This window comes from Chroicocephalus ridibundus, chromosome 2, assembly GCF_963924245.1.
Source record: "Chroicocephalus ridibundus chromosome 2, bChrRid1.1, whole genome shotgun sequence".
NCBI lineage: Eukaryota > Metazoa > Chordata > Aves > Charadriiformes > Laridae > Chroicocephalus > Chroicocephalus ridibundus.
In genome coordinates, this window is record NC_086285.1 from 138,254,286 (window position 1) to 138,326,374 (window position 72,089).

A 72,089-nucleotide genomic window follows, 5' to 3' on the forward strand; every position below is an offset into this window, starting at 1 on the left:
CGGAAGAAAAAAGGTGCTTTGTATGTGACATAGGGGTTACACTTAGACACATCTTGTGACAGCGTTCTCCTGACTCTGGAACAACCATCAGAATGGTCCTGAATTCATCAGCCCAAGGAGAAATTGAGAGAGAAACGTTTCCTATTCCAGTGTAACGCTCAAGCTATCCAACTGGAGAATAATCTATAAAGCAACGGCAGGACAGATACGGCCAACAGTCGCTGTCACTCGTAAGTGGGGATGACAGAAGTTGTAATTTATTACAAGAATAATTTAATCTTTTATTGTTTAGAATAAAGGACTGCGTTATCCCATCTCTCCACTCTCCCAAATCTGTACGGTTGCATCAGGTAACAAAAGATAGGTGAAACTTTGGAGGAAGACTGAAAACATTTAACAAAAGCCCAGGCTCAGTTTGTTTTCCCTGCAATGCGCAACCTGGGAAGGACCAAACACAAAAGACTGCCCTTCGAAACCAGACTAGGATAAAGCAAGGGATCGCTAAGAAACACCAGTGCTATGGAAGAAGCCCTAGAAAGAGGTTCCTGAATGGGTTACGAGAACACAGAACCTAAACCACTCACAGCACAGAAACTAACATTTAATGGAGAAGTGATTCCGGTTCGCAAATGATTGAACAAATTTTCAAAGGGGAAAAATCCTCAAGTGTAAACTATGGACAAGGCAATCCCCTCTTTCTCCTCTGCCTTTCCCACTCCTCATTTTTTCCTTCAGCGAGGAGGTTAAGATACATTAAAAATGTGATGACGATAATAAATAAAAATGTAGGATGAAAAACTCCACTGGTCAGTCCATTGACTGCTCCCCCGGAACACAAACTGTTCAAAAGAGACATCTCCTTTGGAGACAGCTGCATTATCAGCTCTCCGAGTTCAAACAGAGAGACATGGATGCGAGGAGATAGCTCGGTTACCCCAGCATCCCTGAGACCAAGCCCAGTATTTTATAGCAAAAGGACACACCTAGTTCTGAATGTTGGATCTGTCTAGAAATCTGGATGTACTGATCTCCGGGACGAAGACTTAATTGAAATATAGACATGAACGATAGGAAGAAAGACCACCAGACCTGGTATTCCATGAAGGGAGTGTTTCCCACGGGACTCTTCCCTTCCTTGCTGATTCATGACCTCAGACTATTTGATGGTGTTATTCGACATTTCTTAAAAAAATTGATTGCAGCAGCAGCAACTTTAGAGCATGATTTCAGAATTCCTCCCCCAGCGTGTGTTAGAGCCTGCTGTAGCACAGGGGAAAAAAAACCCACAAAACTTGCTAGAGTAAGTTGCATTTGTTATCAGTTCTACTAGAAATGCAAATTTCTGGCAGGAGAATTGCTACTGCTTCATAGCTACATTTCAACAAAGGAACAGAAACCCCAGAGAGACAAATCAAGGTACTTAGAGGTCTATTGAGATGTACAGAGAAAAACCAATTTGGGGCAGACACAGCACCTAGAACAGGAGCCCCTGAAGGGGGCCTACGGGAAAGCTGGGGAGGGGCTGTTGGCAAGGGCATGTAGCCATAGGATGAGGGGCAATGGTTTTAAACTAGAACAGGGCAGGTTTAGATTAGACATTAGGAAGAAGTTCTTTACAATGAGGGTGGTGAGACAGTGGAACAGGTTGCCCAGAGAGGTGGTGGAGGCCCCATCCCTGGAGACATCCAAGGCCAGGCTTGATGAGGCTCTGAGCAACCTGATCTAGTTGAAGATGTCCCTGCTTGCTGCAGGGGGCTTGGACTAGATGACCTTTAAAAGTCCCTGCCAACCCACCACATTCTATGATTCTTTCCATGTCCCTTTTCTGCCCAACTACGACCCCCCCCGGAGGAACAGAGATGCTTGACCCAAAGCAGCGAGGACAGCAGCCCACGGGAAAGCGCACGGTGTAGGAGACTCCTACAACCATCAGGTGCAGTTTCCTGAATTACCGCATTTGTTGCCTTCCTGGAGCTGGTTCAATGGCACTCTTGTACTCACAGTAACTAACGGGTGTCACAGTGGGAAAGGGATGAAGTGGGAGTTTTACAGGGACTCATTCTTGATTCCGTACTAGTCAGCATTTTAACTGATTTAGGAGTATACAAATCAAAAGCACAGAAGTGGCAGGGGCAGACTGCAAGTGCTTTGGAAGATAAAAAATCCTGCAGGATTATTGAATTTATAGTATTAAAAAAAAAACCAAACAAAACCCCAGTAAAAATAAGCTGGGTACAATGTATTTAAATCTAAAATTAAAGGGGAAAAGACTGTAAATCAGTGACTGAACTATTAAAACAACTACCTTTGCAATGATTAAGTGCAACAGAAAAGAACAAAGCCTTACTGGCTGCGATTCTTGTCATTAGTTCACTCCGCTACAATTCCAGTTTCAATATTCTGCACGTTGTGAAGAGCACAGAATTCCACTGTGAAATCCTCATGAATGAAATAATTGAAAGTTGGCTGCTTCTGGACTAAAATTGCAGCAGTGAGTGAAATGACAAGGATAGGGGTAGAGAATAGTGCCAGAACGGAAGCAAGCGCACCAGAAAAAAAAACAAAAAAAAAATCAATACGGGACAAATTTGGAAACCGCCTCCAGCAGGATGCTCAAGGCCACCGTGGGCTGCCCACCTTGAATTTCATGTCCCTTGGGAGGGTAACCATTCATTAACCAGTAACATAGGCCAAGTCATACCACATGGCTGCTGAACAAAGTCACAGTTTTCAGCTCAGTTTAATTCAAAAAAAATAAAAATCAAGATCCACCTAAACAAAAACGTCTATTCATGCAATACCAAGTCTTTTGTGTCAGCAAAATATCATATAAATCTTAAAGACAGAGCACAAAATTTCCCTTCCTTTGCCTGCTCATGACTAAACTGTAAGTTACACTAATGCTTTCTTTAGTGACTAGATTTGCAGATTTACCTGAAGCAGTCCTAGGATGTATGACCCAAGCACCTTGTCAAGATTTAAAAAACATTTATAGTTGTAAAGCTAAGGCTATTTTAACATACAATGTTCAACCTTCTTTCCAAATATTAAGTGACATCTGACAGAAGATTACATGAATTTTCAGTAAGGTGTCAAAACTTTATTGAGTTCACTCAACATCTATGAGGATTCATGTGGAATATAAAAAAAAAAAAAATCAGTTTCTTTTTTTATTTTCGTCTTCAACAGAAGTACAGTAAGTTTTCTGGTATCTTGTTACAGCATTCTCATTCATTTTCATGCAGACAATTTTTGGTACAAATGAAACTCAGACCAAAAGCTGAGTAACTGTAGGAAATCACTGAGGTAAGAAATGTCTCTTTCCAATAGTATTTTTGTCCTTCTACTACATAAGGAATTGAGCTTTTTTGTTTTTCCTAACGGAGAAGAGAAGACAGGTGTTTTGTCCATAGTTTTATTTCACCAGGAAGGTTTATACAGTTCTGCATAAAGGTCATTGTATGCACAGCCTGAAGTACAAAGCTCCCTTTGAAAACTCCAGCACAAAGACACTGCATATTGACAACATTAAACAACGATGTGGGTGGTATAGGGCGAAAAAAAAGAAAAAAAGATTAAAACAAAACAGCATTCTTCCTATTGGAAAAGCGGAATAAAACAAGGCACTTTCAGTAAATAAGTGAAGAACAGAAACAAGCTGTATCAAAGATTCCACAGAGCTGACCCAGAGCACTGTAACACAATCCTGCAGTAATGAACAAGTAAAATACAAAAAGGCACTACATAATCCTCTCCCTGCAACTCCCCTTTCTCAACGAATTAGCCAACTGAACTTGGCACAGTGGAGTCTTAATTATAAAGTGCATCTCCTGTCTTAATACATTTTGAAAAATAGGCTATCGAACATATGGAGCAACATCCCCATGTGCACAATATATTGAAACAAAAATACATTGCAACTAGATTCAATCTAGTTATGAACCGTGCAGGAAAAAATATGGCTTCTTTACAAGTCTTTCCATCATCTCCATATAATCTGGAATATTTTTAAACAAACATGAATGCGTTAGCAAGATGGTAAGAGGTAGTGTTCCAAGTAAAAGGCAAACTCACGGATTTTATTGTTACATGGGTATGTAGCAAAGGTATCCCAGATTTTAAAAGCAGCATTACCGAACAAAAAGTATTACAGCATGCTAACTTGGGATGAAAATACACAGTGTTTTGGGGGTCTCACTAGTTCCTTCAGCAAAAATGACCATTTTTTTTTTTTCTTTAAAATGTCCAACTATAATCCCATTTCGTAAGTACTTTTCTCTTGGTACTGGAAGTTTTCCTATTGCATTGCATTAAAATTGCCAGAGAAATAGTCTTCAACTTTACAGCTTAAAAACAACACATTCTACACTCTTATTAAACATAAGATGAGCCCGTTTTTACTTCAACAAGCATTAATTTATGGCTATAAGAATACGAAAACACAAATACCAAACAGATGAACGCATCAAATGTGTCACATCAGTGGCAACATATGACATGCTAGTTAGGAGTGTTTGGTGATTTAATGTGAAGTTTTCACCACTCTGCTAGGAAAAAGTCAGCCAAATTGTGTATGTATGTATCTAAACTTTAGCTGATTTTAGCCCTTATTAGACTGTAATATATTAAATATATAAAGGCTAGATAAAAATTGAAATCAAAGCAGCACTGGGTATATTTCTTACGTTAATAATTTGTAAGGATTTATGTAAACATTCAGTGTGTGCATTCTTGCTCTTTGCTGTAAGTTCTCTGCAGCTGCTATGTGCCCCTACCCACAGGGTATGTCCCAAACATGAACCTTTCCCAGGTAACAGCAGCTGCTAGTGATCTATTCTTCTTCATCAGCGGTGTATGCTACTTCAGCGACTTCAATTTCTGGCACAGAATTTTCAGCCAAAGAGCCACTCCAGCAAGCCTCATGGTTCTCTTTATCTGAGCTGCAATAACAGATCAATGAACTTTGTCAAACGGAAACTAGTATGATTCTCCATAGTCATTTTATGCCTGCAATCTACAAAACATTTACAAAGTTGTTCAATTTAGCACTTATTCCAGATCCAAAATCATCTATCCTGAAGGCCTCTGTGAAACATGGGATAGCTACAGAGAGGTGCAATAAAATGCTGAATTCCTCAGCTGTTCAGAATTTATGTAAGACCAAACATTTAAAGACATACTTTAAGAAAAAAAACTAAAATATAAGTAAAATAGTAGTATTTACCAGCTGTCCTCACCCAGGGTACCCTGGTCTGCTTCTACTGCAGAAGACTCCACCTCACCACTGCACTCACTCTCTTCTCCTGACATTTGACGAGTCATTTTTCCTGAAGATATGTCCCTACAACAAATAAGAACAGGGTACCACCAATCCATACAGCAAACATTCATTGCTGAAGAGCTGTTTGTTTCATTTTAAATTTTACAGTTTCTGGGAACCCATCAATCTCACTCCTACATGCCCCATTTCTTTTATTACTACAAAGATGCAGGGTTTGCACTAGATAGCTATTTAAACAGTTTATTTGCTCCAGCTGCTTCTTCCTAAACTAAATTCAATCCTCTGGTTGTCTTACAGTTTAGTAGCTTTACAAAATTCAAGTCCCAGAGGAGCGATTATGACCTCAGGTAAGAAATTACAAGCAGATGATCTAAGCCACACACATCTTGTCTAAATGGCAGAAGGATTATAACCAAAACATAGTTATAAGGAAGACAGCCAGGATAATAAAAAGAGCTCTGCAACAGTTTCCCAAATTTCTCATTGTAACTTTAGAGTCACACATTAAGTTTCAGAACAATACATTTTCCCATTAACAATAAAGAGACAGGTAATAATTTTTTCTTAACAGCAACATGAGTTAGCAGTCCGACTAGCCTGGCTACAAATGGGAATATGGTCATGTAAAACTATTACCAAAACTTATTTCCAAAGTATTGCTCTGTGGGGAAAATGTATATCAATTTAGTGTTGAAAGCTGCCACCTGAATTGGAAAGAAAAGCTTGTGAACAATTTTACGTTGAAAGTGATACTACTATATTTCACCCTCTTAATTACCATTGTTTCTATAGTGCTATTTTACCACATGCATTAAGTAGCACCTCAGCAGTATTCTCTAACATGATTATTGACCTACGTCTGGGGCAAATCCAGCATGATATGTAAAGGCCTACCAGTCTGATACCTTGTCCAACTGTCCCCTCCTACCTCACACACATTTCAGGTACCTGGCCTTTAGAGCATAAAGGCAGAAGATGCTTAATTCTTGTTGGGCCATCAGATCAAAATTCCACTTCGACAAAACAGAGCCGTTTCTTTTGGGTTCGATTCCCATCAGATAGGCTGAATTTCTTACACGAGGTCATGGGTTTACTTGGTAACTTTTACAACTGAAAATCACAGGAGCTATTTTCCATTAAGACTTCAGATACTACTTGGCTGGCTTTCAATAATTTCAAACGTCTGGGAAACTGGCAGTGTGTTAAAAAAAAAAAATCTCTCTTCAGGGAAAGCAGTAAAACATAAAATCCCTTTTTGCCACTCATGCTTTCTTATTTTAGTCACACAGACTGTGTATCATAATGTTTTAGTCAAATGTGAGTTATTTAATTTTTGTTGGCTATTCCACTGTTTAAGCCAGCAGTAAGTCATAACTTTCTCCTCAAACAGGGAAAGCATCTTTCAAGTGTAATTACTTGCCTTCAGGAGTAAGTGACAATATGAATATGGCATTCCGATCAGAATTTTCAGTGAGCCACAACAATTCCATTTAAATCCTTTTCCAAATGTAGTTCACTTAAACCGTATATCCAAATACGTGATTTGTTAGTCAACCTGGGTATGCTAGACTCAACAAGCCAAGCAGTACTAAAATATCTTCTAAAAAGACCATGGGAACTTACTCCTTTTCTAAGGAAGTCCCACAATAACTGACTCATCAGATCTGTCGGGACACTGAATAGCCCAACAACTGCCCTGGGCCTGCTACAAAATTTAGCAGACAGGCACCATGAAGTTTTATAATAAAAACTCTACCATTTTTCCCCCTTAGATTTAAATGGATGATCTGCAACATCATTCCAGGCAATTCAGAAGTTGCCATGTTGCCAACTGACTAATGTCAGTTGAAGACATTAATACAGACATATAATTGCGTGATCACTACGCTCTGTCAAAGCTTTGACTACAGGTGGAATCTTGTAACTCAAAGCAATTTTTTCCACTGCTCTCATCTCTAGCAGGGCATTTCACTTATCCAACATTTCAAAAGCAGAAGAGAATCTTTGCCTTATCTTTACAGGAATTATAGGATTAAGAAACATAATCCCCGTTACTTTAGAGGGAAAAAGATGGGACAACACTTTCTCAGTATTAAACAGCAGCTTTTTGGCCAGCATATGAGAAAGAGCCTACTGAAAATATTGCTTTGTGTGTGGTTACGTGGAGAAAATTGTTTCCAAGAATACATTTAAAGCTGGATCTTGTCACTATATAGAGAAAATGTCTTCATGGAAAGAAACTCCTAAACCCCATAAAATTTCTACGTACCTAATTCTTCTTTCAATGGCATCTATATGAAGTTGCTTTTCACTTAACAATTTCTTCAGCGATTCAACCTCCCTTTGTTTCTCGAGCAATTCCTTTTGTAGGCGGTAATTTGTTTCCTCCAGAGTTTCACAGAAAGCCTAAAAAGACAAATTTAAGAACATATTCTATTTAACTTCAGTGAACTGCCTTTATTGATTTTTCTTTTAGAAATATTAACCTGTAACAGAATTGTAGCTGCTTTGCTTTGTATTGATTATCATAAAGAACTACATAAGCTTAAAAAAAAGTCCTGTCTGTAATAGAACAATGCCGCTTTGCTTTGAACACTGAATTATTATCCTAAACTGCAATGCAAATACTTTATTGCATTGTTTGTTTGTCTCACAAGAGACTTCAGAAAAAGGTTTCTCTCCTTTGATGCACAGTCCCTAATTTTGTACCTTTTTCCCCTATATGGAACATCAGCTGAACTCCTTACTCCTCTTTCCCCTCATATAAGCTTTGCTTTCACAGGACTTGGAAGGCAATTTCAAAGTATCTAATTGTTCCCACAATGGTAGGAATATCTGCATAAACTGTATGTTCTTCCCCTACCCAGGATAAAGATGAAGTTGTACAGTTCCGTACCAAATATGACAATCACGAGAGTCAGAAGACCAATACAAAAACATTTCGAGAAGGTTTAGTAAAATGCTAAGAACACTAACTACTCAACCATGATAAGTATGTCGTGTTACTCTGCTGAGCATGACGTGTATATATAGCACATCCTGACGAACCTGACAGTGAGCAATCTCAAAGTTTAATGTGAAGAGCCAACGTGTAACGCAACATCCACAGAATGCAGGAAGTGACAGAAACGTTGGCACAGAGCCTGCTGCTCTATTACTGGAAAGAGCAAGTCTACCAACAGTAACGTGCGATTCTGATTTAATAATTTACATGCTCGTGCTAAATAAGAAACCCTTTCTTGGCTTAACACCACACGTAACTAACCACTAATTCACGGAATCCATTGAATATAAACAGTTTATGTGAGTTCAGTTAAGAACAATGCTCTTAAGACACCTTTTTTCCTCAAGTTTTAAAATGGGCTATGAAGATCAAGAAGATACTATTCTTGGGTTTAATTGAAGCAGACTTACAACTTCTTTAAAATGTTAAGTTTTCCTGTAATTCTACAATTCAAACAAATGCAGTGTTTTTCAATCCAATAACCATTTTGATTTATTTTTTTTGCACGGAGTTTTAGTTTATTTTATTGACTCAGATAGCAAATTTATCTTGGTTAACAGGCATTGAAGACAAATAATCAGTTAAGCCACAGCTTTATTGAACATCTACTAGAGCCGAGAACACGTGGCATGCAATTCACACAGCATTTTTCGTGATCGCTGTAGTAATCATTGCAGTTAAGCAGTCATCCTGTTTCATCCAAGCCAATTAAGTGAATTCTAGTGTGTTTTGTAGAACTGTTCAGGGTTGCTAGTGTCCTGACTGGAAATTGGCCATTATGTCCTTAAGAATATAATTAAGTTATATTATTTCTACCTTTAGATTTATACACTTGCAAATTTCCCGATTCACAGAATAACTAAAAGTATTCCACAGGTGGTGTGTACTGTTCCATTGTTCTATATGAGAACTGGAAAAAGCCTGTTGGAAAAACTCCTCTCTAGCTACAATCTGTGTATCAGCTGCCCAAGGAAAGGAAGTCACGTAGAAATCAAGAAAGGTGAACCAAAGCTGAGCAAGACCTATCGGGGAATTGTGTGTAATGATATATCTTCCTCCTTGAAGTGCTGGACACCTAGAGTCTGGTACAGTTCCAGTACTCTGGTGGGACCAATTTTCCCTATAAGTTTTTAAAGGGCAACAGAACTAGACCAGATGAAAGAGAGCTTTGCTTCCTTCTTCACTGGATCATGAAACACTAATGGCTGGGAAAGGACCTGTGGAAACAATTACCAATGATATGACAAAAAGGATTGCTTTAAGAAATATTTTGCCTATGGTTCTGTGATAAAATTTCTCTAAGGCCTAATCAATTTCTAGTGGGGGAGATACCTATACTTCTCCCACAAAAGATAAGTATGTTTTGGCAAGTCCTTCTTGAACTGGAATAATAGAATAGACATAAAACAAATAGAAGATATCCATATTTTTCATTATCAGGAAAACATAGAAGATTTTTTTTGCAATGCTTTGTATGACAACAGTAAGGCAGAACTGCAGTGACTTTTGAGGTACCTTTAAAAATAAACTCCAGGAATAAGTATGTGAACAACAGCGCTTGTCCTGTAGTTGGGCATTGTTTGCAAAATAAAAGCGAGGGATGGATATAGATGCTCTCTGATATGTAGGAGTTCAGGATCCTAACAGGCAGGAACAGGGCAAAAAGCAGGACCACAACCATGGATTTCAGGTGAGCAGACTTCAATCTCTTCAGAAATCTGCTTGGAAGATTCTTCCAAGATCTGCTTGGAAAATCCATGGGAAACCACCCTGGAGAGAACAGCAGCCCAGGAGAGCTAGCCGATATTCAAGGAGCACCACCTTCAAGCTCAATAAAGGTCCAGCTCAACAAACAGAAGTCAAGCAAAGGTCCATATGGATGAGCAAGGAGCTTGTAACTGAACTCAGATACAAAAAGCAAGCGTACTAGCAGTGGAAGCATAGAGAGAGGTGACCCAGGAGTATAGGGCTGCTGTCTGATCTTACAGGCACAGGGTTAAGAAAGTGAAGGCTAACCTGGAGTTGAATCCGGCAAGGCATGTGAAAGAAAACAAGACAGGATTCTACAAGTACATAATCAACAAAAGAAAGACTAGGGAAACCATGGAGCTGCTGCCGAATGGAGTGGGGGAGCTTGTGACAAATCACACTGAAAAGGTTAAGGTACTCAACACCATGTTTGCCTGTCTTCACTGGCAATACCAGCCTTCACGAATCCCAGACCTCTGCAACCAGAGACAAACACAGGGAACAGCGAGACAAACTTACCCTCAGTGGAGGAGGACCAGGTCAGGGAGCACTTAAAAAATTGGACATAGATAAACCCGTGGGGCCTGACAGGCTGCACCCATGAGTGCTGATAGAGCTGGCTGACCTCCAGCTTGTTGTCCACCAGGATCCCAGGTCTCATGACTCAAATACTATAATAAGAGATAATTGAGGGACTGAAGCATCTCTTATGTGACAAGAGGATGAGAGAGCTGGGACTCTTCAGTCTGGAAAAGAGAAAGCTCGGGGTGATCCTATCAATGGGTACAAATGCCTGATGGGAGGGAATGAAGAAGAGGGAGCCAGACTCTTGTCAGAAGTGGCCGCTGACAGGACAAGAGACAATGGGCACAAACTAAAAACCAGGAAATTCAATCTGAACACATGAAAAAACACCATTTTACTGTGATGGTGATCAAACACTGTAGCAGGCTGCACAGAGAAGCTGTGAAGTCCCCTCTGTACAACATTCAAAACCTGACTGGACATTGTCCTGGGCAACCTGCAGTAGCTAACCTTGCTTGAGCAACTGATCTCAAGGGGTCCCTTGCAACTTCAACCACTCTGCAATAAGGTGGGGTATCCCCTGGAGACCAGAATTTTATGTCAGATGTCTCTAACAACTTTACAGAAATGGCTAATAGCCAAAACTACAACAGCACAGCTATTTTAATAGTTTTACCAAATTCCTGTGGTGGCAGAATAACCCTGAGACTTCACCACAATACACACAATCAAAATGTCTATGAAGACGGCACTTAAATATTTTAATTATCTGAATAATTCCTGTAATTTTTATTACTTTTCATCAACTTAAATAGCTACCATGAAAAGTGATTGTACAGAAATCAAGCACGAGCTCGTAACACAAAAAACACACCAAATCCTTCAGTTGTACACAGTAATGTAATAAGAGCCAAGGCACTCCCACTTACATGCAAAGCAAGCTGGTAAATATAAGTTTAGTTGAAGGATTATCACTTAACATTCATAATTTCTACGGTATTGACAGTGTATGTGGAATTCTAAAATATACTGTTATTCTATAAAGCAAGAAAACTAAGACCACCTGTTCTAGACAGACTTGATACAGCTCTGCATGCCAGTGAAATACTTCTAATTAAACAGGCCACAGCATACAGTATTATTTGTTCAATGTGCTCATATGCATGTTGAAAAGCTGCTGTTTTACAACACTACTTGACACTACTTAGTTATCTGCAAGAACACTATTTTTGGTGGTCAGAATTAATCCTTTCATTACATTTCACAGCAGGAACATTCTACTGCAAGACCTTAAGTCTAAGGTGTACACATTGTGAGAACGTGTTGAATGTAAACTACAAAAACTCTCCTTATATTCAGTAGTTGCTTTATATAAGTAGTTGCCTAAAAACAAATTTCATCCACTGCTCACACAGGAAAAAAGGAAGAGATTGTATCTTGGGACAGGGATAAAGTACAGCAGTCAAACATTATCAGTGTGCACCAATAATCAGACTGTCAGTTTCAGAAACACATCCATTGGCAAACTTTTTTGAAAGAACAGAAATAAAAGTGTTTCATTCCATACCATTCAGCACATTTTACAATATTCTAACAACAACTACTGCCTTTTGCATTCTGCTTTTATCATATTAAATAGCACTTACCCTGCTCTCTTCTAGACTGTCAAAAGGACCTGGAGGATCATCCAGACAAAGGAATTCTCTCACTGCAAGACTTTACCAAATAAAAGAGAGTGAATTACTTGAAGTACAAAAAAGCAATAACACTTAAATATGATCATACAAGGGCAATATTTCTTTAAGGGACACAAACATCTATCCTCAAATTTACTCCCAAAATGTTAACAAACTATTAAGTCTCAGTTGTATGTGTTAACCAGGGACAGTATTTAAAATATGACTTAAGAAATTGCACAAGTACACTTAAGAGCTTTCAAACAGACAGTACAACATGATTTAGAACATGACTTTTCAAATTGTCATGGTATTTGTTGATACATGACAAGTGACAAGCAAGTTTATCACTTTGGTATTGAAGAGGTTTGAAAAATTCTCCTGGTGAAAAACACATATTAAAAGATGGATGAAAGAGGATGCTGCTGAAATCCATACGCAGATTCAGGAAGTATCAGTGGAACCAAGCATGGGTATTGAAACATGCTTACGCGTCCCCATTTCGCTAAAATCATAATCCATAGACATATACACAATATGTAATTTTTATAGCTACAATATATGTTTATATATAGATAAAAAAGAATAATAGGTTATAAAATAATAAGAAGTGACAAGATTAACATGCCACACATATACTAAGCATCTCTAAGCATACATTTCAAACTAATGCGTTCAACTTAAAATTGTGTAACAGTTGTCATCCCTCTCTGCATTGTTTTGCAAAGGCCAGAGGAGGGAAGTGTGTGTGGTTTACTACAGGTTATTTTGAGCATCTTGCTCATTCCACCTTCCAAGTTTAGATCACTTTTCATAGAACTCTTCAACATCTCCAAACATGTTCCTCTGCCCACCTTTCTAAGACTTGCCTCCTCTTGTTGTATTCATTCTTCTATAAATAACCTCCAATCAGACTACTGTATTCACAATTAATTAGCAAGTAGTAACTTATTAGCAATTCTGTGCATGCGCTTTCTACTATAAATCTCTAAATCATCTCCTACTGCAACGAATGCAAAAAAAAAAAAAAAAAAGGGAAGACGTGAACCCAAACTAATTCCCTGTCTCTTCCTCCCAATTAAGTCCTGTGTCAAGGTGAGGGCAAAAGAAACTAATTTTCAGCCTTCCACTCATTCTCTGCATTTGAGGCAAACACAAAGTACAAACACAAGAAAGGAAACTTTTACCCAGCTACCAGTCTAATCAAACAGCTTCAGGTTTGGCAAGCAAAACAAGGAGAGAAATTTCTTCAGCAAACACTAATCATTGATCATACCATCATTTTAGTTCTAGAAAGGCTCTGAAGAATATTAATCTAAAGTACATTGAACCTTTATTTTGTTGTTGGATTTTTGTAAGCCTGCATTCCAGTCCTTATTGCGCATGTGAAGATACAGGTGGGGTTGTGGGGTTTTTTGGCCAGTGGTTGGTCAGAATTTTTGCCTTTGTATCCACTTTCACCTCATCAGCCTTTACACTAACCTGAAAAAAATTTTCTACAATCACGATTGTTTCTTTTCCCACTTAATCTATGTACAAATGCGATAAAACCTTCCCTTTTCAAGCCCTCTCCACTGTTTTACATTAATCAAGCCATAGCCTAAACTTGCACTATTAAAACAGCTTCTCCCATATACTCAAATAAATAATAATAAAAAAGTCTGCTATTTAAACCAAGATTATCACTCCAATTAGCACAAAAAATGATAGACTGTAACAAGTCATTAGTTAAATTATCAGAAAACATAACCTCAAACCAAATGAAAAGTTATTCAGGCATATAAAGTACATTTTCAAGGAGAAGAGCAGGGTTGTTTTTTTCCCTCCAAATAGTTTAATCTGCTTGAAGTGACCCTTTTCCAACATGATGCTCAAGTCCATTTTTTAATGGTTGAATCGTTCTTTTCATAAAGATTCTGAATGAGCTCACATATGCCTAATGCAGAAGAATTCATTATGCGGAAACACTTCTGCTCACCATTTTTCTTCAGCATCTTCATCCTTATTCACACAGCTCAGTTCAAACATATTTTAAAAGTGCTTAAATTTCTACATTTTGCTAGTAATTTTATTGTGTTATTAAAGGGTAACTTTACAATGGCATAACACGCAGTAATGCTTGTGAGTGAAAAAGCAAGTGTCCAGAAAAATAAATGTGCAAAACTATCCAATCTACATATATAATCTACTTAGATCTGGTGAAACCCTTTTTTTTTTTTTTTACCTACAGCTGGTGGCAGAAAACTGTGTCTTTTTCTATAGTTTTCAAAACTTCTTGAAAGCTGTAGATTTCATTATTTTACATGAGGAAGTCAAGAAAATTAAAGGTCACTGAAAACATTGTTTCTTTATCCAAAATACACACCTGATTACGCATAAACATTCATTTGCAGCCTAGGTTTACTCTGAGGGTCTGCTTTGCCTCTGCTCTCCCCTCCACGTGTTAGACTTCTTCCTTTTGTTTAACAAACAGGATAAAATTCTGCCTTACAAGTATCATAGAAATCTTCTAGATCAATTAAGAAGAGCTGCAAGGGGCATCACCCCACAGGGGGATCCCTGACAAGACTCAACATCCGAGTTTCTCCCTTTCAAGCTGCTTCTTCAACAGGGCGGAGGCAGAGGAGAGCTGCGTCATCTATATACACACACTTCTGTTCAGCAGGTTAAACTTCTTTCTCCCACTTCGTGGGCTGCACAAAACTTTCTTGAACACATCAAACTCTGTGGGTGGATTTCTATTTGATCTTTCACTGAATCTTCAGCACAAGGCAAAAATATGAGAAGAAAGCCATAAAAGGCAGACTCTAAGTTTAGTCACCTGCACACCATCCTACATTTTATCTTTAAACTGCTTTGTGAATCTAGTCTAATTAAAAAGTAGGTATACCAGATGAGGTCTCCTGTCCCCGATGGGCAAATTTCCCACTGTCAGTATGCCTCAGTGATAATACAGTGCATAAAGAGAAATGAAACAAAAAGAAAAGGCTCATTTGGTTTTGGTGCAACCCAAGCCGTTTGACTTATTTGCAAAACTGTAGAAGTAAATGGTGAACTTTTAAAGAGGATGCAGGGTCAGATGCTCACCACTGCTCATGTAAGGTGCAAATATTAACTTCCATTAATAGTAACTTTAATTCTTTAATTCTCTGAGGAGTGGGTAAAAAAAAAAAAAAAATCGGACAGATGAAATCTCCCTAGTTTTAGTCACTTCCTAAGAAATCCAGGCCTTCCATAAATACAAAAATTAGAACATCATCTGTACCAATAGATTATAACGTTTTTAATAAACTTAATCTTCATGCAGAACCTTACACAGCCAAGATCAGAGTTTTCCTCAAAAACACATTTCAGTTAACTATCTATTCATTAACCAAAATACAAATTGATTCCACAAACATTTAAATACCCTTTTGCATCTGATGAGCGATGCAGTCTGAAAGTTAGGTCTTGTTTTGTGTTTTTTTCTGAAATTATGACAAACACCATTTTTTCCAATATGGACCATCATCAGGATACAAACAAGCTAGCTGAAATACCAAACTAGCTGCAACAACATGAAGCATGAAGCCTTCAGATCTATTCAAGCAGGCTAAAAGTCCATCCAGCTCACTATTCTGTCTCCAGCAGCATAATGCAAGTGACATCTAGAGCATAATTCTTTTTTTTTTTTTTTTGGCACACCTATTATTGTGTAATTTAATAAGCAGGAAGTTCTTAAACTTCTCAGCCACATATTTCATCCACATAATCGTGTTTAATAGCCACTGACAGGGAAACTCACAGGTTGATCCCAATTCCTTTTTGAAACCATTTAAGCTTTTTGTCTGGTGACATCTCACAACAAAGCCTCACAACGCAGTGTGACATACTGAGAGATGACTATGAATCATCCAAAATATTAGCATTCTTTACTCACCTTCCCTATCCCCTGGGATGACTTCATATGCCCTGTTTAGCCAGCCCTTTCCCAAGATGACAGACTAAAGAAAACACATCTCTTCTTGCAGGGGAGTTTGTCTGTAGCTTCATCTGTTCTTCCTCACCTTCTCTGTACTTCTGGCAGACCCTCTTTTGACATGGAATGCTGTGTTTTAGCACCAGACCATGTGGAAGTGCAATTCAGATTCCCACAGCAATAATTTTTTTTTTCTTTTCAAGTTCCTCTTCAACAGTTTTTATGCAACTTTTTCACTATTGCTGAATACTGAACTGACTGAGAACACTGTATCAATACCAATAGTTATTTTCCAGGTTGCAAAAAAGAACAGAGTTTATGGTTCTATATGTACTTTTATGTAATTTTGCACTTCATGCCATGAAATTTAATGTTACTCATTCAGTGCCTTGGGATCCTTCTACAATACTTCGTGACCTCATTGTTCATTCCCTTTCACAGATATTCTTAACATCAGTTTCCGAAACTGTTGTCCAGCATTCCATATGTAATACACCTAAATTTCCATCAATCGTTTTCCCCTTGCCTTTCAACCATTTTATATGAGCTCCTTCATAAACTAGTTGTCAGATAGATTTCCCTCTGCAAAAGACATTATTGCTTTTCCAAGTATTATTTTTATTTACCTACTTACCACTTTGGGTTTTTCATTACAAGCAGTACCAAAAGTCAGATTTACTTACTAATCTCCAGCTCCCAGACTCAACAGTCAAATGCCTTATAAAAACGTGCCAAATGTAATACCTATTTTACTTTTCAGTGTAATGGCTATGAGCATTATATGGTCTCACACCACAGCTCAGCAATTTTACATTTTAGTTCCTTTAAAATTCTTGAGGAAATGCTGTTTGCTCTATAGAATTTTTTTACTCTGTTTTTAATGAAGTTTCAAATGAATACAGCTCCTCAGACTCATTCCTCACAGAGTCTTTGGTACCGCAATCTCACAACTTTTTTTATTTCTGGTGTTGGGAAATGTTTTTAGAATTAACTGCTCTGCCTCCAGCAACTTGCTTGCCTATATTAAAATGATTTTACGTTTCATTTGCCAGAATTATGTTCTGCTCATCTTCCAGCTTTGGAAGAATCTTCCACTTTGTATGAAAAAAAGATACTGTTCAAAGAGACTTCTGCACTTTGTTAATTAAGCATATTATGTTTTTTAGACTCTTAAACCTTTTTTTTTTTTATTTGTGGTTTACATTTACTCATGTAAAGCAATCTATAAAGGTACTTTATTACTATCATGTAATGTAAATTAAAAACCTTTAGTTTAATAGACATTTTAAGAACTAATCACATAATAGAGTAGGTACTTTCCATTATGACAGCCTAACAATCTCAATATAAATTAACAATATATCAGTTCTGCATTCAGCATACAGAACTAATGTTTTAGCAGTAAACATGTGATTCATCTAACATTTTAAATATTACAGATTTTAGTTAGTGGTTAGCCATGTACAATTCAAAATACTCAAAATACTGCAATTCCCCATTTTTGCTTAGGCTAAAATGGGATTAATTTAATAGGACACCAAATAATTCACATAATGACCAAATGCACAACATGAACATTAATGAAATTCCTTACTATGTTGCTGAAAGATAAACTGCTAGAGTCTAGAAGCCTATATGAGGAGTCTGAACACCAAAAAAATCCCAATCCACAAGCAAAGGTTAATCACATACCAGTTAGCAATATCTTTGTGAGCCACTAGGTTCTGGAGAAATGCTTGTAGTCCCAACTGCCGATCTTCCAAGAAGTCAGGATTATAATTATCCTTGAACCAGCGCTTTGGTGGAAGAGCCAACCGAAAGCCCGGAAACATATCCTTCAGCTGAAACAGAAATCAAAGCCAAATGAAGAAAACAAGTCTTGATGAAATACCAGATTTGACAGAGGCATTGACTTTACTCAGAATTACAGGATCTTTCTGTCTTCTGTTAAGTTCCAGCACAAGGTCAGTCTCAACCATAAGTACAATCCAAATTAGAGTGTAAATTGTGAACACAGTTCTATCACTTGCTGTGTTGCCTCATGCAATCAAATGATCTCTCAAAATTTACCATACAAAAATAGGAATAAAACCCTTTGCTTTATTATTTAATGTCTCTGAGCCTGCTATTTAATGCCTTTGAGTCAGTAAATTGTACGTAAGTAAAAAGTATCAGATGAGTAAGCATTTCAGTGGTGTTTCTCTTAAAGTACTCAGGGATAAGAAGTACTATATAAATAAAATATATAAAAGCCCATTACAGACCTACAGCTCTGCAACTTGTCTTTTTGGGGGGACTGGCAGAATGAATTACAGCACAGGCCTGAAAATTCTAATAAAGAGTAGCTCCTTGTACACCCAGAATATTAAAATTTCAATACACATGGATACAGCTCAAACCCTAGTACTAACATGCAAAACTGTATTTTTGAGTTACTTAAACAGTAATGGGGTTTACTCAATGACAGAAATCCCTGGAATTTTTCTTTGAATTCAGAAATGGAACAGGCAAATGAATGGAAGCATAAAAATATATAACAACAGACCTGTCCAACGATGCCAATTAATTATTTTTCTAATATGCATGAAGATAAAAACCACTTCCATAAAAAACAATTTTTAGATGCCTTTTCTTAGAAGGGATGCTTGACATAAAAGTCTCAAAGAGGATTTACAACGAACGGGAAAAAGCAAACAGGTTTTAGAAAATCTAATGTTCCTCCAACTGCCACAAGAATTGTTTAATTTTTTTCTGAAGACAGGATCAAGCCAAATTCTGTCAGGGATGTGCTGCATGCACTTAAGATATTCATATGAATGTTCCAGTGACAGAGATTCCAGAATCTGCCTTGAAAACAGTTTAGCACTCGACGTTTACATAGCTGCAAGATAATTCTACAGTGAGTGTCTTGATCCTTGCACAGCAAAATTTAAGCCATCTGACAATAAGCTTTATTTAACTGCTCTTTACAGACTCTTGGAAAAAGCTAATGGATAGCTCCTTCAGCAGATTCAGTTTTTAAAAAGTTTAAACAGACACCGTATTTCAGCTAGAATCTTCTACACAATTCAAAGGAAGAACCACGTTAGCGGATTACCCTTGCTCATCATCCAAGTACCATTTCACAGCACAAGAAGGGTGCTTTAACACCACAAGCACTGTATATTCAAATAGCCCATGATTAACTACCGGTTTCTTATTTATAAAATGGTTTACTGTCAAAGTCTTGCTCTTTATTTCTGTATTTAAGCGTATGTTCTCCTCTTACTGATTTTCACCTTGATATTAGCTCCTTCTTGATATTTTTAGTTTATCTTTGGTCATACAAAGTTCCTTCATCTCTTACCAAGTTATCATTAATACCATGTATGTAAGTATCCTCTGTGTTCCATAACCCCTCTTCCGCTAATAAAATACTGAATAGAACTGAACCCAGAAAAGGTAAGAAAATGAGTTCCTGTGTTAGCTGGAGAGAGGACCATAGATAATCATTGCCGGGAAAGCTTTTCAACCACACAGATTTCTGCTTAATGGTAATTTCACTTGTCTGGGTATGCAGATCATGTAATTTATATCTAAGGAAAGAGTACGCCTACCCACAGATTACTCCTTTTGTGGATGAAGAGAGTATAAGAAAGCTAGCTGCTGTCAGCAGACTAATTTTCAACAGCACAGTCCCGGGGCATGCTTTCTTGAACATTGCTCAAACACAGCAGGAAAAACTGTGGGTCAGACAAGTTATGCTGGTTGTGATCACCTTCTTGGATCCAGCATGTTTTCTAGATGTCTCTCCCCTACATCATCACCTGGCAGATGATGCAAGTCACATGAGGCACAGTCTCAGAGAGAAATGGTTAACTTCTTGATTCTTAAGACTGGCCATTTTATTATTTGTTCAACATCTCTACCAGCATAGTAATAAACTTCACAAAGTTATTTTCCCATCATTTTTTGGGACAGAAGAGTATTCTTCACATACTTCTCCAATGCACTAGTTGTTCTTCAACAAAAACTACGCATCTAGCCAAGTGTCTGTATTTTAGCCTTTGCTCCTAACCCCTCAAATTCTGTCATGTTCCAACATCCACTAAGTTTTTTCTTAACATTACAGTAAAAAGACAGTATTTCAGCCTTTGCTGTATCATTTGCTTTTGCTTCCCATAGTTTGCTCTCTAGTAACGGATCTGTTATTTTACTGCCTCCTTCCCTTATTTCTGTCTCTAGTGATTTATAGAGCTTTACCTATTGCTCTTAGCATCCTGTGAAAGTCCATCTTGTATCTCAGCACTTCTGCTTTAGTCTTTAGAAGTCTGTACTACTCTCCTTAGCCTGATTTTTTTTTTTTCAATTACTTTTGACTTTGAGATCACTGCGTGGCTTCTTGTGTGCTCAATACTGGCAATACCTCATCTTTCCTTTACATTGGATTACTTGTCATCATCTTCCATTTGTTTTCTTTCAGTGGGTATGGAGTTTTCAGAACCTTTTCCTTGCCTGGAAAGTAGAGCTTTGACACGCAGAGAACTTGTTGCTCACACTTGAAAATTGTTCAAGTCTTAACCTGCAGCTGCACTTACTCATTTCATTCATAAAAGCAGAGTTCATGGTTTTGAGCTTTTTTTACTCCCATTCATTTCTGTTTTATTAGCTGTTCCTTACTACAAATATTTCAGAAACTAGTGGAAGTACAAAACACTTTCTAGGATTCTACTGCTATCTATTTTGCCGTATTTATTTTATTTGTGAGTTCATGGCAAATAAAGAATGCTCTTACTAAGTTCACTAGCTGCTTCTATTAGTTAGCTGAGCTGCATTCATTCACCTAGTCCTGATTTTATTGGCTCAGGTCCCCATTGTGACATTGTCCGTATTCTCATATGTTTTCCATTTTTAGCCACTGCCAAAGTCCAACTCTCAGTTCAGTTTGGACTTGCGAATAAGTATATGCCTGATACATACAAAACATATTGCTCTTTTGTCTTTACCTGGTCTTCCTGAAAAGCCATTCTTCCCCCTCTATTAATACTTCAAACTGATTCACATAGTGGTTATTTAATTCAATTGGCATTTAATGCCAAGTTTCTAATACCATTTCAGAGAATTAACAATTTGCCACCAACCTCAACAAGGACGGTGAGGAAAAGGACTTACAAGACATACATTACATATTTCTCTTGTTTATATTGTATTTCTAGGAGATAGGGTACAGAAAATCCTGAAAGTATACATGCATGCAACTTCATGTCTGTATTTGTCACTAGAAAACAAGGCATTGCAAGTGTTGCACCATGTCTTTTGAATCACTGATGCATGCATATAACCATTTACTCTTCAGTTCATAGGAGATCATGCTTTTCATAATACAGAAATGCCAGCTCCAGGAACTGAAACGTACCATAATTCTAAAGCTTCCAGAGAATTACAGAATAGTAACAAGATAAAAGTTTAGATGTACACTGAAAGATGAAAAAGGTTCAGTAAGTGACACAAGGAAAAAATAAAGTTCCTCCTTTTAAACAGAAATCCTAATACCCATAAATTGTGTTAAAAATCAAACACTTCTGTCAAAGATTTGACTGCAAACATTAAGGACTTCACTCATAAAAATCTAAATATCAATTCTAAAACGAATACCTGTGGCATTTTAGTATTTGAAACTACTGATAACCACACTAAAGGTCAATGCATGTAAGCCAGTTCTTGGCTTGTCTCTGACATAGCTGACCAAAACACAAACTGTTGTATGACTTGACTTCTGAAATTTGAGTTGAAATCCCCAGAACTTCATCATCTCAAAAAAAGTCAGGCTTTTGCCAATACCAAGGCATTCCTTAATTCAGGATACATTGAAAACACAGGAATTTCTTCAGAAAGGGATCTCTAAACTAATTCACATTCAACAATTTGTGGTAGTTTTAGACTGCACTGGTGTTTTAAAGCTATCCTAACAGACATCTAAATAGGTCAAACCAAGAACCCAGAGAAATGTATGTTCAAGTCCAAATTAAACATGTCAGCAGAATTAAGTTCTTTAAGTTCAATTAGTTGATTAGGCACATTGATCCAAGGAGAAGAAAAGCTATACCAAAAATCCCTTACTATGGGTAAAAAAAAGTGAGCCTTAAAAAGTTACAAGTTTGAACACTGAAGGAACATTATAGAAGAAAATAGCGTGTCCAGAGAAGGGCTACAAAGCTGGTGAGGGGCCTGGAGGACAAACCTTATGAGGAACGACTGAGGGAGCTGGGGTTGTTTAGCCTGGAGAAGAGGAGGCTGAGGGGAGACCCTGTCACCCTCTACAACTACCCGAAAGGAGGTTGCAGAGAGATGGGGGCTGACCTCTTCTCCCTGGTGACAAGTGATAGGACGAGAGGAAACGGGTTCAAGTTACGTCAGGGGAGGTTTAGATTAGATATTAGGAGACATTTTTTCACTGAAAGGGTTATTAAACATTGGAATAGGCTGCCCCAGGGAGGTGGTGGATTCACCATCCCTGGAGGTGTTTAAAAAAAGGGTAGATGGGGCACTGAGGGACATGGTTTAGAAATGGCTCTTGTCAGGGTAGGCTAAAGGTTGGACTCGATGATCTTAAAGGTCCCTTCCAACCTCAACAATTCTATGATTCTATGATTCTAAAATGTGTTAAACATGCAATGAAAGATTATTCTTAGGAGTGGAGAGTAGGGCAAAGAAAAGGGTAATTCTCTTTTTTCACTTTTATGCTTCTGAAGAAATAACGGTAAATGCGAAAGCCAAACGCTATTTACCAATTCAAAACCCTTGTGTTTTTTAGAGAAACATTATTTGTTTTCAAGTGTTCTAAAAATATGAAGTTGCTGAACCAGAACTCCTATTTACCTGGCATCTCTGTCTTCAGCTTTAAAGATCTAATATTTCACAATTAACTTCAAAGACACTGAAAACAACTGAAGACTGACCAACATACAAAGAACTTATGTTCATGAAACTTCAGTTTTATCATGAAAAAAAAAGTTTGTTGTACTGAAAAACTACTGGATCATTCCTGCAAAAGAACACAGGCCCCTAGTTCTACTTCCATGCAGGGGATACAATCATTAAAGAGTTAATTTCCTTTATCACACAGATTAGGAATAAATATAAAGTAAGAAGCACACTAACAATTTCACATGAAGAAATACCTTCTTCACACTAGCTGTAGTTATTTCATGTCTCTCTGAAAACATAAGGAATCATATGTTTTCCATTCATTAATATAGTATGTGTTTTAAGTGCAGTAAAAAAGGCAAGAAAAGAAAAAAGCGTCAGAAATGTTGAGACACAAAGAAAATGAAACATGAAAGAAGAGGGAGGCAAGTTAGTTGAGAAGTTTACCAGCGTATAATTCTCACCTTGTCATTAAGCCTGGAGAAGTCAGTGTACCGTCTGAAAACCACCCAACTTTCCTCTGGACTTCTTTTTACCAGTATTTTGTATACCTGTGTGGAAAAACAGGAATATCAGAAAAAACGCACAGAACTTTAGGCTGCATTGGCTGGAAGACCGATATTATCCTTTATTTCTTAATGAAACAGGACTCGTGGATAAAAAAAAAAAATCCTTAATTGGAGGGGGTTCTAAGCTTAATTATCAGTATAAATGAATATGAGTTTAAGGAAGGAGTTTCTATAATTCCTAAATGCATTTAACTATTCTCTGTCTGTAAGAAAAGGTTTGTGAAACTGCATCCAGATTTCTTCCCCAGCAAAAACCGAGTCTCATTTATCAAAGAGTTAAATAAAGTCTGTTTTAGCGATCTACTTTAACCTTTGCCGAATTATGGTTTTACTTATCAATCCTTGAGGCCAATCTGTTTTAAAGATGACTGTAATACTCAGTAACTGATTATTGCACTTGTTTTAAAATGTCTCATCTGACTTGGTTCACAAGGAAAAGTAATGCAGGATAAAAATAACATCCTGCTTTGGTTTCAGTTGTCTTGAACATTAGGTTTTGTCTTTCGAGGCGTAATATGACCACTTCCTTAGATAACCGCATCAGAACAATTATACTAGCACTGTAGAACTGAGGTAATGGATTCTTTGAATCACGATTTAGCAAGAGAACAGGACAGTGGTACTGCTGTGCTATTTAAAAGCAAATGGATAAGAAAATAAAACAATAACAACAGTAATAATTAAAGAATAAATCAATTACCTTTTTTTTAGGAGGACTGATGCTCTAATGCCTGAACACACAATTTCAACTAGAAAATATTAAGCAGTGGCTAGGAAACAAGGATTCTTATGCCACAACCTTACTTTTTCCAATATAAGGAAGAAAAGGCTCTGCAATTCTACAGGGTTAGCTTTCCCAACCTAAGAGTTTTCTAGTTAAAAAAAAAAAATAGAAGGAAGAAAAGATATTTTTGGACTCATAGTGATAAACAATCCCTTATAGGCATTTAACCAAATTCTATTTAAAACATTTCCTAATCTGTTACATAGTAAAATCTTTCCCAGTATTTCACAGCAGGTTGTTTCAGCTGATAAATCTATTTTTCTTGTTGCAGTCCCAGCATGTGATAACCGCAGCAGTAGCCAACTTCTATACACGTGTGAGACTGTTTTTAGCAATTCTGTATTCTATAGTGTATTAAGTTGCAGACAATTACACAAACTACAGTGCAAATTAAGTGCAATTTTTCAGCAAGTATTTCTTTTTTCTACTTTTTAAACACATAATTCCACTTTCAAGAAGCATCATCTGTGGAAGTCATGTACTGTAACAGAGGCAATATTTCAGTCATTACAAAAAGCTATTAACTTTTAGAATTCATGCTGCAAGACATGCCTGTGAAGCCAGCATTAAAAAGTAATTCTTCTGTCTTACATTTTCTGTATAAATGATCTCCAATTGTTTTAGCTTTCCTGTCATACCGAAAGTATAAACAGAGTTTTATTTTACAAAAATTTCATAAAGCAATACTGTTATATAAAATTGTGAAGACTCTTTGCTAGTATACAGTAAAACACAGAACAAGAAGCTTTGGAATATGCTTGCTGATTTACTTGCTGATCAGTATTCTATTCTTTTATTCTACTAAAAGTTCTACAAAGACATTGCTGACAAACGCACATGTCAATCGGATCCTGGGCTGCATCAGGAGAAGCGTGGCCAGCAGGTCAAGGGAGGTGATTCTAGCTAGCCTGACCCTCACTTTGAATGGTTTCCAAGTAAATATTAGACTACTTAAAAAAAGCAAAAATATGGTCAACCTGAAACAAAAATTTTTTGTTATCTTGAAAAAGTTGAAAGAAGACAACTGTAATACTTCTGTATAACATCTTCATGTGTAACATGAATATGTTAGAAACTGAAAAACTTAAGACAAGGTATCATTCTCAAATAGACTATAATACTCAAAGACAAGTTTTGGGTTTGGTTCTTTTCTAAGATTTGTAATGAAGAAAAACTAGATCATTACAAAATCAACCGTCTGTTCCTTCAGACAAGGTTTTGGGAAAAAACTACAAATGAATTCAACAAATTCAAGTCACTCCAGTCAGTCCTGAATTGCCTTATTCCTCAAATACAAAATATTCAATGAAAAAATGCCAATATTCAGTAACAATCTCTGGCTGATTTAGCATCTCATTATCATTTCTACTTGGCTTAAAAGAAAAGTGCCAACTGAACATTCCAGGACTGCCAACTCATGAGACCAACTGCTTACAAACAGAGACATTTTCCAGCCTAGGTTTTTTCTCCCATAACCTTCAGCAGCACGTAGTCCAACATGCACTAACATTTAACTCCTGAAGTTAGTACATCACCCAGCTTAAGTAATTCAGATTCATATTTTTGGGAACTCTGAAATGCTAAGAAGCAGTAAAAAAACTTCAGCTATTGAGTCTCCTCTGTTTTACAGATGATTTCAATTTAAATTTCCACTGTCTTCCATCTCACTGACTTTGCATTTCAGAAGCAATCAAAGTTTCTAGGACTAATTACTTGCTGGTTTTAATGCACAATAGCATGCTTGTGTTCAACATGCAACTGAAAAAAAACAGTTAATTATGTGCTTTCAGAAACACAGCAACAAAAGAAGTGAATTCAGAAAGAACAAAAATGCAACCAAGCATTTTAATGATGAAGAACGTTTAATTTGTACTGTAACCTGGCCTTCCGCATAAAATAACAACTTTGACTCCTTATTTTAACTACAGTTGAGTAACATCTTACATGCACACTGGAATATGCCTTGGCATATTTTCAGAATAAGTTGTGTCAATATAACTCTACTAGTAATTGTTTTAGTTTTGAAGGTATTATCTTAAAGGAATCTTAATCTACACATAAAAAAAATTTTGGTTCTTCTCTTAAGCTACCATACATGAAGATGTTAGAAACTAGAAAAACTTAAGACAAGGTATCATTCTCAAATAATTTTAAAGCATCATTGTTAAATTCTTTGCAAAAAGAACTTGATTTTACTAGTATTTGAACTAGTAAAGTTAGCTTCCACAGTTTTATGGGAAAATAGGAGGAAAAAAAAAAATTGTCCGCTATTTCCTCCTCCTTACCTATTTGTGATTAATGTTGCTCTGCTGAAGTAATGTAACTAATAAATAATTAGTAACAAACAACTCCCATCACTCCCACGTGCATTGCTGAATTGTATCAAAGAAACATTTCAACCACATCCACAAAAACAAATGCACAAATGCCTTAATGTATTTATGGCATGTAAAAAACCTGACTTGCCAGCGACAGTACATTTTGAGAAAAATCAATGCAAATCGGTTAAGCTGGTGTTCTGCCATGAGATACTGCATATGTGACATCTCACTTTATGTTTTCAGAACTGATTGCCCTTTGTTATAAATTAAACCTAGCAATGCAAGAAGCTGTAAACTACATGTTGGCACTTTAATGCAAATGTTATATATTACTAATAACTGTAAAAGGCAGATATCAGTGTCTTTTATCACTCATTTCAGATAAAAGACTACATTTTATTTAAGATGTTTAACTATCTAGAACTTCTAGAAGTTCAATTTCACAAGGAATTGTAACTTTGCAAGGAATTCCTGACTTTTCCAGCAGAAATTGATACCTGAAGTAGAATGAATCCCTCTATTCCATGTACACAATTACAGGAAAGACTGCTTCTGAGTCTCAGTTTTCCCACCTGCGTAATGGGAATGATATTTTCCTGTCAGACAGCAGTACTTTGAAGCTAAACTGGTATTGGTAAAGTACACCAACATCTCTGAACTGCAAGAATAGCTACTGGAAAAGAATGCAAAGTACATTCAATTGTTACCTTGTCATTACAGGATGACCATCCCCAAAACTTACAGTGAATTTTGCCCTTTCCTCCATCACCTCATAACCCAGTATAGTAGGCGTGGATGGCCGATCTTCCCAGCTCCTGGAATCTGTATTCTGCTCTATTTCATCCACGGGCTGAGTACAGTATTCTATGGATGTCTCCAGACCTGTAAATTTAGTCCTGACAAGTGGACTACTACACGTAGATGATGTAGAACCAATCTGGTCAGGCACGCTCATCTTTTTAAAACTACCAATTGCAGAGTCCTCCAGCTGTCCTTTTGAGGAGCTGGAACTCGTCGAGATGCTCCCAAAAGAAGAACTTCTTTGGTTTCTGTTTGTAAAGCTGGATGATGAACTTCCGATAGGAATAGGAACAGGAACATATGGTGTTGCCATCCTTCACGAAAAAAACCTCAGTTTTTGGCCCAGGAGCTTAAGGTTTATTCACTGTGCAAGCCATGATTTGTCTTCTTTTCAAGAGCAGTACCTGCAGTGGAATACAGAAAATTTTGAAATTTTTAAGTGAAAGCAACACTAAGACACTGCTTTGGAAGAATCTGTATCAGCACTGAGATGGTACACAGCAGTATCGATGGTTAAATATTTTCACAAGGAATTTGGCTTCATGTAAATTTCACTTTATATCTCTACAATTTGATGGACAGCTTTACAGGAGTTCACTGTCTTTCACAGCTATTAAAATGACAGAAAGTTAAAGTAAGATTACAAAAGAGAAAAATAATTTTGTCCTTTGTGATTTAAGCGCTACTTTGTTTTATTGAAAAAGTCAGCAACCTTTAGGCATATCTAAGAAGCTGTTGTAGTTTTAATGACTGTTTAGTATAAACAGTACAAAAGCTTTTCTCTGAATTGCTTCTGTAAGATAACCGGAGCAGACTACATGAGCTAAACATGCATGCGACAATATGGATGACACGAATCAAAAGACAACCCAGTAAACACCTTAGGTGAAAAACATATTTGCATATATTACATATTCACTGAAGTATAATGGATGTTTTCAAAGCGGAATATTTTTTCAAAACAACTCTGTTGCATATAATGCTGCAGACATTTGTAACATTGTTAACTGGGCACATTTTCTGTAGCTTGAATTGGAGCAATTAAGTTTTACAAGCATGCACATCAAAAGCTGTGTTGTAATAGCAACTAGTTTTCCATTCCAGCAGATTAATATGGGAAAAACAAGTTCACGGAAAGAAAATAAAGAAAATACACGATATTTTTTTCTTCAAGAAAACCATTTCAAGCCAAAATTAATCCTACGTGTGCATATTTATAAAGAAAGCAGAAGAAAATTAAGACAGCAGTATCAAACTGCCAAAAAAAAAAAAAAGCACCATCTCCTCATTTTAACAAAGTACCCAAAGAAGAGCTCCTACAAGATGCAAATTAGATGCCACCTCTTTGGATTAATAGGATTTGAGTCACCACCCATTTCACCCAAGAGTCTGCCAATCAACCACAAGGCTGCAGGCAGCTGTGAAACGGGAAACCATCAACCTGATTCGCGTCATATATGTAATCAATCATCTACTGGAGCAATACCCAAATGAGTTTCCTAATTACCAGGGTAAAGTGATGGTTTCATTCTCTTGCTATAAATAAATCTTAGAGAACACGAATAAGGAAATAAATATGAAATGAACCAGCATCAACAAGAAAGACTGAAAACTGCTTGTGAAAGAATTTCTTGAGTGAAGGAAAAAACCGACCTTCCACCTCCTTTCTGCTACACAGGGAAATGTCCACACACATTTTATAAGTCAGAAAGCTCAGGGAACTTGACCAACAAGAAAAATTTCAGCCTGGCAGTGACTCCTTGGGAGCACCTCTACCTCACTGCAGGGTGAGGCTGGACACTCAGCAGCATCCAAGGGAGCAGAACTGTCAGTATCACAAACCCCCGCTGATTTGATGTTGCTGGTCAGGTGCAGACTTTGGACTACCCAGCAGCTTCTGTTGCAGCACAGCCCTGTGTTGTGCGACTTAACCCCCCACCCCGTGTCAGACAGCTGACCTGCTTCAGCCTCACATCGCTTGAAAGAAGCATGTCACACCTGTCTTGGAGACAGGACATTCTCCTGGAGCTAGACCAGGATTTAAATCCCTTTTCCCACCTGTATCTCAGTAAGCGTGTCTGTTTTCTCCCTTGAACAATAAACTTTGCAATAAATTTTTTCAACAGAGGTAGAAATATCAAGACAGAAGCCTGGTAGATTTTCTCATAGCAATATTCTCATCTGCCTAAGACAATGAACAAGGTAACTCCTTTTTCACTTGACACTTTGGTGACTCTTCCATGTTACCAACATAAGGAATTGAGAGCATCCCCTTAAAGAATGCTCCACCAAGCTATGCTCCTGGAAGGTGTGGGATTAAATCCCTATAAACAGAAGAACCCAATTGAGTCCAGGTTTGCAACAAATCAAAGGAACTGTAAATAAAAAAAAAAAGAAAAAGTGTTTATTATCTTCTCCTGCATGACTATGAATCTGACCCAGAAAAGCAAAAGAAGCCCACATCTCCGAATCTGGTGAAGTTCACCCGGGAGTTCATGGAACTTTGAAAAGATAAAAGCCTGTGCTTTCCATCACTATTTGGAAAAAAAAAAAAAAAAAAAAAAAAAAAACACAAACCAAAAAACCAACCGAAACCCACAACATTTTTACCAGTTACAACACTTATGAACAGTGTATTTTCTAAAAGGGCTCATACTACCAACCTCACACCTAGATTCCTGTAACTCTGAAGAGCAACAGAAGTGTCAGGTCAAGTGAGCAAAAAACACACCATGTCATTTAATTTGATTTTTTTTTTTGGTCAATAAAACAAGCATTAGAACTTACCAGCCTCATAAATGCATACATATATATGTACGTAAATCCATCTTAAACTGTAAAGGCATCACAATTTCCAAATACCTAAAATAATTACATGCTATGAATCACAACAGGGTTTAAAATGTCATTTATTTGCACTTTATGAAGGCTAAGCATTAGAAAAAGAACACAATGCTCAAATGAGGGTCACAACCTTAGAACTCAAGCCTTTTTATGAATATAGAAGTTTACTGCCAATTCATGCACTAAAAGTAACAGAAAATAATCTTATAAAACACTTTTAGACGAACCACATCACTCCTCGCTTACGCTGGTGCAGCAAGGAGGGAAGATTTAGGTGCACAGTCTGCTACTAGCCAAGCTTCACCACGAACCGGTCTCACATGTGACTGCATTAAATCAGCAGAATCATTGCAACACATGAACTTTCAGAACAAACAGATTACTCGCAACACCTAAGAGATAATCCAGTCACTGCACTCTTTCTTGTCTAGATATTTACTTACTTTACTTTTTATACGAAATTTCTTTCCTGTTCAGAACCTGTATTTGGTTTAGTTTGATTCCCAGCTGTAAATTACAGTGAAATATAAAAGAAGAGAACATTTGCTCGAAGTACCGAACTGCTAAATCTGAAATGGGATAGGGCAGAGTCCCAGAAACTCTACCACACATGCTACATACAAAACAGCATGACGCCAACTTATCCTACTGGGTGTTTACAACAGCCACCTCCCTTTTTGCGGGTGAAGCAAATAGGCTATAATAAAACCACTTAAAAAGGGTTTGCCTCCAGCTTGCAGCTATCGCAATTCCAAACCCTTTTAAGCTAATGGTTTGTATCTTCAGTGAGAAACATGTAAGCGATACAATCTGAGGATAGTAGATTAGAAACAAAACAATCCTTATTTAACAGTTCTAATTGGATTTAGAAGACTTTTAGCTATGCAATACTATTTGCGATGGGGGTTACATATAGTACGTCTCTGTTTGGACAACGCAGTCGGGCTGACCTCTGTTTGGGATTTCAGCGCTACCGCAGAATGCCTCCTGAGGAACTAGTGGGTTATTTAAAGAGACAATTTGCTGGGTCGGGATTTATAAAACTTTAAGAAAAAAAACCAGCAATCGTTTGGCACCGACTTCAATAAAGTTACTTAACGACGTATTTCACCTGTTTACGAACTCAAAATTGGGGCGTATTTATCAAACCTCGCATGCACACGGGCACACAGAGGGAGCAATTCCTGCCCCAAGGAGTCTGTCACCACATCGCAAACAACTCTGAAGGTACACCCCCCTCCCCCAAATTCCATAGCGAGATGTGCTTACGTTTCCTACCTTTGCCCGTGACTTAACGGTGCTGAGACCGAAACGAAAACCACACAGAAACCGTACTCATTTCTCAGCCTCCCGCCAGCGACCGGCAGGGCCCTGACGCGGGGGTGACCCGCTGCAGGCCCGGGCCGGGGGTGGAGGCGGGGGGGTGGGGCGGCCGCCTCCGCCAGGTGCGCGGCTCCCGCCGCCGCCGGCCGCTGCCGCCCTTGTAGGGAACTTCAGGAGCGGCCGCCCTGGCAGCGGTACCGGAGGGGCCCGGTAAACCTCGCCCAGTCACAAGGCTTCGGACACCGGCCGAGGAACCACCCCTGAGGTGAGGCACCGTCTTCCCACCCCCGCCCTGCCGCGGGGAGGGGGAGTTCCGTCCTCGCCGTCCCGCCCGACACGGACCAGGAGAGGGACCGGCCCGTGCCTCGCCTCAGCCCGCGCTGAGGCCCAACCGCCCACCGGCGGGGGCCGGCGCAACCGCCCGCGGCCGCCTCCGCACAGGTGGGCGGGAGCTGCGCGGAGGCGGCGGGGGCCGGCCGTGCCCGCCGCGGGACGGGATGGGACAGGACGGGCGGTGGCGATAGGGCTCCACGCTCCCACCGCCCGCCCCAACTCCCCACCGCTTGCCTCCCTCATTCCCCTCGCCCCTTCCCGCCCGCCGAGCGGGCAAGTGAGGGGAAGCGGGCTAGCAGCCCCGCTCACCTGCTCGCCGCCGCGCTCGCCTCCCTCTGCCGCGCCACCGCGGGGGCCGCCCCTCCCGCTCGGCCGGCACCGCCCCCCCCCCCCCCCCTTCCTTGGCGTCGCGGTGCCCGCTGGGACCTGTAGTTCCGCGGGGCGCTGAGGGGAGCGGCGCAGCGCCCGGAGGGCGGCCGGGCCGGCGTCACTGCGGTGCGGCCAGCCCGGGCGACACCGGGGCCTCCCGCCGCCGGGCAGCCGCGCTGAGAGGGCGGTGAGGGGTCTCTGGGCCCCTCGGCAGGGTCAGCCTGCCCCTCGGCCGGGAAGGGGAAGGAGCGGGGAGGGAAGGAGCCCCGGGGCGGGAGGGGGAGGCCGGCGGGTCTTCGCCCCGGGGGCGGAAACCCCAGGAACTGTGTCAAGTAGTGGGATGGTAACGCGGTGTCACCTAACGCCACCGTACGTCGTGCTGTGCCGCCAGGTGTTTTTCATGGGGCAGCAAAACCAGTGCGGTAGTGGAGAAACGGATGAAATTTCACGGATAAAAGTGATCCGAGATTTTCCGGGAGACGGGGCAAAGAGGGGAATGAAATCACTGTTCATAAATAGTGGTGGAAATAAAACTGTATCTTGCTATTTTACAGTGGCCTGTGTATGTAGACGGAAGTACAATATTCTGAAGAAAGCACAATTTGTGTCAAAAGGTACATTTTCTTTGTGTGCTTTACATTCTTTATACATCACATAAAAAGTGATGCCTAGGATTTCTGAGGAAGTCTTTCTGTTGAGTTTTCATCTGGAGTTTACCATGCACCTTTTTTCCTGGAATTGTTCCCCCCGGCTCCAACCCCCCCCCCCGCTCCCCCCCCACCTCTCCACCTCTCCCCTCCATCCCCTTGTAGTTTTTGTCTGGAAGGCACACTTTGGATTTTTGGGTGTCAGCATCCTGCTGGAACAGTAGCTGTGGCTTCTGCCCGACATCTGTCTCATGTTCACGGGTCTGGAAGCCGTTAGATACTCCCAGAGAATATTGCACCTCTTCAAACGCTGCACAACTGATCTGCTTGTTTATAATAAACCTGATACTTGGGGCAGGGCATGAGCACACAAAATAATGTAGCAAAACTATGCTGGTAAGGTGATCTGATCTGTGATTGCAAACAGTAGCATGGGCCTGTTGCCTTACCCTTGTCAGTATATGCTGCTCTGGGGGCTACTGTTACCACAGCAGTGTAATTCTTCTGCTGGAATTGTATTCTTAGGGTCTTGGGGAATTTTGTTCTGTGTTTTTTTTCCTGAGTCGTATTGTTTAAGCAGTACATCAGACTGTTTGGAATTAATTTGGAACTTAGTGGTTTCGATGGATGTTGGTCTTTCAAGCAATTTCCTCAGATTTGGCAGGGTAGCCAGCATTCATCATGAGTAGAATTAATAGATTTGAAAAGCATTTGTGAATGACTAGTTGAGAAGCCATGCCACAGGGAACTTATTTGGATCTAATTATCTCTTTAAATTCCCAATTCTGTTTTAAATATGTAGTACTCAGAAGAGATAATACACTGGCTTTTTGAAATGCATTATATTAATGCATATATTAAATCAGAGGAAATGTAACCAATTGCATTTTGAAAATTACACTGCAGAACCTGATATACTGAACACATATGTTTAAAGTTATGAACTTTAAACTTTGTCTCACTCAAGATGAAAATGTCCTCTAATATAGTGGCCGAGGAGAAAAAAACTGCTAGCAACAAGAGAATCCTAACTTCCAGTTGCTCAGAACACTTTTTTTCTATAGTAGTTGAATGTGTCTGAGCATTATAATAATTTAGTTGTATATTCTATGTTTTTTAAAAATCTTTACTGTAAATAGTTAAAGTTTCCTACCTATACCAAGTTACTTTTTAAAAACAAAAGAGATTTTTTCCACCTGTAGAAACATTTTATAATTATAAATGCATGTTTTTCAGTCTGTTAGTCAGCTATCCTAACAGCTTGTGACATGACATTTATTGTATAATTGTATATATTGTATATTGTATAATTGTAAAATTTTTAACAGGCCCCACCAGTGATAGTGGGATCAGTTTTCACTGTGACACTGTCAATCAAGCAAGAGTGCTATCCTAAATCCTTTGAAGAGAACAGGATGCTTTTTTGTCAAGGTGAGCAGGTACAGGAACAAGGCATGAGGCTGCATTTCTTTGGTCATTTGGAAATTCCAAGGAAGTCAGTGGGATTTTTGGCTGCTGAGGAATGTGGGCTCGGTGCCGTCACGTCACAAGGCGCTATTCACTCACAAAGTCATCAGGAATGACTGTTGATTCACTGGGGTGAGAGAAACTATGCAGGATTAAGGTGAATTAAAATTAGGTCTGTGCCTTTCTTGGTTTTCTCTTTATAGTAGTTCTTCCTTGTGTGCTCCGGCTGTAGCAATCCGAAAAAGCTTCAAGACTGCCTTGCTTCGGCTGCTTGTGCAAGCAGAAAATCTGTTACTTTTATTGCAGGCTAGATGAGCCACCCTGTGGCAATACCGTGCATTTCACCTTTATCGAGTCGAAAGGACAGCAAAACTAGTTCTTAAATGTGTAAGAGACTGGAAAGTATTTGCTGGACTGCCCCGGAAAGTATTTGCTGTTTTTTTCTGCACATATTGGTACCGGATGTCACCCACGTTCTGCCTCCATCCACTAGTTACTTGGTTTTCCAGAGGATTGTTGTATATATATTATAGGCCTGATCAAAATCTGTCAGGCCATCATAATTCGTTGTCTCAAAGACATGATTTTTGCTAATGCTAGCTGGTTAGCTAGCTTAATTTAACCTTGTTTAGGGTCCAGGGCTTGCAGAATCAGAAAAGCCTATTAACGTAAAAGAACTTTATGCAACCCCTGTGAACTTCCCAGCACTTTCTCTGCTGGGAAGAAAGCAGGAACTGCTAATTATGTAACACTAGTGGTCCAGCAATTTCATCTTCTGTTGAAAAAAAACCCAACAAATAATCCTACAGGTGTGAACCCTGGGCCAATCAGTTATTGAATTAAATGTGGCTTCTACTGTGCTAGTTGAGGCGTAATGCGATATGTTTTCAACGTTCCACCTGCCCCCGTGATCATGTGAAACACTGAGGGTAGATTTTTCAATCAGGTTATGGGATTTAGGCACTCAAATCTCATTACATTTTGATTAGATGTAGGCACTCAAATTCCACTGTATTTTAGAAGAATTCAGGCATTCAATCCCATTATGTTTCAATGGGATTTGAGCCTTTCTCTCTCACAATACTGTGAAATCTATGACTTGGAGGATATTTGTTTTATGACAAAAAAGCCAATTTTGTTTCTCAGCTGTAGAGTCTTCAGCGTTAGAAGTGATGGAGTTTCTCCTAAAGGCAATAATTTCTGTAATTCTAAAATCCTAGAATTCTATAATGGTTTGGGTTGGAAAGCACCTTCCAAGATCATCTAGTCCAACCCCCCTGCCGTGGACAGGAACACCTTTCACTAGATCAGGTTGATCAAAGCCCTGTCCAACCTGACCTTGAACACTTCCAGGGATGTGTCAATGTCCTGGTTTGAGGCAGAACGGAATGGCAGAACTAGGAATGGAGTGCAAGTCTTCTGAGTAATCCAAAGCCAACAGAGCACTTTGGCCTTAAGTTTGTCACATATCTTCATAAATGTCATCTTCCTGGAGAAGCTGAGAAATGTCTACTGAATAAGAATTCAAATAATAAATGATGAGTAAGTTTCTTACTGTACATTAAATCCTAGTACAAATCCAGGGTACAATATCATTGAAGCAAAAGCTGAAGTCTTTTGTGTTTATTTTGTTTTTGTTTTCGTAATTTTCCTTTTCAGTTAAGTGTCTTCTAACAAACTCTCTGAAATTAACAGCATATTTTTCAGACAGTGTCTGCTTCTAACAGAAAACATCTGATGTTTGTAGTTAATACCAAGGAATGGTATGCAGAGAGGCTCTTGCTTATACTTATTGCTATAACAACCAAGGGCAGCTCACTTTGTTGTGTACCAAGTTGGAGGGTCAGAAGAAGAGTGTAGAGGGGTCGCATCTGTGGGGAGGAGCAGACAGGATAGGTGACGGTGACCCAAAACTCACCAACAGGGTGTTCCATCCCATCTGCCCCATGCTCAGTATAAAAGCTGAGGGATCGAAGGGGTTAGCCTCTTTCTTCAATGGCCAGTGTCCAAGGAGGACTCTGTTCGTCTGCCTTTGATCCCGATCCATGCATTCCTGAATCCAGATCTGGAATCCAATTCCCATACGTTGCTGAGTCCTGTCTGGGACTTGTACAGTGTCTGCAGGTGATGTGATTGTCATCCTGGGAGCTTGACATGGTTTTCTATATATTGTATATATTTCATTATTTTCTTATTAATATTATATTTTCTTTTTATTATTACTGTTTCATTAGTTTAGTTTCTTTTCAACTCATAAGTCTCTCTCTCTCTCTTATTCTCTCTCCCTTATCTTCAGGGAAGGGAAAGAGAGGTTAAAGAGGGCATCAAAGACAACTTCTCTGGGCAACCTGTTCTGATGTTTTACTACCTTCATCATACATCATTTCTTCCTTGTGTCCAATCTAAACCTACTGTCTTTCAGTTTAAAACCATTGCCCCTTGACCTATCACAACAGGCCCTGTTAAAAAGTCTCTCTCCATCTTTCTTTTAAGCCCCCTTTAAGTATTGAAAGGCTGCAATAAGGACTTCCCGGAGCCATCTCTTTTCCAGGCTGAACAACCCCAACTCTCTCATCTTTTCTTCATAGGAGAGGTGCTCCAGCCCTCTAATCATTTTTGTGGACCTCCTCTGGACCCACTTTAATAGGTCCTTGTCTTTCTTGTGCTGGGGACTGCAGAGCTGGACACAGTGCTCCAGGGGGGTCTCCTCCCAGGTTCAAAAACTACACAACTTTAAAGTAGTACAGCTGGAGAGTTGGAAAGTAGGCATAAGCATTGAAACTGGGAATTTCATAAAATACAGGCATCTAGATCCTGAGTTGTGATCCTGACATACTTTAAGCAGTTGCCTTGTCATTCTAATGTCTCTCCATTTTATAGATACTGTATCAGTGTGTGTGTGTTTATATGTTGTATTCAAATACTTCCTGTGTTTGTGAGATGCTACTACAGCACATGTTCAGAGGGACCTTGCCTTTTAATGGGCTGAAAAAGCTGAGCTTTTATACATACCCTTTGAGAGCTCCTGTCTTTGGGAGGTTGTACTACACAGTTTCAGATATCCAGTGGTCAAACAAAGGACTGAGGGAATGGTAAGAGATGGGATTTAAAATCCATTGTTGGCTGGCTCTTTACAGGTTTGGTCTGACTTTGTGTGATTCAGTGCTCTGTGGCGGACTGTGTTCAAGCTTACTTTGAAATCATCATGAGATATCTCACTTGTGCAGTATAGGCTCCTGGAAGCCTGCACTCCTTGCTCAGAGTTTGAAGTATCGCCCTGAGGACGAGGCACTCCCAAAGTCCAGTTCTTTCTTAGCTCTAGATCTTTTATGGTTTCTAGCTCAGGTTTTGAATTTCAGACTTAACCATTGTTCGAAACACTCAGGTGTGGGATACTGATTGCCCCATTGTCTCCTAACTGGTTAATCTCAGCCTGTTAACATCTATATATTATCTTCTAATGGTTGCTATAAACTTTATTCACAATATAGTTTTACACCCAGGTTGGCTTCAAGGTGGTATCCTGATAACAGACATTTTGTGGAATGAAAATAGACTTAATAGACTTTTTGTGGAATACCAGTTTCACATGTATAATTCAGCTGCTGTGTATTATTCTGGCAATTTACTGAGCAACAAATGGGACTTAGTAGCTTTCTGTGCCTGTCATGCTTATCTCTTAGAGGGGAGTCCTCAAGAAAGAAAGCAGAAGCAGCAGCCTCTAAGAAGTTAAGAAATCCCTGCCTGCCAGAGGCTAGGTCTACTTTGAGTTGCAGGGAATTTTTCTCTCTCAGGGGTTGCTTCTGGGTAGAGAAACTCTCAGGCATTATGGACAGAATTTTCAGATGAATGAACTATAAGTGTGGATTTTAAAATAATATATGAGTTTCAACGTTTCCTTCTGTCCTGTGCCAGGTATCGAGATTCCTAGCAAATTGTGTCTTTCCTTCTTCCTTCCTTTTTATTCTCACCGTCAGCATTTTCAGCTCCTCTCCTAGCTTGGTATATCTTGCTTTGGCTTTAAAATACACAAGTAATTATGATCACCAACTGCTAATAATGATGTGTCATTATTATGATATACATATATATACATATACAGAATTATTCTGATAACTAATCGTATTCATCCTTGGGCAAAATTGTCTTAGAAATTGACAACTAAAGACTCATTGACATCTGGCTACCCTCTGGAAAAAGAACAAAATAGGTAATTTTGACAATAGGTAGACTATGATATTCCACTGGCTTCCTGCTTTCCCTGCTTTCTTTACCTTGGTCTTTACTGGTAAAATCAACTCAGGGACTTTCAGTCCCCTGTGATCAGTGGGTAAGTTTGGAGCAGGGCAGATTTATCTTGGTGAAAGAAGATTATGTTGGGGAACGTTTAAACAAACTGGACATATGGAAGCCCAGTGACCTGGTGGGATATGCCCATGAATGTTGAGGGAATGGGCAAATGTCACTGCAAGGCCACTTTCAATAATCTTTGAAAGGTTGTGGATGTTGGGTGAGGTTCCTGAGGACTGGCAGGAAGAAAATGTCACTTCCTATTTCAAGAATGACAAGAAGGTGGATCTGGGGAGCTACAGGCCTAATGTTAATCCCTGAGAAGGTGATGGAGCAATTCAGAAAACAATTTCTAAACATGAAGGACAAAAAGGTGATCAAGAGTACTAGTTAGAAAGGGAAAATCATGTCTGACCAACCCGATCATTTCCTCTGATGAGATGATTAACTTGGTGGGTGAGGGAAGAGCAGTGGAAGTTGTTTATCTTGACTTAGTTAAGGCTTTTGACACTGTCTCACATAACATCCTCACAGATAAACTGATGAAGTAACATCTTCATTAATGACCTTGATGATGGCACAAGAGTACGCCTTCATCACGTTTGTGGACAATGCAAAACCCTGAGGAGTGGTTGATACACCAGGTAGTTGTGCTGCCATTCAGAGGCATTTCTTGACAAACTGGAGAAACGGGCTGTTATGCGTCTCGGGAAGTCCACAAAGGGAAATGCGAAGTCCTGCCCTTGGGGAGGCATAACCCCATGGGATAACAAGTACAGGCTGGGAACCAACCAGCTGGAAAGCAGCTTTGCAGAAGAAGCCCTGGGGGTCCTGGTGGACACCAAGCTGAACATGAACCAGCAGTGTGCCCTGCAGCAGAGAAGGCTAACGGTATCCTGGGCTGTATTAGGAGGAGTATTGCCAGCAGGTTGAGGGGGGTGGTCCTTCCCCTCTGCTTAACACTGGTGAATAATATCTGGAGTGCTGTGTTCAGATCTGGTCTCCCCAGTACAAGAGAGACACGGACGTACTGGAGCAAGTACAGCAAAGGGCCATGATGATGATTGCAAGCTTGGAACATCTGACAATGAGGAGAAGCTGAGAGAGCTGGGATTGTTCAGCCTGGAGGAGGGAAGGTTCAGGGGTGTCTTAGCCACGTGGAGAAATAACTGATGGGAGGGTGCAAAGAAGTTGGAGCCAGGATTTCTCAGTGGTGACCAGTGACAGGACGAGAGTCAGAGGGCACAAATGGAAATAGAGAAAATTCCATCTGAACATAAGAAAACACATTTTACTGCAGGGGTGATCAAACACTGGAATAGGTTGCCCAGAGAGATAGTTGCTTGATGATACTTAAAACCTGACTGGACATAGCCCTCAGCAACCTGCTGTAGCTGACCCTGCTTTAAGCAGGGGCTGGACTAGACAATCCTGGGAGGTCCTTTGCGACCTCAACTCTTCTATGATTCTGTGAGCTTAGAGGCCTGCCATCCTGCTGTTGCTATAGAACAAAAAGATACCAGACATAGTTTCTATTTTTGTTTTCTTAAAAGCATCTAAAAGCATCTACTCTTCAAAGAGTATGGGAGCAAAATTTGTTCTCCTCATCTGCTGTTGTGAGATGAAATAAAATTCAGCTTGTTGCAAGTTTACAGGTAGTCTTTGATTGTACTTTCTGATACTTTTTTCTGAATAAGGGTTTTTTTTCTTCTTTTTTCCTCCTTGTAATCAATGTGAAAAGAAAAGAACATTGTAAGGAAAATCCAGGGAGTAGAGAATAAAGAATTATTGTTAATTGAATGGTAGACTACATGGTTTCTTTTCAATCTAAATAAAATTATTATGGCAGAGATTTCAGGCATTTTGATTGAGGAGTCATATTCATGTGCAATAATGACTTCATTACATGCATTTGAAGCTTCAAGTTTAAAAATGATTAGTTTGCTCTCAGCTAGAAGAAGCGGTTTTAAATGTTCTTTGTTTTACATCATTGAAGCATTCACTCACTTTCCTTGCGAGGAAGAGGTGGTTCTCTCCCAGTAATAACCTTTTGGACATGGTGGTACCCTGCATTGTAATTTGACACGGCAAAGCTTCTGGGCCTTTGATATGACCTTTGTAGCAGGTTTTGGTTTTTCCTCCTAATGCTCTGCAGCTTACTGTTTTGCATGGCACAACGTATTTTAGTATTGATTTGTGAGAGGTCTCATAAGTATTTCTTTCTCTGTGGGTAAAGAAGAAACTTGGTCTTGTTAAAACACAAAGGGACACATGAGTGTGACAGACTGTTGTTTCACAGGTTTCTGTGTGACCTTGGACAAATCACTTCGATTTCACTTTACTGTGATTCCCAGGTTTCTGGGATTCTGGGTTTCCCCATTTTTACTGGATTCCCAGGTTTTGCTGTAGGCTCATTAAGCAAGCTAACAAAGTTACAGTGAATATAATCTTCTTCTAAATCTGGAAGGCATCACTATTACTTGCACAATCCTGTGTTCTGAATTTAAAGCGATGCTTGTCTTTCCTGCACAACACAGCTCTGTTACAATAGGCTCCTTCTGCACGCGGTCACTAATACAGCCCTATAAAGGGCCGTGTTCATTAACTGTATCCTGTGCACAAAAGATGTGAGTTTCATTGTTTTTAACAATAATACAGAAACCTTTCCCTTTATTTCTGAAGTTCAAATAGCAGCAGTGGTGTGAAACAGCTTTGTCTTGGAGAAACATGTGGCGCATTGATATGGAAATGAGCACACCCTGTGCTTCAGTAAGTGCCAGGGTGGCAGTGTTCCGTACTGCCACACTCAAGGAACTTTTGCATTGTGCTCAGCTTGTGTTCAGCTAGCCAAAATTCTAACAGCGTTTCCTTCCCTGCGGAGGCAGACTTTGAAATACTGCTATACTTGACATCCTTGCATGTAAAGTTGGGTAGAATCATACTCTTACCCTTTTCTTGTGCAGTAGCAACATGTAGTTGGTTATTTTTAGATGAATATTGTACAATAATGTATTTCATTTATGGTAAAAAACACCAGATAATTTGGACTTTTGGCTTTGAAGAAGAAAAATATCTCTGTCCTTCAGAAGGACTCTATCTATTGCTTTCTCTTTATTTAGCCTCCTAGTCTTTTTCTATTTCAACTCTACCTTGTGAATTGCAATTCAAGAGTATGTTGCACACTGACATGTTAATTTAGCATTAGTTGCAGGCTCTTCTAGGGCTGGAGGCTACTGTTTCGTGATTATTATTATTATTATTGCTATCTTGCAGAGCCCAGAAACGTGCTAAACATTTGCAGACATATAGAAAAACATCATTACTTTCTGGATGGATTTGTAACTTTATATTGAACAGGATGAAACAAGTGATGATAACAGATATTTCAGGCAGAAGTTGGGAAGAGAGAACAAGGGTTATCACATGAAGATCAATCACTAACTCATTTTAGGCCTTGACATAGAATGTTTCATTATCAAACAGTATTTATCGTGATGGATGATTACATGGAGCAAAGACTCTTTTAGGAGAGATGAGCTCTAGTGGGAATGCCTCAGCTGATCTCAGCTCTGCAGCAAGTTTTGCTGAGTGAGCGTGGTAGGAAACCTCCAAATCGCGGAAACTGAGAGACAAGTTCTGCACGACTTGTCTCACTGTCATCCGGACACTGTGCCATTGACTGGAATGCCCACCCCTTCCTTTTGAACTGTCTCCATATCTTATTTTCCAGTGAATGTAAGAGTATGGGAAGGAAGCAGAGGGTGGGATGGTGCCAGCGTGCTGGTAGGACACAGCTGTCTCTCACACCTTCACCCAAGCCTGGGGAAGAGCTCCCAGGTACCACAGCTTAGAGGTAGTAATAGATCATCTAGAAACCTGGACACTACTGATCACTAGTATATTGCAGCACTCCCAAAAACTCAATAATTTTAAATGAAGGGGAAAATTGGGCAGTTAGATGACTGAATAAACGTCTTTTATGTGCTGAGGAGGAAGACAATTTTTAGGATGCCTTTTGAATTAATACATTCCATAATACATCCATTCTGGATGTAACAGAAACATTAGGCATTGCAAGAAACATTAGGCATTGTAAGATGGGAAACATGAGGGTGGTTATAAGAAAGGTGGAATTTTGCTGTCAGAACTGTCACAGATTTTTCTAAGGAGATAGAGTCTATGATGGAACAAAGTCAATATTAAAATGGTCATTTTTTAATAAGAAATCAGTATTGCCTTTTTTTCACTACAGGCATGAACACCCACATCCCCACAAATGCATACTACTTGCATAATTTAAAAACGCCATCACTTTAATTTTGATGGTGTTAACTTCAAGGCAATAAGCATTCCTAAATGGTCAGAGGTGTTAGCCTGACTCTCTCACCGTGCGATACTAAGGACTTGGAGTTTCAACATGAAGACCTTGGCCTACTAGGTCCACTGAGTCCACAATTGCCACTTAAAATTGTTTCAAACTTTTAATAAAGATACAGAAAGAAGAAGAAAAGTAGAGTAGAATGAAATGTAACTTATTGAGATTTTGAAATATAAATTTTAAAATAAAACCTGTAATTATAGAAGTACCTAATACGATAAAAGGTAAAAAGTTTTCATTTCACTAGCATCCCCTAATTGGTTTCCTTTCTATATAAAAATATTTTAGATGGAAGTTCTTCTTCCTGTTAAACTATATTATAGCTGGTATTAAAGACTTTATCAAATGTCTTTTTTGGAAAAAGAAAAAAGTATTTGAGGTGTATTCAAGCTATTGCTTTTCCTAAGTTTATGCTCCCATATGGCTTTGCCGGGAACAAAACAAGACAAACAGACACAAAAGGGGAGAGAACAACAAAAGTTGGCATTGCACTTTCTATTTTTGGTGCTGATTTTTAGCTTGTAGCTTCCTGAGCTGGAATGACAGGCACACTGTGCCATCTTAGCATCCAGCCCAAGACGCAGCAAACCTGCATCAGCCACCTTTCAGGTCATGGGTTGACAATGAAATGAAAAGAGGTTCTGTCTTGGTTGGCTAAAATCAGGTTTCTTTCACACCAAAGAGGAAAAGAGAAGTAGGAAAAAACAAAAATAAGCCAGAGCAAGAAAAAGAGAAATACAAGAAATGTTACAGGTAGGACCCAAATCTTATGTTCTGTATGATGTTACAGATTAATCTAAAGAGCAGTGAACAGTCATGTGACAAAGGGACCTGGACTTTTCTTGCTCTGTACAGTGTAGAATACAGGATTTTACACCACAAAGCTCAGTGTATGAGTTCTCCTTGCCTGGTATTAAGTAGAGTTTCTTTGGTGTGAAATGAATTGTATGCTGTAATTTGAATGGTAGCAATCTGACTTTTGTGCAAGAAAGATGGTTGAGAAGAAGCATAAATAATAACCTTACCATTTCTTTCTGACATGTAGATCATGCTGAACATTAGATGATGAAGATATTTCTGTCCTTTGATATCCTGTGTTCTCACAACGAATTATTACACATCAAAGAAATGAGCTCTGAGTCAAAATGATAGCAAAAGTGATGAGCTAGAAAATAATGTAAAGAGCTGGTACCTCTGCAAATGTCTGCAAATTACTGCAAATGTCTGAAGAAATCGGGTAAAGGAAATTGCGCACAAAGTTGTTCAAATGACTTAAGCTGCTGTCTGAAAAATAAATAATCTGGGATATGACTATTAAAAATGAAATGTGGTTAAAAGCTGAAGATTTTGAAGCACTGTATCCGATACTGCATTACAAGCCATCTTTCCTTAACCTCCTTCCCTGATTAAAGTTTTAGAAAGATTGTAGCAGGGGCAAGTAGAGGGCAAAAAGATTGCCAATGTCATAAAGAGTCTTTCTTATCTGAGTCATTAGTCCTTTTCCAGCCACATCAATAGCGAGTTGAAGTCATTATTTCCAGAAGACTGTTCAGTGGTCTACGTGAAATGAGTTGATTGTTTCATTCTTGTTCCTGTTAGATACTTACCTCAAAAAAAAAAAAAAGTTTACTAGGATTGATACCCCGCAGCTGATACCAGAGGCTAAGCAGTGGTTGGGGATTCGTTGCAGAGAGAAAATCGTAGTTAATGCAGGTTGAGTCATTTACAGCAGTAGGGAAACTTGTCCTTTTTGCTGATGAGACTCTTGTGAGATCTCGTCTGGTCTCACTTCAGTGGAGTGTCTTTCAATACCCACTCAGGGACAAGGCTTCTTCTTCCACGTTTTGCCATCTAGGTTTATGTTTGAGGTGGTTGTCTAGGATCCCTCATAGCCCATAAAGAGACAAAAACATTTTCAGAGGACTTCAGTTTCTCCAAGATAACCATTTTGGAGAAGTTTTGGATCATGTTGCACAGGTTGCCCATGTAGTACTCTTCAGAAATGTTGAACTCCACGTCGTCCCCTCCTGCAAAAATGGCTGGGTCTTGATTTTATTCATATGCCCAGAGACGACATTAATGTAAAAAGTCTAAGTAAAATGACATGTGGGTTAAACTTCTCCATGATGGCTACAAGATTAAGAGGAGAGATGAACAGAGGACAAAATGTTATGTATTCTGGGAAGCTCTTCCTATGAAAAAAGACAAAGGAGGAGAATATAACGTTTTAGTGGGTGTTAAACATTCACACTGAAAGTATTAGTGGTGAAACTTACTCTGAAGGCAGAAAGCAGTGTTTCCCGTTACTCAGAGCACAAAATTTCCACAAATTGCTTCAGTGTAATCTTGTCTTTGATTCTTCCTGGGGCCTCAAATTTCTTACTTAGCTCCCTAATTCAGTTTCTAAGTCAATAAAATGAGGATAACAGGACTTTATAACTCCCTTGAAAAATGTTAATTAAGAATCCAGTGTTGAATTACAGGTGAATAGTGGTAGGTGTGTGCTGTATGTGCTCAAAAGCCCAGACTGGCACCAAGATCTCTTGAAGTTGATGGTACAGACTTAGCTTAAATATGTAACTACCACATTTCTATCACCAAACAGTTATAAGCTATACATAATTTTTTCAGCTGCAGATTTTGAGCCCTCCCTTGTGCGTCCTTTTTGGTTGTGGACTTAAATATATTTTTTTCCCCCAGAGGCAAAATGCAGAGCAGAAGGGTTACTCTAGGCTGTGGTCTTGGTGATATATTTGGATGTTATGGAAAATTGGAAAACAAATTATTGCCATGTCTTATTAAAGATCCATGTGTCTGGACCAGATGTTTGCTCTACAGCCAGTTCTGCTAATGAGGAAAAGGGTAACTAACCATAACATGATTGATATCTGGGTGAACGTCCATCTTTGCCTCTCACCCTAGCAGGTGTGTGTATTTTCTGTATTGCAGAGAATACACATTTTTCTGTATTGCAGAGGATATAATATAGCCTGTCCACTACCAGAACTTCTGAAAGAAAATATCTTGGCAAACACCGACAGATCAGGACTCTTTCTTTAGGAAAGGAAACCCTCACATTATTTATTAAAATTATCTGTACAAGTGACAAGCGAGTTTCTTTGATTATACTTATTTTACTGCTTCTGTTGCCTTGAATTGTGAATTGTGATTGCTGAGATAAATGCACTGAAAGACTGTCTGTTCTCACTTTGGCTTCCAGAAATGCCTCTTCATGTTTTTCAGTGACGTACTGTTTTGTAATTTACAACATCAGTCTCATTGTGTGAATCTCTACAGGTATCTCAGCAACCTTTGCAGGAGTAATATGGTGTGGGTACCATTTCCCTCTGCTTTCCAACAGTGAAAGAATAATGCTCTCACAAAGCTGTTCTAAATTAGAAGACTAGCTTTTTCTATGCTAAATCCCTATTGTTATGCATGATTTTAGTCAGTATGGTTAAAGAAAAGGGTGAAGCATCCCAGCTTTCTAGGTTGCCTAAAAAATCTGTTGTCTCCCCTCAGGTTTTCCACAAATGTACTTGAGCTTTCCTTTGTCTCATGTCTGAATTTGTGAATCCCCATAAAGGAAAGAAAGATTGAAGCAATCTCTGAATGTACTTTTTAAAAGTTGGAAATAGGACTAATGAAATCTCAGCGTGGGTCTGTAAATGATAATTTAGTGGTAGGCACTGAATAGAGCATGCTGTGTGATTTGCTGATGGATCCTATGAGATTTACTTAGACACAGGATCGGCCACACTGAGAGCAGAGCAATAATTCAAGCACTTCTCCGCAGTGACAGAATTGCTGTCTTCTGTAGCTGAGTTAGTGCTGAAAGGTGCAACAAGCTAGCTCATATATTTTCAATACGAGTTTTTTAATAAAAGGCAATAAATTTAAAGCACCCAGCTGTTCTGTAAAGGCATCATAAAAAAAGGGACGGTGTGTAATAAATTACCCATTATTTATTTTAAAAAAGGGTTTCTATAGAAAGCTTAGCGCTAATTAGATCTAATCACACGGGGAAAATTTGGCTATTTTCCAAGACATTTAGATCCTCTTCATAGCTATTCTACTTACTTTAACACTTTCTGGATTTCTGTCATCTGCGGTATGTCCACTGTTGTTTAAAATAACTTTTTCCCTAGTGACTGGAGACTACATCTCCCATTACGATCTATAAATTTATGCAGGCAAGTAGAATTTGAATCTTGACTAACTAGTCCCACTTACAGAGATAACTTTTCATTTTTGCGACAAAAAATGCTTGGATGTCTTAGCTGTTAACAATGTACATTTGCTCTCATGAAGTCTTTAATCTCTTTCTCCATATTGTCTTAGCTTAGTGTTACTTCTTTTGTTCAACAGAAAAAGTTTTGAGGTTTGTTTTTTTTTTCCCCGTCAGTCTCATTCTAAATTTGTCCCTATTTAATTCCATGTGCTGTCTGCTTGCTTGAGGGTTCAGTTCAAAGCACTTCTGCATTCTCTATCATCATTTGCTGTGCTTCCAATTAAGTATCGTCTGAAAATTTGTCCATTTCTCAAGACATTTAAACAATTCATATTTTTATTTTGCCTACTTTCTTTTCTATTTCTTTAAAAACTCCTAAAAACTAAAGCAAACCAAAATTAACCTGGTCTTCAGATAGGTTAAGATCCCAGAAAGGGAAGAGGTATTGTTAAATAAATGGGGCTGTGTTAGTACCAACAAAACGCTCTTTGTTCCTGTTTCACTTACTTCATTATGTTTGAGTCCATTCAATTATTTCTGTTGGAGAATATGAAAAAACACATAGTTTAATGCGGAGTAAAGACACTGATATATATAATTTTGCATTTAATACAATCAAATACCCTCTATTTTTTTCCTCTGTGGAAACAGAGGAGGCTTTCAAGGACAGTGACAGTAAAAACTTAGCTCCTGTCAAATACATGGAAATTGACTGGTTTCCTCTTTAATAATTTTTCAAGATTTCTTTAGATACTCCTGTTCATGTGGTCTGCAGACTGAAAAGACTTCTGCCCTCAGAAACTCTCTGCAATGAATTGAGACATCAGTACTTCTTAGCACTGATAAAATAACACCCTGTCAAATATTTGATGGTGAAAAGATGGTGAGTTGATCACTCAGATGACTGACCAAATCACAGTCACTAGATTTCAGGGTACAGGCAAAAATATTGCTTTTTTCACCTGAATTCATGCTTCTTTCACCTCAAGGTGCTGAGAAGTCAGGTGAAGTCAGTCTTTTTCAGAGAGAAGCTTGCCTGAAGGCATAGCTACATTTCTATCTTACACTTGGTTCATGTGTAACTCTTCTGCCTTGATCTAAATAAAATAACATTGCATATCTTTGACAGAAAATGAGTCGTTTCCTTCAGAGACAATCTGTTCGGGTGATGCTTCTTTTTTTAGTGACACCTTTCTCTTGCTGAGTTTTGAGCCATCGTTCTTTGGACTGCAGCCGTGTCTCAACATTTATGACAGACCAATATGACCTCTTATAAAATTTGTAATAGAAAGCATTAGGAAATCTCATATGGTCTCAGAGACTCCCACTGGTGGTCTAAGGGCTGCAGTTGCTGCTGTTGTAGGGCATTTTGCTTTCCCCTTTTTCTATGCAAGGATCTGTGGCTGGCCATTTGAACCTCTGACAAAGGAGCGGAGCACTGGCTGCTGTATTGCTTTTACTCCTGACGCCATTTGGTCACGCACAGCCGTTCAGTCACGCAATGTCTGTCTTCTGTGCCCGGCAACACCACCTGTGTCTCCATCGTTCACGCTGTGCACCTTGGTAATGGCTTTGCAGTATGCATACACAGAAATGCGACTGGGAAGGGCCTGGGTTTGATCTAACATTCGTATTTGCACCTATTTCAAGGTCTGGAGCAGTGTAAACAGGCATTAGTGGTGTGTACCTGAGAATTAAGCACTATTTAAACAGCAAGGGCTCAGTTCTGTCACCCTGACTCAATTTCATGTAAAACCTTACTGTACAGGTGCTACTAGATTCAGTGGATCCGTTTGTGTGACAAAGCGCCATTTGTGTGAGAAAGGGCAGCAAAATCAGGCTGCTTGCACTGAAGCCCAGTGGGAAATAGGATATTAACTGACTCTGTTATGGAAGAAGAGCTGTGGTAAAAGAAATATTTGGCACTGGGAGAGAAAGAACAGGTCAGCAGGATGACACACCTTGAAGAACACAGGCGGTGATTATATGTCATTATTTGTCAGTATTCCTCTTCTGTAATGTAGAGTGGCGCTGGCAAAGTTAGCTGCAGAGCTCGGAAGTATCTCTAATAGGGTGTTGGCGTACCTGAATGGCTTAAGTAATCTGACCTGAGCATGATCTACCTTTATCGGCAGCAGGCAAACAGAAGGCAATTTGGTCAAAATTCCTTCCATTATATTTTCAAGGATGTCCTCTGTAGAAGAAAACGTTGCTTTGAAATGTATTTGTTTTGAAGCACTTACATTCATGGAATAAAGGTTTGAGAGGAACCTCTGTGCATAACAAACACTATACTTATCAACTACATTTTCCCAGCATACATAATTCTAAATATTGAATGATGGCAATTACTAAGGGCATTTGAAGAGTGGGACATTGAGGAGTGTTGTCATATTATATTAGTTATGGGTAATAGCTGCTGACTTTGGAACAGTGAAGTGAAAATCAGACCACTTCAGAAGCTCAATTTGGAAGCTGGGAGAGTCATGCGACAGATCAGTACTGATGTAGGAAATGTCTTAGAGGCAGATAACTGCTGTTTTATGCATAAGTAGTCAGGGTCCCAATATTTTTCCTATGCAAATCAATGTCAAAATTCAGGTTAACCTGATTAGGATCATCTCCTTGCAGAGAAGGATTGTCTGTTGCTATATCACAGAGAAGAGTTATAATTACATTTTACATGGGGAAAAGTTATGAATTCCATCATTTACATAATATGTTGAATCTAGCGGTCCCTAGGAAAGTTCTTAATATCAGTTATTGTCTGTATAGAACAATTTTTGTTCAGAGAAACAAATGAGGAAGGTGCTTTTCCATGAATTTAGGAAGGCATTTTGAATTGGTATGCATGGTATGCATTTGTGCTGATCCTGCAATGTGCATTTCTCATAGACATATTCCGAACTCGCACTTACATTTGGTGAGAGTACATTGAACATTCCAGCAGACTGCTCGCTCATCTTTGGTAGTTTGCCTAAACCAGTGTGATCTCCATAGCTAATGATGCTTAAGGTTTTTTGTTGCATCTCATCCCTCATCTACATGGGGTCACCTTTACCGTTTTTGAAGAAAGACTCACGCAAAAGAAGGCTGTTCAGCAGACATTAGCAGAGACCTGCAATATGTCTCAGGGAGGAAGGAAGATTCCTTCTAATCTGTGCTATAAGTAATAAAATGTGGCCAGGCAAATCATTCTTCTTCTCTGGAAAAGTTCAAATAAACCATAAGGGAGATATTATGAACTCATCCAGCATGTAAAAAACTCATGTTCTCATTCATTCATGAGGTGACAATAAAGGATTTATTTTGTGTCTTGCATATTTATCATGGATGTCAGAAGTATTGCTTTCTGTCATCACTTAAAAAGATTTTCTGGGGAAAATCTTTCAAGGAAGATGTATATTATACGAGGAAAAAAGTTTGTTTGCTATCATAATATGAGCTGTATTTTCGAATGGAATTAACTGTATTCACAAAGGACTGTTTTTAACATCTGGGTATCTAGATTAGGAGTGTTGCCATTGTAAACAGAATTTCCATATGGGAAAATTTTATAAATGTGGAATTACTTTGGACTATGTAGTGGCTTACTGAATGTAATAAAGTATATCAGCCTCAAGATTTTTCATAAGCTGTGCCTAGTTAGGAAGAAGGATATGTTGCGTTGAGATTGGTTTAGTAGGATGCTTTGCTCAGGCATAGGAACACTCAGTGCTCTTGGCAAAAACATAATTTCAAAGTTAGTTCCCCGATTTGTCTCTGTTACCTCGTTCAGCCTCTCTTAACAGTGAGGGTCCTATTTCTAGAATGTATCTAGTGTCATCACCAACATTAGTCCTTAGCTGATAAATTTGAACATTAATGCAAATTTTTGGCCATTGAAAAATCATAGAAGTGCTTTTCTATATGTGCTCTTTCAAAGTAATTTCTTTGTTCCTTTGTTCCAGTGCTACTTTTTGCTTTTGTACAACCTAATTTTCTTTAAGTGGTCTGACAGGAAAATAGATGTGCTGTTGTTTAGATTATTGCTTGCATTATTTCAGGATTAAAAATTGTATTGTTGTGGTGAGTACTGAGTATTTACAGTGATACGCATTCTTGATTCTTAGGGTGAGAAGTAAATTTATTGTTTTTTTAAGAACATAAAAGGAAGGAGAAGCAGAAAAATGCACAAATTCTGAATATATGAATTCCTATTGTTATATCTTGGATATAGCCTCATTCTCTAAGTAGTAAGGCTCATGCCGATTGTAAGTACAGAAGAGCTCTGTAATTTTTAGGTTTGGTTTTGTGTCTTTTGACAGTTCTGGCCCCTATTCCTTCTTAGGTATTGCTTTACATTTCAAGCAAAGCATAGTATAAGTGTACCTAAAATTCAGAAATAAAAATAGAGCATAATACGCACTGAGTCTGAATCCATTACGTGATGGTAGATGTTGCTTATGACAAGATTGATTGTATTATTACCTGACCTGGACTGCTTTTTGTATAATTTCTGTATTAATTTTCATAAACTTTTCCTTTCTAAGTATTCTTCTAAAAGGGATTTTAGAGATGAAATAGTAGGGGGAATTTTTTTTCTCTTCAAAGCAAACACTCTGACTTAACTCCTAGGAAGTGCTGCTGGTATCTCTGTCTTCCTCTCTTGATAACTCTGGGGAAGTGAGGTTAAATGGCAGTAAATCTCACTGTGTGCTGTAAGTTATACATTTAAGTATGCCTGTTCCCTGATAGATAGGTAAGAACCTTAACATTCCCAGATCTGCAATCTAAAGTTATTATTTTTTGCAGATTTTTTTTTTCCTAAGCAAATGCATGGAAGTACAATGAAGCTTCCTTTCAGGAAGCAGGATGGTAATTTTTTCTGCCATTCGAGAAACTTCAAAACAATGGGAAACTCTTGAATTTGGTGCATTTGCATGTGCTTGGAAAAAGGCTACTTTTAAATAGGACAGCAGTGTATCATTTTAAGGCACTGAAGAGTAAGTAATATAAAATCAACCAAGAGGATAATCTCTGACATTTACAAACATTTATAATGGCATTAGTTCCAAGTAAGTTAGCTGAGGCAATTTGAACCTGTAGACCTGAACAAATAAATAAGCATGTCTTGCCATCAGCCATTTCAGAAATGTACCAGTATTGCTGTGGAGCTTTGTGCATCCAAATAAGCAGAGAGATCTACCAGATTTCTCTGGGGCTTCCTTCAGTCAAGGCATTGTCTGCTTTACTAGGAAGTATTTCACAAATGGGTAAAAATGCTGTGTTGCCGAAATTTCTGGGCTTCCTGGAATTTCTGCTGCAGTGTTTTAGAGCTGGTCTGAAAATAATGGGCTAACAAAAGGCTCAGTGACAGGGCTTAAAGGTGAAATTAGTTTTGGTGAAATGTCCCTGAGGGGCAGGTCTGGCAGTAGTTTCCCTTGCTTACCTGTGAAACGAGCCAATTCTGTACGCAGCTGAATGCAGCGGTTAGACTGTGTTGCCAGCGTGGGACTGAGCTTGCCCTTGATCCCAAACTTGTCCAAATTCTCTGAATGCAAGCCAATGCGAAGCAGCTTTCTGTGAGCCCTGAGGAGTGATGGAGAATAATAACCAGGCCTGTGCAAGTTTTTGGCATGACCAAAGTGTGTGCTTAGTGTTAGGAAGGAGAGCTAAGCCTAGGCGTGCCTGCTCTTGCTTAGCCTCCGTCCCCTGCCATAGGTGCCACAATGACTCGCAGTCACCTTTTGTGGCCATACGTGGATCAGAAAGACTGATATTGTGGTCAGTCCTTGCCCTTGTAGGAAATAGGTGACTGTGGCACAAGTGACCCAGGCGGTGTGAGTGTGCAGAGCGTGGCTTGGGGAATGCGCTGTGCTTTCGCCTGCTCTTGGGTTCAGTGGCCACTTGGCAGGGTGGGCATGGCCACGGGGCTTTGCTACGCTGCCTCGCCACCAGTGTGTATTGCTGTATGAGGGACAGAAGCACTGATACTCACCTCTTTGGGCTGAAAAGATAATTCAGTTCCCTACTTACTCTAACCTGTCTTCAGGGGAAATCTTATTTATTAAAGATATCATCCACATTATTCCTCAGGGAAAAATGTGAAGAAGAGGCATCTGAATCAGCCATCTGAGGGCCAAAGGAGTTTGGACTTTATTAAGCAGGCATCCCAGCAATTTCTGCTCAGAGGCTCAAGCAAGGGTGTGTAGTGTGGGGCTGACCAGTGGCAGAGACCCTTGCTAGGACAATATTCATCGGGGTCCCAAGTGCCTGCATCAGCAGCACTCAGATAAACCTCTAGCTCTCCAGTCTCAGCTCCAACAACTTTAAATACTTGCCCTGAGAACTATTTAAGGCAATTAACCTGATGTTCGAAACTAAAAGCTTGATTTAAAAGTAGAGAATTTACAGAAGCACAACTGAGAGTTAAATTTGGCTTGTGAAGCCTTTATTTCTGGTACTAATGTTTAAGATGGAAACAACCCAGCTTGACTTCCAGTTCCCCAGAGTGAATTTCTAGGCTTGAGCTTTAGAAGAAAAAGCCCTTTTACTGGTATATTGAGATATTTAACCTGCAAATCCACGAGAGAAGACAAAAATGCAATTCTCACAATGCTGTGATTGCATTTTTAAGAGGAAAAACTTATTTAAAAACTGGAAACTGTGCTAAATACCAAATCTAAGATGCAAGCTTTAATGCTGATTTCCTCCTACCATCTGTTTCTGTAACAAAAAGAGACTTTTAGTTTCTGGGTCAGAAACAAGGCTTGGGTAGTAACTTTGTACTTCTTGGAAGATATCATGTGCTTTCAACCAATTCACTCCTGTGGTGCTGTGCAGTGGGAGGTCAGCTGAAAAGTTTAAGATAACCCAGGACAATTTAAATCACACAGTTTTAGCAAGGGTCTGTTAGTTTTAAACACTAGCACAATTTGGCCAAGGACTATGTGTAGATTGATTCTTCAAAGTTGAGTGCACATCTAAGTAACACCTGGAGGCTTGCTGCAAGTTGTTTTATGTTTATTCTTTTTCAAGACTTCCTTTATAAAAGTTTGTAACTGGGTGACACTTTCTGGTTTATACCACACTTTTGTAATGGTGAAACTTACAGAGTACAGGATGGTCATCCTGTCTATAACTGTGACCACAGGCTCAGGGAATATAATTCTGTTGTCCTATTCTCTACATTGTTGTTCTAATGAATGCCTGTTTTATGGTGTTCGGTTTTTTTGGTTTGGTCTTTTTTTTTTTTCCCCCAAAGATGTGATAGAAGTAGTCTTCTTAGTTAACAACGTATTATATTTTCAAAATTGTTAAAAAATAGAGTTTTTAGAAATACCTGAAATAGTTATTGACCACTGGTAAAAACTGAGAGGGCAAACTATTGGTATGCCTTAGTGTGTGATTTAAGGCTTTTGTATGCATGGGCTTTTGTGGGAGCTGAAAGACTTGCTTTTTGTTACCAGCTTTCTGAAATTGCTCTTCTGCCCTATTATTTTGTCTTGTTTTCATTCCTTTTCCGAATAAAGTTCATAGATTGCTCATGAACAATCAGCCAGTAAACATTTCCATCTGCTAGAATACCCTATTTAAGCAGCGGTAGTTAGGGTTGTTTAGAAGAAACCCAGGAGACCAATATTTACAAGTATCACCATTTTAGAAATGAACATTGAGTATTTCAAGTAAGTCTGGAAATGTCTTGAAGCTGGGAAGAGAAGAACCACCAGCATTCAATGAAGACCTGGTTTTCCTAATGTGAGCGTCTTTCTCTCAAATGTAACACGTTCAGCATGAGCTGGAGTTCAGTTAAACTGGGTCCCTTCAGCTGGGAATATAGCAAAGATAGGAATATAGGGCAGTCCTAGTCACCAGTCTGGTGTTGGCATTGCCACCCACCTTTTACACAAGAGTCAAGGAGCACCTTGGGGGGAAACTGACATTACAGCCCCTGCTGCTGGGGAGTGGCATGTACTTTGTGTGGCTGGATCACCACATGAGCACAGATGTGATTCCCAGCAAATGGACTTCACTGACCCCTGTTCCCTTCTCCTGTGAAATGACTGGGCACCTGGGAAATCCTGCTGCCCGGCACCAGGGCTCACCCTTCCTGGGACAGTGCCCTACGGGCTGGCCCACTGCCCTGACACATGGCAGCAGGCCTGTCTTCCCTCCCATGCCAATGGTAGTAAATCACTCATAACTTTTTCAGGGACTGAAGGGGAGTCCTCATGCTTCTCTGCCTTGTCTTGTTGTGCCCTGGATCTTCACTTTCAGGTTCAGTGGTGGGTTTCCAGTGTATCTAGCAGCCTACAATGATGTTAGATGTACTTAGTCACTTAATCATAGATTATGCGAGGAAGTAACTTGTTGAATTGCTGTCTTGGACATTCAATGGGTTTTCTGGAGCTTTCTGAATATTTTCCTGCCCTCTGTCTTCTCCTGTTAACCCACATAATCTCCTCTTTATTCAAAGAAACATGGGCAGTGGTCCAGCAAGGCTGCACATATCACAAACGCTTGTAATTTTACCTTGCCTATAACAGAAGGGAGGGAACCCAAATGGAGAGCTTAGAGTTAATCCTTGGAAGTAAGATGAAGTTCACAAATTGCTTATTTGACAAGTTAGTTTATTTGTCTAGCTGCTGCCATCTATGTAGTCCACCTATCCCTTCTTGATAAATAGATCATTTATCGTTCAGAAACATGGCTCAGTTTTTTTCTGTGCTGGTGCACACAACTAATGCATGTCATTAATGCGATCCAGAGGGAGCAGTTCGGATGATGAGAGGATAATTTACTCACCATGTGCATTCAGTCCTCGGCCTCCTTGCTGAGATTCCCCTGCTGGTTTGGATTCTGTTTTCTGACATAAACCTTCCCTACCTGTAATAACCAGAAATGGAGTGAGCCTACTAGTTTAATTCAAGGATAGGATGGTACAAATTCTGTTTGCAATCTTTGGAATTAAGAAAGCTCAATTCTGTCTTAATCTGCAGACCCATGCCTAGTTCTGTCATTGCAACTTCTATACGAGTTGAGAAGTATGTTAGGAAGGACTGTGAGATAATTATAATATCTAAAATACGAATAAATTATTCATATTGATTACACTGGAAATAGATCTGGTTTGACTCCACGTGAGAAAGAAAATTCTGGGGGGATGAATCTATTTCAAGATGTGCTGTGCTGCAGGCGTGTTGCACAGTGCTGGAGGTACCAAAGTGGCTTGGCCTTAGCAAGAGCCTGCTCCTTGCAGCTCTGTAACCTCCCCCTGAAGCCATTGAGCCATTAGCTGGAGGCTCTCTGCCACCATTTTTCCATTATATTTTTCATGCTGTTATTCTTGTATCATTCGCATGCACTTACACCTGCAAATCCTGACAGTGTTGTTATGGCAGGCTTTCATGGAAGTAGCTACCACTGGTTTGAGAACCACCCCTCTTTCCCCTCTTTCTTTCCCTCCTTTTTGTTGTTTTTATTTTATGTTAAAGAAACCAAACACTCTGCACAACAAGGTGTTGTGCACAACAATAGTCATCCAAATGCTCCATAAACATTATCCAATAATATACATGGTCAAAAGCTTAAAAGTCAAGGTACAGCGCTTGCATCTGATTAGCCTACTCTGGTGAGTGCTAACAGCATCATAAACATGAGCAATCCATACGGAATTTGAGTAGGTCTCAGTGAAACATTTAGGATGAGGGGAAAAGTCCTCCTTCTCCTCTTCATCAGCACCACCTCCCTCTGTCACCACTGGAGGCACTGTCCAGAGGATGATGGTCACCTGGGACCCCATGGCTGCCCATACTGGCTGGCCTCTGGGGAGTTTTTCGTCCTTCTCTCTGCATTTTCCCCTCTCCTGTTCTCTTTTCTCTGTCCTTCTCCTCTGCTTTTGGTTTGTTTTCCCACCCCAAATTACTTTGTCTGTTAGAGTCAATGCATGTCATCAGCAGTGGATCCTGCTAATAAATCTTTGTGCAGGTTACCTTGCCTCAGCATCCTTTGTGCAGCAGGAAAATTGATGATCAAGGTTGAAGTAGAAAACTATAAGAGGAAGTGAAGTGTTGTGATCCAGACAGGTAAAAGCTGAAGAGGAAAGAGGGGTCGAGCAGCAGGACCTTAGGGCAGACGTAGCGCTGGTATGGATATGCTAGTGTGGTTGTGCTCATCTCTGCTATCAAAGAGCTCTTGCTGAGGGTACAGACTGTAACAAGAAAATTATGGTATGCTTTCAGCTCTCTCTGCAAAACTGCGCTTTTTCATGAATAAATGCAGCTGTGCAAGGACTTCACTGGCACTGATATGTCAGTCACAAGGACTCTTAGTGCAAGCAAATGGTTGTAGGACACCAGAGTGTGTTTGTGCATGTTGAAGAAAGCGGGATGCGGTCAGAGGCATGGACTTACATCCCCAGCTGGTCCAGCATGTTTCCTCTGACAGAATGGGACACAGAATGTGACAAAGCTCTTTTTCAGCCCATGAATGATTCTGGCCCTCCTGCAGTTTGCTTATTAAATGTCTGTTAAATTGTTTCTCCTCCTTCCTGGTACAGAGGGTGCCGGATGCTATGTAATCCCCCCTATAGGTAGGCGAGGATCCCAAGCAGTGAGCAGTCTTGAGGGTGTGTTAACCTAAAGGCTGGCTTGTGTGCGGGCGCCACAGGGCTGAGGTCCCCAGCATGGGCTGGGCTGGTCACTACATGACACCAGCTGTCCCTGCCTCTGCCTGTCACCCCCAGCAGGGCTTGAGGCACCTGTCAGAAGCCTGTTTGCAGATCTCTAGGGCCAGGAGACTCTGTAAAGTGACCTATTTTCACATTTGCTACTCCTTTTGCTTACAAGAGCAGATTTAGCTCGTTCCTTATTTTGTTTCAATTCTATTGTGTGTATACTAATTGTATATTCCATGGGAAAATATTACTAGCTGACTTATTCACAAAGAGATACATTATCAAATGTAGTGCTATTTTTTTCTATTCATAAGTAATTGATAGAAAACAGCAGGTGTTATATTTTGTCTTGGAGCAGATAACATTCAAGAAAGAAGAAAAGGAAACCTCTCCTTTTCCCATGGGTAGAGGACTGATAAATTATTCCGTGATAGATAAAGGTAGAACTCATGCAGGTAACAAAGCTATGGCAAAAAAGCACATAATAGTAATAGTGATAGTAATAACAGTAATAATAAAAGATGAATGTATGCTTAGATTGCTAAAAACTTGTTTGGATGCTGAGTTCCAAAGCTTGCCATATTATTAAATCTAGAAGAAAAGCTTTTCATTGCTCTTAAATTAAAAAAAAAAAAAAAAACAGAACAAAAAAAACCAAACCCAACCAAACAGAAACCAAGCCACTGTACAAATACAGTGGATTTGAGGGTTGACTGACAATAGATAACCCAGAACTCTTATTTTTACTTGTTCTTTTTTTGCATTTATGCGTAGCACAAAGTTGAAATTCCAGTATAAGAAGAATCTGTATCTGCAGCTGTCTTTGCATCTATCAAATAGAGAGAACAAATATGTCAAAAACCTTTGAAAGCCAAGACAATTATCCTGGAGGAAGCTGAAATAAGAGAGAAGGGGTAAAATGGTACCTTACCCATTCCTGTCCCTGACTGTCCCATTCATCGCCCTTTTGTTTCCATTGGTTTGTTCTTCATCACAAGGAATATTCCTTCAGTGCATTCCTTCATCGTGGCTCTTGAGCTGCTATTAGTATCATTAGTATATCATATACGCAATGTGTTGTTAAGATTCAGTCAAGATTCCTGGTCTCTTACGTGACAGCTCTAAGTGTGCTCTCGGAGCGCTTAGCTTGAGAAAAAAATCAGAGTTTCCACCCCATTCTTGATGACCTGCTGGGTGGTTTGGCTGAGGTCTGCTGCATGGGAATCTGCTCACCTGTGCCTGGGACCTGCAGTGCTGCTGTGGCTGCTCTGATGGGCCAAGGGGGATGGTGAGAGAAATCCATGCGGAGAAGTTCACCAGTGAAATCCACACCTGGCCAAGACATAATTTTCCAGTGGTCTGGGTGTTGGCTAGAGTCTGTCATTGGAATAATTCAGCCAAGAACAAGGCAAAAACATTCACTGATTATTATGAGCTAGATCACGGGCTCCGTGCACAGACTTATTCTACTTAAAAAGTCTTGTCTTGTTCACTCCATCCAATTCATCACCATGAAAAAAATGAAGAAAAGATTAAAGGTTGGTTTTAATGAAATGCAAGAGAATTAACTCACAAAATGTGTCCATATTCTTATATTTCATGCAGTCCCCTGCTGATTACATCTTTTATTGATATCCATCTGAGTTGGTGATGAATCTCTTCTATGTATTCTTCACTCCTCCAGTGTAATTGAGCCTTACCTATCTGAGGTATATTTAGATAACTGGCTGACTGTGGTGCTGTGCAATTGATTTTAAATTGATGCTGAATAGTGGAATAGATGCTTGTGGTACAAAATAATAAATGGAAGCAGCTCTGAGATCTGTGCAAGAGCAGTTTAGAGATCAGGGTTAAATGAGACCTTGTGAAACTGTGCACAAATCTGCGCAAGTCGCTGGAATCACTTATGCCAGGGCTGAGTGTGGCATAGTGGGCTATGAGCTGGGTTTGCAAAGCTTTCTGAGTGTGCAAAATACCATTTAAGCTGAGCTTTACTTGTTGGTCTTTGTCTAACATAGGGAAAACTTCAGATATTTTGAAATTTACTAGAAAATTATGATAGCAAAAATGGAAACCTGCTATTTTGGAATAGAAGCTATTCAGGTATTTAGGGCACTAAAAGTACTTCATGGTAAATAAAGGTCTGAATCTCTGTTTTCTCTGGCTTGGAACAAGAACTTAAACATAGTTGTCCTTCTCTTCAGAGGCCAACACGCCATAATTTGCCATTTGGCTCTCCTGGTAGGTCATTCTTCACCTGTCCTCCGAAATGGCAAACAGATCTAAATTGTTTCCAGCACAAAAGTTACAAATGCCTCATTCTGGAAATGTTTGCATGAAATTAACTATTGTCAGAAATTAAGTTAAGCTTAACATTATATCACCTAGCTCCGTAGTACTTGGTTTTCCCTGAGAATATGGCCTGACCTGATCTTCAGCCCACTCTCTGATCTGTGTCTTCAAATAGACTGAATTTTGTGTTAGGCATTTAATGACGCTTTGGAGGTAAAAAAGAGTTGTAACTTGTGATTTTGAAAGATTAACGTTTTAGTATGGATGTCAACACAGATGTTTAGACTTGCTGATATGGTAGGTAGAAACTCATTGCAGCTTCAGCGTTTATGTAAAAAACCTTTCCATTGTATTTACCCCGGGAAAATGGTGCCTCTCTGTTTGACATCTGTATGTCAAAGACAAGGATGGGCTTATTTTGAGCTTAGCTGAGTAGCAAAATACCTCATGATCTACTCTGTTTCTTGGGATGATGGTTTGTAAATAGGCTCAGAGCTGAATTGGGGATTTTCTGTTGCGTTGCCATTCATTAAGTAGCCTGAAGTAAAAGAAAGGGCTGAAGGTCTGACTTGCTTGGCAGGCAGCAAGGAATAAACCCTGAGCTTGCATCTCTGCTGTTCAGTTTAAAAATGTCAAATGCATCTGATGAAATGAAACATTATTCCTACCCATTTTAATTCTCTCTAAAACTTTTGCAGACTGGCTTTCCACAACAAAATGTGAAGGTTGCTCCCAGCTGCCTTTGAACTAACTGAGCTGCAGCTCAGATAGCAGGACTCTCAGTTTTGCCATTTGTGTTAATTTGAACCTGTTGAATAGGTGAGAAGAGAAATGAAAATAACTAAGCCAGAGGTACATTTTTTATGGCAAAATTGAACATAAGGAAAACATCCTTTTACTGGTTCGAGCTGAAGCGGAAGGTATATTTTACAGATGGAAAGGACTTTTGCTGAAACTGTTCTTGTCCATTTTTCTTGAAGTGAAAGGATAGAGTCAAGTTCTGAAGCAATTTATTTTAAAATCAAAAACTTGCTAACAGGTTGCAAGGAATAAAAAGTAGTAAAAGTGTATCTGTGGACTAAATTGTATACTTGGAAGGTTTTGTCAGTTATTTCCCTTGATGTGGTTTTCTGTTTACTTGAGATACTATACAGATAAGAAAGTTTCGGATTCTTGACACAACAGTAGTACAGATGTTTAATATCATACTTCAGAAATCTTCAAATAGCAATATTTTTAGTAAAATTTTGAAAATCATAATGATGATTTTGAATTCTTACAGTCTTCCCCTGTTGAATGATTTCGTAGTAGTTTTTTCCATGTGATCAGTGGGCTGAACATCATAAAATGGGAATGCCATAGTAAAACATTTACGTTGGCTTTCACATTTGTTCAGTGATGGAGGCAGGCTTTCCCGAACCAGGATCATGGACTGAAGGTTGTTGAAGGTAAGAAGCACCCTTGAGATGTACCCTTAATGTACAGCACGCCTGTGTCTGTACATTATGTAGGGGCACCCACCAGAGAGAAGAGCTCGGAAGGTTTAAGGGTGACAACAAAGCTGGTGAGGGGTCTGGAGAACAAGTCTTGTGAGGAGTGGCTGAGGGAGCTGAGGTTGTTCAGCCTGGAGAAGAGGAGGCTGAGGGGAGACCTTATCGCTCTCTACAACTACCTGAATTGAGGTTGTAGACAGGTGGGGGTCGGTCTCTTCTCCCAGGTACCAGGCAATAGGACAAGAGGAAACGGCCTCAAGTTGTACCATGGGAGGTTTAGACTGGATATTAGGAAACATTTTTACACTGAAAGGGTTATTAAGCATTGGAACAGGCTGCCCAGGGAAGTGGTTGGGTCACCATCCCTGGAGGTATTTAAAAGACAGGTAGACATAGTGCTTAGAGATATGATTTAGTGATGGCTTTTGTCAGAGTTAGGTTGATGGTTGGACTCAATGTTCTGAAAGGTCCCTTCCAACCTAGGCGATTCTATGATTCTATCTGAACTGTTCCCTTGCTCACAGGACCTGCAGCAGTTCTGCTACCAGAGTGTGTCTGGCGGATGGGCCGAGGTTGCTGCTTCTCACATTAAAGTATTCATTTATGGTCTGTTTCTTTGATTTCAGTATGCTTGTACCTGGGCTGCATTTGAAACTGCTCTGTGATCCTATTAAAATGGGAATGACAGTCTCACTGTCCTGCAAAGGAGGAGTCAGCAGCTACTGTCAGGCTGTCTGAGAAACTGGGACAGTGAGTTCTTGGCTGTTTCTGTCTTGCTAAGCTAATAGTAAGCTGAACAGCCCAGTTAAGAGTCAGGTCTGGTCTGGTGTCTTTGACAGTAAGTGCTAACCATGACTGGCTGTGAGAAGTGCCGTTATTTAACTAAAATTCTCACTCTTGTAGAAAAAGCTGTACTGAAAAGAGATTTTTACTGTGTTCATCCCTGAAATGCAAAAGAAGTGTATTTTGATTCTGTATGTGGTTATAAGTATGATTACTTCCTTATTGCAAAACATGGTATAAATAACAGCCGTAGATGCAGACTGGCAAGCATTATTGACGTTATTGGCAATCAGCGCGAAAGGAGGACACTTGGTCACTTGCAGAATTGGGCTGTTTATGATTGAAGTTGGTGGAAGGGAGGCTAGACTCTAATTTTACCGAATTAATCCCATGCTTAGAGATTAATTTTAAACTTTTTTTTTGTTTTGTTTTATCCTGGGGGAAGATTATCTGTTTGTTTGGCTTAACATTCAGTGACATTTACACTGTGTTTGAATGGCTCACTTAATTTCATTTTTAAGTCTGAAACTGATTTTGCATTTTGAATCCCCTTTCTCCCGCCACTGCTCAGAGGGGAGCTGCAGATCGTTTTAGCTGTCTCATCACCTAAGAGCAGTTGCTTTCATGTTTAGTTTTAATCAAGTTGTGTATAAACAAAATGCTTGCTTCTAGGCATTCCTCCTGAATGTTGAGGAGCTAGTATTTTTATAATTTTATAAGAAATACATTGATAAACTGAATGAATTTATAAACATATATTTTTCCTTAATACATGATTGGTAGGAGCCATATGGGGATAGTGAGGATTAGAATTATCCAAACAGTAGCTGAATTAAAAACAAAAATCTTCTATATATTACTTATCCAGGGAAGAGACTGTAAAAAAACCTGAAAAAATCTTATTAGTATTTGTATTTTACAAAATTTGAGTTATAGTTGGTGCAGTTGAGTGTTTGCTTCAGGGACTGTGTATATTGACTCTGATTTGGATCATCTCTGTGTGCAGCTAGGCATCCTTCTGGAAGACAATACACAAGCCTACTTTATCTACCCTATTGCGAATCAACTCCCCACCCCAAACTGGTTAGGAAGGTACTGAGGCTTCCCTCTATTTCTTTTTAGTTGCATCATTTTTCACCTATATTCACTGGTGTTTCTTTTCCAGTGTAAACCATGTGTCATTGATCCTCCCCTGTTACTAAAAATTAAAGCACGATGTAACGAACTTTAATTGCACTTCCATTTGTAGATCAAGCTGTTCTCTCCTTATGTCCCATGAGACCAAGATGTGGCATCAACTGTGAAGCCAGTTTCTATCAGACATTTAAAACAAGGCAGAGAGATTACTGTGTGCATATTCATAAATTAAAAGAAAAAAGACTGTAATTCATTTGTTCGTGTTTTTTTCCCCAGTCTCATATACCATTGTAGAAAGTGTTTTATTCTAGGTGAATGGGTATGTGAAAGGGTATTTTGTCCCTTTGGATAACTTGATTCAGATTTGAGTACAGATGAAAGCATGCCTGACATTTATTTCCAAGACTGTATTGGGAGAGAGGGAGACTTTATTCAGCAGCTGAGTTTTGTGTTTATGCTGAAAGGCAGCAACATGCTAATGTACCACAGAATCCTTTCTTACAGGTCCTAAATAAACTGCACTGGGATTTCACTGACATAGTGTATCAGGTTTCAGCAAGGTAAATTTTGTTAATTTACTTACGCATATTCAGTAGTGGATGTCAGTGAGAGGACTAATGTATTTATTGTGACAGTGAAAATGGAAGATTTTAGCACATGTTGTGGAATTACTGCGCTCAGAAGCCCATAGAACAATACCGGTTCTTTTTCATATCTATCATACCAAATCATCTTTAGAATACAAAATTAAAAGATATTTAGTTTTGTTGCACTGATATAACTTCAGTGAACCATCAGAAGCCCACATGTACCTCCAGCAAATTTTTTAAATTTTCCCGGTGGATGAAGGATCAGATCTTTCTGGTATGGATTCTCTTCTGCTGTGGAAAAAATGGCCCAGCTGCCATTATTAGTGATGGTGCAATATGAAGGTTAAAGCTAAGATGAGAGTTTTTCCAGTTTGCAATAGCTTCCATGCCAGCTGGAGACTGCCAGAAAGCATTGTGCTCCTGTCAGTTCCCATCACTGTTTCTAGAACCTTTTTGGAAAGGTGATGCTGAAGGTCTGTTTTTGCTGAGAGCTCCCTGTGCCTGGGCAATTACCAGAAGGGGAATATAGAGCTCATTTCTGGTCTTTCTGCACACCGTGAACAGCATTTTCTAGAGGAAAGTGCTACAGGAAGTAGAGCATTTGGCCTTGTGTGCTGTAGTTGTATTAAGCTGCTCCTTGCTCTCAGATACTGACAAAATACATATATCAAAGTTAAGTTCCACGTCATTCTGATGTCTGCCTGTGAATACCCTGAAAAGTCATTGTACCGTTGACTTTCAGTGTAAAATGTGAGTCAGAAGTCTCGCTGGTGATTCTATCCGCCTTTCCTGCTAATGATTTTATGGTAATAACCTCACTTGGAGATAGCAGATGTACAGAAAGACTGAGTTTCTTTCCCAAGCAATGTACAGGCTAAATCCAATGAAAGGAAGAGATGAAAACGTGCGGAAAAGGCATGCCATATATGTACCAAGCAGACACGTTGATGACAGATGTGTGCTGATGTTAGTTCCCACTCTTCATTGGTATTGCTTGAGTAAACATGAATTACTTAAAAATTCCCAGTCTTCAGACCTTAAGAAGGCAATAATTTCAATCATTTTTTTTCCAGTGAATGTGTGCGGTATGGGAACACATCCCTCCATTGCTGCTTTGTGGTTGGAAATTCTTTTTTGCCCAGTGTCCTGCTGAGGGTTTCAGCTACTTGCAGCTTGTGCCACATGCAGCTGCTGTTACTCCAAAGCGTTGCTGCGGCAGAGGTGTGAGCTCGGTGTTCGTGTTTTGTGTCAGGACTGAAGGCTGTGGAGTAAGTATACTGTTGGGAGGAAAGGACTTTGCGGCAGCAGCTCCTCACTCTGTCCATGATCCTGCGGGGAGGTCAAGGCCATTGCTCTCCAGTGTGTGTATGAGCAGGTTGCGGTCCCAAGAAAAGCAGGTAAAATGCAGCAAAGAAGATACATTATTTTCAGCTCCTTGCTTACCTGCTGCTTTAATCTCAGGGGCACAGGATAAATAAAGATGCTGAGGTAGTTGCAGAGAAATGGTATTTTTACAAAGTTAAAGTGTAATCCTCCAGGTAGGAGAAGACAAGCTCTCCCTGATGATGGATCAGGCCTTGCTGAAGGCTTCAGCCTGCTCATCACTGAGCACTGTATTCACTGGCTGTCAGATGAGCCCCTAGTTAATTTTACTCTTTATACCACTTCTTGGAAGAAATCAAGCAGTGCAGAATGGGACAGTCACATTCTGGTGACCCTGTGCCCTTGCCTCAGCTATCCCAGGCACAAGTGTGGAGCTGCCCCCCATCCAGGGGCAGCTTTGTCATTGCTGGAGGTCACAAAGGGACTGCCCTGTCAAAAAGCCTTCGCTGAAACATAGATCAAAAAGTACAAGTGTTTGCGTAATACCTGGTTATAACATGTGATTGAAAATTATAACATTCAAAATTTTTGAAGGGATAGAAAGGGACACTTGTTTTCCACCTCTACTTTATAAGCTTATCTGAGCATATAAGCACTGGAAACAGGTTGACCTTGGAGTCATGTAGGTTCCTCAATATGGAAATATTTTTTGTCTGCTGTGGTTTGGTAGACTGTCTCCTGTAGTTCAGGGCTTGTCCTTGTACAGTTCTCCTCCCTTATCTCCCTTGAGCTTGAACTGTGATCCAGAAGGTAAGTTTTCATGTGGGGAAAATGTGTTTCCAATCCTTTAGTTGCAGAGGCAACTTTTAAAGTACAAACTAGTAAAATCTGTGTAAGTTTCCAGGCATTCTGGCTATGTCTAAAATGAAGATATAACCAAGCTGGCTTTGAAACATGTAACTTGCATATAACAAGGACACTGCTGAATTAAAGTAGCTAATTAGCTGTGATGAAAAGCCAATGCGCGGGGCTGGGTCAAGGCAGATAGCTTGCTTCTGGACTAGCTTGTTCCAAGGAGCCTCCAGGATCTCTCTGCAGCACTGCACCATGCTGAGTGGGCACATCTACAGCAATGAAAGGTTGTACAGCTGTAAGCTGCCATTACTAACCTTACTGAGGTGCCGTCTGAGGCAGCGTCCTGGCTCCTGTTCAGGCTGCGACCCTGGAGTGCACAAGGCTGCTTCCTCGTTGCATCCCATTGCTCTGATTTCTGCAGAAATGAAAGCCAGGCAAGCTCCAGCAGGATCCCAGCCGGGCAATCAAAATCCTGGAGCATGCTCTGTTTTTTCTTGATAATTAGGTACAGCCTTAGGCAGTAAGGTGGGGATTCATCTCATTTAACTGAAAGTGATGGAAAGTTAGCTATCCGCTCTGGACTGGTTGTGTAGGTCGCCTCAAAAGGAGAGAGGCAGGTACTTCCAGTGGATGCTTTATCTTATCCTGGAATAGATGAGATGAATCACGCTCTGGAGGTGTTTGTCTTTCTCCATTGACTGCACAGAAGATGATTAAATTGAACTCGATGCTGGTCTTTTAGACAACTGAAGTTCCATGAGGTGCATTGCTTGGTGTTTGAAGCTGCATCTAAGCCATGAGCTGGAACATTTGTTGTTTAGGGTATAGTAAAAGAAGAGGCACGTTCCTAGTCAGGGGATCTGAATTATCTAGTGCAAATAACAGCTTGTTTAAAGTGATGAGAAGGTGAGATGTGGGAATAAACCATCTGACACCATTTAAGAAAAAGACAAACTCAAAAATCCCACAAAGCTGAGGAGTTCAGCCAAATCAGTAGTTGAATCTAGCTAGGGCAATTGCATGAGTAGCTAAAACTAGCACCCTATTAGATCAAGTTAGCAGGACACATTTAACGAATAGTATTCTAGGGAGTATGCCTCTTTATTTTCTTTGGTTTGACTCCTAATCTATTTATATAACAAATGCCTTTCTATTTAATTTCCAATAGATAGCAGCGGTTCACACAGAGTATTTTTTTCTTTTCTTTTTTTTTTTTTCAGTCAATGTACATGTGAATCCAAGAGGACCTTAAAACGTCTCCTTTTCACTCAGAAAGTTCAGTGTAATTCTAATGTGTTGCAGTGCATGCTGATTTTGTCACATAGCTAATTTGTGAGGAGCATTGTTAAAGGGTTGAATTTATCTTGAGACTGAGCCAATTAAAAAAAAAAAAAAATGAAAAGAAAAGGAAAACGGCTTTTCTTGGACAATTTTTGTAGATTAAAGTTACGTTAAATTCATTAGTTCAAAGAGAGCATTATAAAGTGCATTTTCCTCAGAAGCTTGATTAAAGTAAACTCAAAAGTTGTTTTAGGAGCTAGAAGCATCAATGACTTGAAATACCCCCACAGACCATGTCTGGGCTGTTGAACCGAATTTGCCAGATTTCCCGAGTTTGGTGCACACCCCGACTGTGACAGAGCAACAGCTTCAGGCTGCGGAATTGGAGTGTGTACGTGGTCATGCATCTGCCAGGTACCTCCTGAAGTGATTGTGGGTGTACGGACCAGGTGGGAGCCACCGTGCGCAGCTTCTGTTCGGCTTCAGCTACCTAACAGACCCTTTTCAAACATTTTTTGAGTAGATTAAGAGCTGATTTTGGGGAAATGCAGAGAAAAATAACATTGTTACCAGAGGACAGGCAGCTTCCTAGAGGGCAGAAAAAGCAGTTTTTGAAACAGGAAAGTGAGTATTGTCATTCTTATGTCATGATGTGCATTTATTCCGTGTAAACTACTAATTATACTTCACACGTTTTGATATGAATAGTTTCTGTAGTCTTGCCTTTTGTTTAGGTAATTTTTTTCTGCTGTAAGTCTTTCAATATGCTCAGAATTAAAGTTGCTAGTCACTTATAATTATCTGAGATTCCTGCACAGCGTTTTTCCTCTTTAAGACCATCTGCAGCTTAGTTTGGCAGAGGCAGCATGCTGTACACAAACACCTCACTTCCAATAACCGAAGTCAGTTGCGTAGAAGTCAGTTTTCTTTCACATCCGTAGAACAATTATGGGAATCTTCATGTGTGTCTGTGTTCTGAAAGTATGCAAGATATTCAGTAGAATAGGGCAAGATGAAAAGATTTAAAATAAAGGTAATTTCCTTAGCATTTTTGTCTTTTTTAAATACTTTTAGTGATAGTTGCAGTCCCTCTTATATATTTATGGCACCAGTGAGTTGAAAGCTGTGATGTCGTATTCATGGCTTGACTGTTAATGTTCTTTTTGTCTTCAGACTGTACAGGAGTTGTGAGGCGAAAGGTACCGCGTATGATGGAGTCATTTACTTGGCAAGCAGTTCCATTGAAATAAAAGATGACAAAATCTGACTGAGTGGAAATGATTGAGTTATTTTTGAAATGTGCTAAATTCACAACCGATGAAGTTCGATATGGGAGTCTGACAAATGACTGAAATCTGCATTTCTGCTGCCTGGCCTTAAACTGCCTGAAGACCAAAGCAAACAGCAGCTTAATTTGCAGCATGCTCAGGAGTGAGTCTGGACTGAGATTTGCTTTGTGAAGATCTGACCTGCCTCTATGGCCCATCCTAGTTCTAGTTACCAAGCAAATGGGTGAATTATTAGGGCTTGCTTTTTCTACTGTTTTTGAAAGCACTGAATACATGACTTTGCAGCTTATTGACATTAATCAAACTATATAAAAATGTCAGGAAAATGTGAACTACCTGTTTCTTGTACAGTAATCACACACTGCATTCAGTTACTACACTGTGGTGCCAATGGCGGCAAAAAGCTCCATGTAATTCTCCAAGTGTAGGACAATGTGAATAATGATGAGCCAATCTGATTCTGGAGCTTCTTGTATTTATATTGAGTACTTAATTTTGTAAATCAGTACACAAAAATATCAGCATGTATTAATTTTCTGACCAAACAGAAATTACTTTTCTGTAACCTGTTATCAAAGCAATTTCATGTGTATAGTGTAATTTCAATATTTGTGGGTACTTTCTGGATTTGTAGTATTTATACACTTTGAATAGATGTACGTAATTTGTTAGATGTCTGGGTGTTTCTGTTGGTGGTTTTTTTTTTGTTTTGTTTTGTCAGGAGGAAAAAGGAAAACATTAAGAGCTAAGCTGTTATGACTTTACCTAGGCTTTTAGGTGGTTTCTTTTCCCAAATGCTCTGGGGTCGGGTTAAACGAGTTAGCTCTGATTACAACTTGGATGGAGAGCTACTATTGTGCTCTGGAAAGCCTGCCCCGACCACTGCCTCTGCAGGTATCCCGGCATGCTTTGGATGGGTGCGTAGAGCTCTGGCTTTAAACAGAGCAGAATAAAAGCCACTTAGAAATTTAAAATAGCTGGCCAAAAATGTGAAGACAATTGAAAAAACTTAGACTTGGTGGGTACTTTTCTTGGCTATGTTTATCAAAGCTTAAACACACGTGATTAGTTAGTGATTAGTAAAAAGAGATAGTCAATCGCATACCCAATTATCGAAAATTCTACATGGGTGAAATTTGGTGACAATAACTGTTTCTTATTCTGTTATTTTTAATAGCATGACTGAACCTGCCTCATTGTCCCTGTTTCTACAAACACTTCAGCGGTTAACTCCATATAAAAGCAGCAAATAAAATAAATGAAGAACCTTTTATATATTAGCTTGGAGGATTCTTCTGTACAGTTTTATAACAACCATACAATGTAAATGGGTTTATTCTCAAGCTCCACAGATAGATACATTACTAAGCAGATGTCTGTATGACACAGTAGAGTATACAGTTTGGTGATGGCAGCACTATATTTTAATTGAGTGACGGTTATTTATTTTAAGTAGATTTCATAATATGAACACAATAATACATACATACTATCAAGCTAGCAACATCCAAAGACAGACTGGTAAAAATCCAGCGTACTGGTTCCATTCTCCTACTGTTGAGTAAATTGGCTAAAAGAAGAAAATTGATAACAATAAAGTGAAGCTAGAGAAAAAGCAAAATTAAATTTTACCTGAAAATAGTAAATTCGATGTTTAGAGCAGCATCTTGCTATCAATTCAAAATCCATTCTGTATGGAACTTGGGGCCTTGAGGATTCAGAACATTAGAAGTCCTTATCTAGTGATCTTTCACATTTTCTTTGACCCTGCCCCTGAAGATTGCTAAATGCTTCTCTGGTGTGAATGGAAGAGTCTTAAACCACAAGCATTAACTGACCATGTCTATTTGCATGTGGTGTCAACTGGTGATTTTTAGAATTTGTGTATACCCCTCTCAGAATGGAATGCCTCTGTTATTAGCAGAGGCAGCTTCCATATATTTAAATGTCTGAAATCCCTCACAGATAAACATTTTATGATTATTTTGGTGAGCAACAGCCGCCGCATTTAGTGAGATGGCTCAGTGATACGGGTAATTCAGTGCTTATTCACCAAAAGGGGGAAAAAATAGAATTCCTCAGCATAATGGGTAATGAATGTGTCTGACTTCAGTGACTACAAGGGGTGGATGGTGAATCATGTTCCTGCGAGACTGAACATAGCTTTTTTCCCCAATACTTTTGGACATTTTTCATACTGAAGAATACATAAATCTATCTTTTTTTCATGCAGCTTGGTTTTAACGGCATCAAGCAAGTTATGCTGAACGAATCAGTCTTACTTCATGTCTGCTGTTAAAGAGTTTATTATTCTTTCAGATTATGATGAAAGCTATTAATTGTTATGATTCCAAGTGCACGGTTTTGCCTATATTCACTTATGTAGTTATTTTGCATTGTTTTAAGGAAGTAATTGGTTGCAAAAGACATGCAAAATATTAGGCCCTCAATATTACCTTGGAAACTACAGAGTTTCACCTTATTTCAGAGCTAGGAATGGGAGCACATCGCTTCTCTCCTGGCAAATTCTGAATTCTTTCAAGGTAAACAGTACTAATTTCTTACTTCTCTTGCTGACTTCTGGTTTGGCTTTCCCTGTTCAGAAGAGACCATTATGATGAGATGATCTATCCCTCAGCAAAATACAAGCTGTTCACTTACACCAGACACCTTTGAATCAAAAGCATAACTGTATGTTTGAGTTGTTACAACATTTTTTTTTTTAGGATATGTCATGCAATAAACACTATCTTGGTCCATGTTCTTGCTCTCTCCCAAACTTATCCTCTCCCTGGCTTGAGGAGATCCCGTTATCAATCTCCTTCTCTGTACTTCCAGCACTCTCCAATGTAGTTCACAGCGGTATATGGCTGTGGTTGACTCTGCTGTTGGGCAACAAGACTGCCAGATTGAACACCGTGCTACTTGGCTGT

General features: G+C 39.4%; 1 protein-coding gene across 4 annotated transcripts; it reads right to left on the reverse strand.

Moving 5' to 3' along the window:
- Positions 1-2,721: 2,721 nt before the first annotated feature.
- SNX16 (sorting nexin 16) lies at positions 2,722-32,457 on the reverse strand. 4 transcript variants are annotated; one of them, XM_063327123.1, is made up of 8 exons: positions 32,384-32,457; positions 27,516-27,978; positions 23,564-23,650; positions 17,886-18,034; positions 12,206-12,275; positions 7,551-7,687; positions 5,225-5,341; positions 2,722-4,940 (listed from the first exon to the last, which is right to left on the reverse strand). In XM_063327123.1, the coding sequence occupies exons 2-8, from the start codon at positions 27,885-27,887 to the stop codon at positions 4,832-4,834; spliced, it is 1,041 nt and encodes a 346-aa protein (XP_063183193.1). In that variant the 5' UTR covers positions 27,888-27,978; positions 32,384-32,457; the 3' UTR covers positions 2,722-4,831. The 4 variants fall into 4 exon arrangements, with proteins under 4 accessions (XP_063183193.1, XP_063183192.1, XP_063183195.1 ...); XM_063327122.1 differs by lacking the exon at positions 32,384-32,457 and adding an exon at positions 31,697-32,146; XM_063327125.1 differs by lacking the exon at positions 32,384-32,457 and adding an exon at positions 30,862-30,883.
- Between the last annotated feature and the right edge of the window lie 39,632 nt (positions 32,458-72,089).

Bases quoted from the DNA above. Each gene is read 5' to 3' on its own strand.
- SNX16 (XM_063327123.1), bottom strand. From the start codon at position 27,887: ATGGCAACACCATATGTTCCTGTTCCTATTCCTATCGGAAGTTCATCA. The intron at 7,688-12,205 runs GTAAGTGCTATT...TTGTCTTTTTAG, and splicing joins ACAGTCTAGAAGAGAGCAGG to GCTTTCTGTGAAACTCTGGA. The intron at 5,342-7,550 runs GTACGTAGAAAT...TATTTGTTGTAG, and splicing joins GCCATTGAAAGAAGAATTAG to GGACATATCTTCAGGAAAAA.